General features: G+C 43.4%; 2 protein-coding genes across 2 annotated transcripts; both read left to right on the top strand.

Annotated features, from left to right (window-relative positions):
* The first annotated feature begins 11,005 nt into the window (after positions 1-11,005).
* Positions 11,006-27,245, top strand: LOC117851307 (importin beta-like SAD2). Its single transcript, XM_034733105.2, has 22 exons — positions 11,006-11,341; positions 14,195-14,330; positions 14,410-14,497; positions 15,147-15,299; positions 16,331-16,493; positions 16,596-16,780; positions 16,858-17,031; positions 18,598-18,743; positions 18,871-18,994; positions 19,066-19,246; positions 20,638-20,797; positions 20,879-20,920; positions 20,994-21,112; positions 21,189-21,387; positions 22,083-22,214; positions 23,084-23,187; positions 23,287-23,466; positions 25,498-25,637; positions 25,718-25,857; positions 25,985-26,142; positions 26,246-26,369; positions 26,460-27,245. The coding sequence occupies exons 1-22, from the start codon at positions 11,252-11,254 to the stop codon at positions 26,609-26,611; spliced, it is 3,090 nt and encodes a 1,029-aa protein (XP_034588996.1). The 5' UTR covers positions 11,006-11,251; the 3' UTR covers positions 26,612-27,245.
* Positions 27,246-31,169: 3,924 nt separating this feature from the next.
* Positions 31,170-33,671, top strand: LOC140221396 (protein ALP1-like). The gene is made up of 3 exons (XM_072290982.1): positions 31,170-32,442; positions 32,530-32,755; positions 32,836-33,671. Exons 1-3 carry the CDS (start codon positions 31,933-31,935, stop codon positions 33,279-33,281), a joined length of 1,182 nt encoding a protein of 393 aa, XP_072147083.1. The 5' UTR covers positions 31,170-31,932; the 3' UTR covers positions 33,282-33,671.
* Positions 33,672-62,158: the final 28,487 nt, after the last annotated feature.

Consider the following 62,158-nt stretch of genomic DNA (forward strand, 5'->3'; position numbering starts at 1 on the left):
CGTTCATTTTCTTCTTTTGAAACTGGCGGATAGGATTTGGCTTCCTGATTTTAGGCCCGGTTTGGACCTCTGGATTAAAAATTAGTTCCGATACTAAATACGATGATTAAATATGAACTAATAGCAAAATTAATTGCATAAATCACAGCTAATTGATGAGTAGAACCATTCGTCCTAATTAGACCATGATTAACCCATATTTATTGTAGCACAACATGAGCTGATTATGGACTAATTAGGATCAATATATTGTACTCATCAAACTTATGCAATTAGTTTTACAATTAGTTCAAATTTAGTTGTTCTAATTGGCATCAAAACATTGAACTAACTTTTAGTCCGAGGTCTCCAAACAGGGTTTAGGGGGTGTTTGATTTCAAGGATTAAAATTTAATCCCTGTCATATCGAAGGTTTAAATACTAATTAGAAGTATTAAATATAGGTTAATTACAAAACCAATTACATAAATGAAGGCTAATTCGCGATACGAATCTATTAAACCTAATTAATCCATGATTAGCACATATTCATGGTAGCATCACATGATCAAATTATGGATTAATTAGGCTTAATAGATTCATCTCGCGAATTAGTCTTTATTTATGCAATTAGTTTTGTAATTAACCTATATTTAATACTGCTAATTAGTATACGATAGGAACTAAGTTCCTGGAATCACACATCTCCTTAGTTGCCGCTGATCCTGCTTTGACTCGGACTCGAACTCGATCTCAGGGCTGGACCAAGGAACTCGTCGACTCTGTCTTGGAAAAAGGTGTCGCAAGACGCCATTAAAAATCGACGTGCAGTCGGTCTTTTCCCGCTCTGCAAACGTACTTTGGAAAGCAGAACTGCTAGCGAGCCTTGGATTATTGCGCAGTCGTGTTCGGTGAAACGCTCCGTGCCGAGCAATTGATCTCGATGAGGTCTTTCGAGCTCATCCGATGATCTTGACGACCACTCCTACTTGACGCATCAGTTATCGGTAACATATCGAGAGGTATCCCGAGGTAATAGATTTGTCGGTAGAGGATCGCAGGACCTAGAGCTTGATGGCAGTGGCGGATCTAGAAACGAGCTCCGCCCCGGGCTAACTAATATAAGGCTTAAAATCTTACTAGCCATGCACTACTAGATATAACATATTTTTTAGAGCACAAATAATTATATAATTCTCTAGATTCCAGTGTTGAACTAATAGACTCAAACAATACATAAAACATTGAAGGTAGAAAAGTACCAAATTAAGAGTCATGGAGCAATTTCAAAAAAAAATTGCATATCGGAGGCCCGGAGCAATTTCAACGGGGGCCGGCCGCCGGCGTGGCCTGGGGGCGCCGGGCGTGGGCGCGCCGCGCGGCCGGGGGGCGGGCCGGCGGGCGGCGGCCTACCGGCGGGGGCGCGGCCGCGCGAGGCCGCGGGTGGCGGCGCGTTGGCGGCCGGCGGGGGCGCGGGGGCGCGGGTGGCGGCGCGCGGGCAGCCGGCGGGCGGCGGCTCCCTGCCGGCTGCCGGCGGGGGCGCGGTCGACGGCGAGCCGGGGCAGGCGCTGGTCCTGGGGCCTAGGCGCCGCCAGGCGAGTCGGGGGAGGGCGCACGCGCACAGGGGCTGGCCGGACGGGTGAGTGGTGACGGGTCACGGGAGGCTCGAGCAGAGGCAGTGCTAGGGCAATGGGAGTTGCTGGGCCGTCTGGGCGCCTGGGCTAACTTCTCTTCGGGGTGGGCTAATGGGCCAAAAAGCCTTTTTATACTATTTTTATGAAGAACTTTTCCACTGCTCTTGGGCCTCGCCCCGGGCTGCAGCCCGGGCAACCCGGGGCCCAGATCCGCCCCTGCTTGATGGTAAAAGCGAGAAAAAAAAGATGCAGATTTAACATGTTCGGGCCACCAGAATAGCGTAATACTCTACGTCCTGATTGGGGTGTTGTATATTGCGCCCTACACTTGGGTGTTGTTTGGTGTTGGTTATGGTCCTATCTTGATCTGCCGATCTAGTTACCTCTATCATCCTTTATACATCCCAGGGATAGGATTATTGGTCGGTTACATGCGGGAGTCCTAGTAGAATTGCAGGAAAGTCCTAGTAGGAGTCTAGCTTCTTCCTCCCTTACAGATACTGGAGATCTATCCCGACAATGAGTGACTTAGCGGTCGTTGTTTGCTTCAAGGGTGTTCTTGGGCAACGATACCATTGTTTCTTTTGTGTTATCCGCTGTGTAGTTTTGCTCTTTTCATGCTTGAACCTTAATTCATTTATGTCATATGTCATGAGTCCAAGACTTGTATTTTGGAGCGCATTTCTTTAAATTTTAGATTTGAATCATTTTATGTTATGACCTTGTAATCATTAATGTTGAACTTGTATAATGTTTAAAATTGCTCTTTTATGGTTCATGTGGTGATATGCAATTTGTAATGGTGGGTGTGCTCGATCTTGGGCATGTTGTGGAACACCTGCCGGGACTACCAGATTTGCTCTCTTTTTATGTTGAATTGCATCAAGTTATGTATCTCTAGGTGTAAGTTGGCAATTGATACGTCACAAGACGAGTAAGTGTTGACTCGATATATTGGTATGATCATGACCGTCGATTCACGTCGATTCACTTAATTAATTCGGGTGCAAATTCGGGTGCAAATTGGACGGTTATTGCATATCGGCGACATGTTCTTCCTTTCTTTAGTTTTGACTTGACATGGAGCAGGTGAGGATTTTTCTTTTAGAGGAAGGAGGTTCGGATTTTGGTAAAAGAGACGTGTATGTGCAGCCGTGTAGGTGCGCAACAAGTGATAAAATCCAAATACGTTCAGCTCCGTGCGGACTGTGGTGGACCGTGGACGTGTGGGTTTGAGTTGCTGAGTGGGCTTGCTTGGGCTCGATACAAGCACAGAGAGAGACTCGCGCTGTTAAATTGGACCACGAAGGGCCGTTATTGTTGGGCCGCTGTAAAAGTCCGAGTTGTGTACTTCAGTAAATAAGGCCGACAGATTTTCTAGCCAACGCATCGGCATCTCGCCACATCTCGTTTCAGCTGTCGCTCCTTGGCAAATGCTGCTGCTTGCTTCTCCAGTTCTCTCCTCCGCGAGACCACGAGCAAGAGAAAGACGTCAGGCGACACTCGAGTGGCAAGGCAGGCAGCCGATGATTGGCACCGATGTGGCGCACGACGTCCCCCTTTCTCGTTTTTTGAGAGCATGATGGCGTACTACGCGCATCTCCCTTTTCTTCTGGCTAAAAATCTGCACGTACCGAACGCCCCGACCCGTCATCATGATCGCAGCAGCACTAGGACACACGGAGCAGTACGCCATAGCACGGGCCGGGCAACAAGCCAACAAGTCTCTCTCTCTCTGTCCTAAATCCTGGCCTTAACGGAGATGGTGAAAGCGTACACGCCCACGCAGGCGTGCGCAACAGGCAGCCGACAGCGCAACCTGGCCGTCCGCCCCGTGCGGCCGCGGTGGACCACGACGAGGCTCCCGAAACGGACGACGACATGGTCACATGGATCCGGCCTGGGATCCTGGGATCCCCAGCGAGAGAGAAGCCTCTCGCGCTCCCGGGCAGAGCAGGAGAGAATAGGGAGGCAGAGAGCCAGGCAGGGCCGCGCGAGCGGAGCACCGGAAAGGCAAGGGCGCAAGGCAGGGGGCGGCCGAATCCGAGGGTACACGCGCGCGCGGCTGCGCTTTTCCTCAAAAGGAGGACGGGAGCGAGGACGCGACGGCAGCAGGCGCGCGGAGACGACGAGAAAGAAAACCCGCAGGAGCGCACATGCCTCCGTCCCGCCGCTGGCCACATCGATGGCCTGCGTCCTCTGGGTCTGCGACCAGAGGCTGAGGGCCCAATCATAACAGATTCCCCCCACTCGAGGGCGGTCTGGCCCGTCCTGGCCTGCGGGCTGCCGGTGTCAGCGCGCGCGGGGCCCCCTCCCCTCGTCTCCCCTCTCTCTGGTGGCCGCAGAAGATCCGCTAGCCACGCCCCGCCCACGTGCGCGCGGCCCGCCGTTCGTCAGGTCTCACGGACGGATGGAGACGGCAGCCGCCGCTGTTGCGTGGCGCCGCGCACGGTCGCGGCGCGGCACGCCCCGGCGGTTTTGTTTCGTTCGTGCCGCTGCTACCCGTTCGCGCCCTGTCGCCTGTGGGGGGGTGGGGAGCTGGTCCCTGGTCCCGGTGCACGCGTGGGGCCGCCCGGGTAACGGCGACACGGGGGTAGTAGTAGGTAGGTGACCAAACCGGTTCGGCCTAGCGAGCCGTGACGTGAGCTCCGTTCTGTTCACCTTTCGCTTTCTATACGTGGAAAGAGCTTTCTCTTCGCAACACAACACAGCAGTTCATGGTTTTATATTATATTATATTAAGACAGAGTACATTGCTCTCGTTCCAAAATTATAAGTCATTTCAACCTTCCAAATTAAAGTTATTCCAACTTTCTAAGTTCCAAATTAGAAATCATTCCAACTTTCTTGGAGAGTCAAACTATTTTATGTTTGACTAAAATTACAGAGAGGATCACAAAGATTTATGGCACCGAATAGATATACTATGAAAATATATTTAATGAAGAAACTAATGATACTTATTTGGTATCATGAATGTTAGTACTTTATTGTATAAAGTTGGTCAAATTTGAGATACTTTGACTCTCCAAAAAAGTTAAAATGACTTATAATTTGAAACGGATGGAGTATTAAACAAGGAAATATTAGGGTTCCAACGGAGAAGCTACCGTCAGGCCGGCCTGCCAGCAGGCATTCCGAAGCTTAGGTTGTGAAAAGTAATTTCTCTTTCTCACTCTCCGTGCATCCAATCAAACCTCAACAACAGTACGGACCATTAATAGTTAACTTTTGTTATTGATTCGACTAAGAATTTGACGGCATACCAGGAGTACCTCAGGAAAGGAGCCTAAGGCGACCAGGCGCCATAAGGCAAAAGATCCAACAGCTAGAAGCATCCTGGAAACGGTCCAAACGACGCTGCAGCCCACCGCCCGATCTTCCTTGGTCGGAAGCTAAGAGCCATGACTCGCCAGCTCAGCCAGCTCGTGTGCGGGGCCCGTAAGGGGCCCAAAGCGCCTCACCCACTCCTTGACTCAGGAAGACCTGCGCCATACGAGAGGCATTAAATACAGGGCGTGCCCCCCCTCCCGACCGCCCCACGCCGAAGACATGACCAGGCGAGGGGAGCCAACCCTTAACCAGGAGGTCTGAGGGTGAGGCTACACCCTTCGAACCGTTCAGAACGGCCTGCAGGATGAGACCACGTGCGGTCGTACACGCCCACGTGCCCCGGCATCATCATCACCTTCGCCGTCAAGAAGATCCGTCAAGATCAAGGCCATGCCACCATGGCAGGCCCGGTAACGTCCCGCAGGCGAGTTGGGACCCAGCGACAGACGTTACGGTGAGGAGCGGTCGTGAGCACGCCAAAGAGGTTGAGGAAAGCCAGGACGAGCGGCACACCCTGTCCAAGTCACTAATCAAGGCCCGTCCATTCGTCACTAGTACGGACGTCAGCGACAGCTCCCGTCCCGTTCACTGCCACGAGGTTGGCGGACAGGATAGGGGCACGCCACGGAGCAAGCTGGGTCGTGCGTAAGCAGCCCATGCCGCAGAGGATCCAAGGGGATAGGATAAGGAAACCTCTTGGTGCAAAGAAGACCCGACCACGCTGCAACCCCCGACTTCTGAGGTCGGGGACCCCCTCCATTTCTCAACGTTGTCGCCTGGTCCCTGACCTATATAAAGAGAACCAAGCCTCCTTTCACTCTCTCTCGCATTCGACACATACATCCACACATCGCACGAATGTTTGATTGCAAGCACCACGTTGTAAGCCCAATGCACTTGATCAAAGGAACACGACTCCTGCTGAAACTGGACGTGGGGATCTTTCCGAACCAGTATAACTTCTTGTCTCTTGTGTGCTAACCAATATAATTCTCTTTTTAACTTACATGAAGCATTCCATGTCGTGACTCTATAAGTGAAGCCGATGTTCAAGCCATTTTCAGCTGCTAACATGATTGTGATATATCATGGCTACAATGTGCAACATGCGATGGTGGCATCAATATTTTAATATTTGTTGATTAAGTTGACCTCATATTTTTCCTTCTAAATCCGATCGTGTAAATACATGTCAAATGAAATGTATTTTTTCACTCGCCAAAACTCTCCAAATGGTCAATATAACAAGGAGCTTAGCAACCATAAAAAACAATATTAAAAAGATTCATCGTTGATATTTATTTTAGCAAATTCTTCTCGTGAGCTCAAATGCTGCGTATCCTAGATAAGTATTAGTGTATTTAGCATCTCACTAGTCTATTGAAGCGTCCCCACATCAGTGGAGATTAAATGTGATACAAATATCAGTCTCAGGAGGCTGATAACACATTTATTTAACAGATGGTTTAAAAATTGTACAACTCCCGAAGGAGCGGGCGGGCAAGCCACACCCAAAGGAGAAACAAACTAACAACGATACAGATCCAAGTTGCAGTCCAGTCAGACTCAGGGCTGCAATCGAACTAAGCGACAGTGGAAGCATTCTGCAAAGGCCAACACCATAGGCAGCGTTGGGTGCGGAAGCGACCTCCTACTCGGAATCCTCGGCGACGAAGTCCAGATCTTCCTCTGGAGCAACAAAATAAGGGTGAGTACAAAAGTACTCAACAAGTCCAACCCCATCCACGGAGGGGGATACAATTAAGAATATGCACATGATATATCAAGGATAAGGCTCAGGTTTATTTGCCATAAAGCTAGGTTTTTCAACACATGCAAGGATTCATTTTCAAAAGGGGTTTTCACAAAATATTTTCTTTAGTAACCGAATCATTAGATGGGGTTGATCCGACACAAAGGATCCAAGTTTTCATACTACCGGACTCCCCGTCCGCGGTAGCTCATAGCACAACTGCCGGACACTTCCAAAATCCAACTCGCATCATGAAAATCCATCATCACCCAAACACTAGTTATGTGTCCAAGCTGTAACTCGTCCAATGCTGTGGACACGGCTACTCGGATAGGTTTTAACTCTGCAGAGGTTGTACACTTTACCCACAAGTAGGGTACCACAACACGATCACCTTAGTGTCGGTGCAGATCCTATCAAAGCCATTACCCACCTTAGCTAAGACTGACTAGCCAACACGGAAGCAACCAAGGGTTAACGACCTTCCAACGAGGTCTTAACCGGGATCTAAGTTCGCACAGTTTTTTTTAATCCTGGTCTCCCATTGCTCACCAACTCTCCTGATGGCTAACAGGCCAACTAGTGGGATTTATAGTAAGCCACCGCCCACACAACGGTCGAGTGGTTGCACGATAGTAGGTTAGTCAAGATGGCACATCAACTCAGTCCCTAACTGTGACAAGATGGATATCTCCCAACCTTGCTCAACCACAAAGGTACGAGCCCAACTTATTGGCATTCCATACAAGAAACACCCATCCATCTAATCTAAGCATCTCTTTTTTATTTTTAAAAACCTATTTTTCTCATTTGAAAACACTCACACATTTATTCTTTAAATAAACCATTGTAGTCTTGATTGAATTGAGTAACAATGTCCTAAGCATTCTAGCAGTAATTATCATCCAAATAGAGCAAATCATATTTAGAGATAACTATAGGACAATCAAGGAATGTTCATAGCAATCAAGAGGTGGCTATCCAACCGTGTTTCAGTAGTAAAACAATATGCAATTTTGTAAAATAGGCCAATAGGTTGTGTTTGAAAGACTTAGGATAAATATGCATCAAAGGGTGAGATTGGACTTGCCGTCCTCGTAGTTGGCCAGGAGTTCTTGCTCGCGGTGCTGGTCCTCAGGCTTGGGCTCACGGTCAAACTCCTCCTCGGGTACTCCGCGATCTACGACACACACAATCGGGCACACAATAAATAAAAGAAAATTAAAGCTTTACCCGTTGAGCTCGAACAGAGAACACAAATGGAAAATAGAAGGAATGAGTATTTTCATGAAATTTGGAGATGACTCGGCGGAAGTATATTGGGGGATGCCGTGGTCGAATTTAGGATTAATTGGAGGAAGTTTGGTGCATGAAATGACGAGATAACCGTGTATTAGGGGCTTAAAACAAGTTTTAGGACTAAATTGCAAGAACCAGGGACTTGTTTGTAATTACTTTTGGGAGGTGGAAGGGCTGATCTGTGAAAAGAATTTGAGAGAGGTGGGAGGACTATTTTGCGAATAGGAGATAGTAGGGGGTTAGATCGAAATTGGGGGGGGTGTTTTTCTCCTTCTTCTTCCTCTGTACCGAGACAGAGAGATGGGAAGGAAGGGGTCCGGCGGTGGGCGGCCGGCCATGGCTTCACCGGTGGCAAGGCCGAGTGGCGGGGAAGGTAGGGGAGGGCGAGGGGAACCTATTTTTGCCCCTTACCTTGGGCGGGCGGCTGCAGGAAGGGGGCGCCGGTGGTGGCTTTGGCGACGGCGTTCCTGGTGGTGGTGGCGGCGGGGATTTGGCGTGAGAGGAGGCGGCGCTGGTGGTGTGCGGGGGAGGGGGTGAGGGCAAGGTGGTGGCGAGGGAGGCCAGGGCGTCGGCCCTTTATAGCCGGCGTGGAGGAGGAACGCGATGAGCGGCCGGCGACGGGGCCTGGCCGACGAGCTCTAGGCGCGGTGGTGGAGTAAGGGCCGGCGGCGGTGTAGCGGGGCGGGGCCAGGCGCCGGAGGGCGGACGAGGCGCTGGCCGGTGGGGGACGAGGTGCTGGAGGGTGGCGCACGGCGAGCAGCGCCGGCACCGCGCCGGGCGTGCGGCGCATGCTGCAGGCGTCGCGCAGGGGGGCCCGGCACTGGGCGCCGCAGGAGGAGGGGCCGGGGGCTGTGCGGCGCAGGGGGAAGCGGTCAGGGAGGGGCCACATGCCAGGCCGCGGGAGCAGGCGTGCAGGATAGAAGGGGTAGCAGGTGTGCGCCAGGAAGAAGAAAGAAGGAAGGAAGAAGAAAGGAGGAAGGGAGAAGAAGAAAGGAAGAAAGAGAAGGAAGAAAAAGAAAAGAGAAAATGGAATAGGGAAAAAGAGAAAAAGAAAGGGAGAGTCGGCGGTGATTGCGGGAAATGGTCGGAGCACGCGTGGCGGTTTGTCGACCGGCACGCGGCGAAATTTGCGGAGAGGATAAAATGGATAAAAAGGATGGTTGTCGGCTTTAGGTGCCGAGACGGCAAAATTGCTAGGAAGACGGGAGTTTCAGGAGCTCAACGGTAAAAAGATTTTGAAAACAAATTTTAGCGGGTGATTTAAGTTGGTGATTTTTACGGATATTCATCTATCATGCATCCTTGTTTTATAACCCCAGCATCACTTTATATAGCTCTCATATGCTGTTAGCCTGTTACTGTGCTCCATCTTCAACACATCAACTTCTCCAACCATCAATGGGTGATTCATTGATTCACTTGTTTTCTTATAGAGGTGGGGTGCTCTAAAACCCCTTAAACACTGCAAATTTTTAGACAGAACATTGCACAGGAGGCATATTTTTGGTGCATGTGCATAAGACAATAAGTAACACTTACACATCTCAATGGATATCTTTTTGTTTGAATCATTACAAGATTCCGTAGTTTTTTTAGTTCGATTCATTAATATTTTTTAGTTTGATTCATTAATACTAGTAAGACGTCTGTGTTTTGTTATGGTGAAATACTAATTATATTCTTAGAACCCCTAGATTTTTTTTGTTAGTAATACCACTACATTTTTATTGCATTTAATGGATCTCTATACGTTTGCAAAGAAAACAACAAAATTTTGATTACAAACATATTTTTCTAAACTTTTTTACACCTAATAATAAAACGAACGTGGCTATATTTGTTGGAACATATGGTAGGAGGCAACGTGTTAATATAATTTTAAAAAAATGTATTTGTAAATCACAAACAACATGTATCCTAAGTAGTTTGAAGGCAGCTGCAGAAGTTGAAGGTTGTGGGTTCAATCCCTTTGCACCTTTGCCTTTTTTTTTCCGTGCAGTTTATTTAAGAGGGACTGGGAGGGGTGCCGATTTTTTTCCCTCTCTGCACGTTAGGCTCGTAGACGGAGCGGTGCTTATTAAAATCGGCAGCAAAATTTTTTTTTATCCAGTTTTGCTCGAGACTTTTTACCGTTTCGGTACGGAAAAAAGAGGGCAGAAGCCTTATTCACTTTAATAATTTAATAATAGGTAAAGATTTCAGGTATAAACATAAAAGTCAACTACTAGTCCGAAGAGATATCCATAGCTCAAAACTGTATAGGCCACCCAATTGCTTTTTTATTTTTAATAAAGTTTGAGCGGAATCGGAGTATACTTAGGTCCCGTTTGGTAGGATTCTCAAAGTGCTTCTCTACCGACTTTTGGTGAAGCCTTGCCAAAGGGGCAATTTCAAAACGGCTTCACCATCAAAGCCGGGGAGAAGCCGCAAAACGGCTTACACTAGAGAGGAGAAGCCGAAAAAAGTGGCTTCACAGGCTTCTCCTCTCTCTCAAGTATTAAGTGATCATAAAATTACCTATATTACCATTGAGGAGTCGTTTTACCAAACGTTTCGCAAAACGGCTTCAGCTCCACTAGAAAAACCACTCCACTAAAGAAGCCGAAGCTGAAGCCGTTTTGTAAGAAGCCGAAGCTCTACCAAACAGGATCTTATATTGCAACAGATGTCTCAGCCTAATAGAAAAGAAAATTGAGAAAGCCAGATCATCATAAACATTAAACACTGGACCAACCGTGTACTATCGGCTCCAAAACGAGAGAAATGATAGAGGCGACGCTGTAACCAGCTGTCCGTCGCTCGGCCCGGCCGGTGGGTCCCTGTGGCAGCCCAGGCTGCCAGCCAGGCCGGTCAGTCAGTAGACAGGAGCAGCCGAGCATAGATCCCCTGACTGCTGGGCCACGCCGGCCAGCGTAACAACCCATGGTCACCAACCCACCCTCTCGCGCCGCACCCTGACCAAACCCTAGGGTTAAATACGTTTTGATCTCCCCTGCCTCTGTCTCTCCCTCCCGCACGCACCCGCGCCCGCCCCCTTCCCGAAGACCTCGCGACGCCAAAAAAAGGAGAGACCGCCACCCCCACGCCCGCGCGCCCCACTCCCTGCTCTCTCTCCACCCCAGGGTTCTCGCGGCGGCGGCGGAGCCCGAGACCCGCTCCCTGAGCTAGGGTTTTGGCCACCTGGTGCCCGCCTCCGCCCTCCCGCCTTTTTTGGCACGACCCGCCGCCGCCGCCGCTGCCGGCGCGGGTGGACATGGATCTGCCTAGCCTCGCCGTCGTGCTGCGCGCCGCGCTCAGCCACGTCCCCGAGGAGCGCAAGGCCGCAGAGGAGAGCCTCAACCAGGTGACAGCCTCCCCCTCGCCTCCCCTCTCGATACTGGACCTCTGCTACCCAGAATCCAATCCTCATTCATTGCCCCGTGGCACTGTTTGATCGCGAGTCGTTAACTATGGGGTTGGTTTCGATGGCGGGTAATCCGTGCGCCGAATCTGGGAGCTCGATACGAGCTTGGAGCGCGGCGATAATTTTCAGGGGGGTTTTGGGAGTCCGCGTCGGTGCTCTGATTATTCTGATTGGCACAGGGTTTGTGTGTGTGTGTTTTTCTGGTGTCTTGCTCGGTACTCGTGCAGGTTTTCACTGTGGCAAACTGCGGTGATGGTAATTTGGTACTACGTGTACTGTCGCAGCGGGTTTGAGTTGTTAGGGTCATTAAGTTTTCCGGGGACGCGCACAGTAATTTTAGTTACTCCGTGCCTTGCTCGACGCCAAAAAGAGTTGGTGGCTCAATTAACTGTTCGAGCAGACAAGCTAGTGGGTCAACATATTCAAATGGGAAACATAGTCGACCGCAATCGGGTGAAGGTCCTACTTTGGCAGTCCATGCTGGTGTTCCAAAGTATCCCCATTGTTCCTTTGACTGTTTTTGTTATTACCAATTCTGTTTGGAGCAGAGGTATTTACAGGAATTTGGGAGAAATTCCACTTGTTAGTTACTCCTGGGAAGTTTCCCTTGTCCCTAACACTTATAAGCAAACTTAAATCCCTTTATGCTGGGCTTCCTGTTTCAATTCCTATATCTGAGGAGCTACATGCAGAGTCTTGCAGAATCAATGAAACTATTTAACCCAGTATAAACTATATCCAGTCAACAAAGACGTGCGCCAGTCAGCTGAAAAAAGTATGTAAATGTGCCTTTTTTCCCTCTTTGGAAACAAGTGCAGTGTTTTTTGACTAGAGCAATCTTTAACTGCTACTGTTTGCTGGCAGTTGCTAAGGATCAAACTGAGGTTCTTTTTGATGAAGCAGCTAAGTGGATTGAACTAGGTTATCCTCACTGAGTGAACTGTACTTGTGTAACATATGTTGGTCAAAATAGCGCACTGAGTGTTGTGCGCTCAATCCTTAGGTTAAATACAATAATACTAGACTGTAGACAATGGACTGATATGATAGCAAAGATGGTAATTTAAAAAGATGAAACATTTGTAAGATTATTCCCTGTGTGACTACCAACCTTTGATAATTTCATGATAAGCTGATGGCCACTCCTATGCCTCCAGTTTGGCTTTTTCATCCACTATCATGTGCCACTACCATCATAATAGAGTTGATAGCAGTGACACAAGAAATGGAAAAAAAAATCAGTTTTTTGTCCCATGTTTGTCACTGCCATCAGCTCCATTATGCTGGTAGTGTCACAGGGGGATGAAAAACAAGTGTCACAAGGGGATGAAAAACAAGTGACGGCACTGAATGCACCATGACTTTTCAATGGCAAATTGACAATTTCGCTAACATTAGATGGCACACAAGGAATTGTCCTTAGGGGAGCTGGTAATCCAGACATAAGTTATCACTGTCAGTATGAATTGATGATTTGAGCTTGTTGGGCCTCTGTGCACACGACAACTTCTGATACCCACCCTCATTCATTTGATAACATATCCCTTGCTGTTGTGGCCATGGTTGAAGCATACTTTGCAAGCCTACAAAAGGGGTCATGATATTTGTCAATTGAAAATTGGTGAGTCTTGGCAATGGCTGCGGGGCCACATTGAACTGAAATGAGGTGTCAAGGGAATGCTTTCCTCCTCCCTGTAAGTTTATATGGCCACGACATTATCAACTGACTCGTACCAAGTTCTCTGATTTTTGCCGCAAATGACATGGCCACATTCAAATGTTCAACAATATGAAGGAGACAGATTCACTAACTGCAGAAACAAACATCTGTTTGGTTGTCACAACATCACTTGGTGCTTCATGCCTTCAAGCTGAGTAACGTTGGGTATAACTCACTGGTGGTAGCCAAGGTTACACAATGTATACTCTGGTCACTTATGGGTAACTCTTACTCTTGATGAGGGTTGTCATCCCTGATGGTGGGATTTATGAGAGGATTAGGCTTCGGGTTGATAGAACTACTAGCAGAGATATGCTTTTCCATTTATCTGTCTTGATTGAGAATGATATCAATGCTCTCCTTATATTGTTGAATCAGGGCCAAATATATAGAGACTAAAAGGAAATCTAAAAGATAAGAACTAAGCAAAATATAAGCTAATTGTTGTAATACCTAAACTGAAGCTGCTTCCTTATATGAACTAATTTGCTGCCGTTATGCCTGGTTGGCAACCCTGTCCAAAACTTACCATTTTTGTCATGTTAGATATCTCAATTTCATAACCCTTTATGATGTCATTGCTTTTTTTTAAAGGCTAACATGGGTGCTGGAGTCATTAACTTGTGTTTATAGTGGAGGGGCACCACACCAATGAGTTAAAAGTTGCGGGTGTAAATTCAACAGCCAATGGTGCTAAAGAATCTGAGTATAATGAAATAGTGTTACACATTTTTATTTTTGGATCTGCGAATTCATTTGAATATGGAAATGCGATGTACTGTGCTCCACCCACTTGGATATGAACAAATGCCTTTTCTTGTCCGTGAGTTATCCAGTGAGAACTTTCTCTTGTCCATTTGCTTTTACTACGCCAAGTTTGAGCCATTTTAGCAAAAAATGGGCATAAGATTGATACGGGCAAACATATGGATATGAGCTCCTTGTCCTATGTTGTAGATAGTATGACATAGTTAGATTGAGTACTGCAAGTTCCCTTGCTTTCATTGCTTAACATTTCTGTTTTGTGGCCTTTTGAGCACGTAAATAACTTGATATTTCTTTAACTTATTCAGTTCCAGTACACGCCACAGCATTTGGTGAGATTATTACAGATCATTGTGGATGGAAGCTGTGATATGGCTGTACGGCAGGTCGCAAGCATTCATTTCAAGAACTTTATTGCAAAGAACTGGTCTCCTAATGATCCAGGTATGCATAGTAAATGTTGGTGGTTTGATTTGCTTATGCTCTGCTAACTTAAATTCATATATTTATTTTGTTTCTGTAGACGAGTCCCCAAAAGTTTTAGAAAGCGACAAGGCCATGGTCCGTGAAAATATACTTGGTTTTATTGTTCAAGTGCCCCCTTTGTTAAGGTAAATGTTTTGTAGTAATCCATTTTTTTCCTCCCTAATTGGTGGAAAAGGCTACACTCTGTTACTGCCTAGGCTTTACCATCTTTTAGTGCTAACTTGGTTTTGATAAGTAGCACAGCAGCCATTTATTCCAATTCTCCCCTTGTATGCTAATGATTGTGCTGCATAATATCTGGAAAATCTCTGTTATGGATATTCTTTGTTTGTCGTCCATTTGATTGCAGTCTGCAGTAAAGCAGTAGGTGTAAAAAATCTGGATATATCAGTTGATCCCATACATCGAAACCCAAGTTCACGCCTGTCTGTTCCAGTCTCTTAGGGATTTACAGTTTAATTATTTAGTAGAAATATCAAGTCAAATGTTTTAGATGCTATGTAGTATTATAATACTTGCCTGAACATGTCTCTTTGATGAAGTCGGAACTGTCCTATATCGTGGTAGGAGTGTCATACTCCCTCCATTCTCACATTGGCACAATGACCAAGGAGAAGCACCTTTCTTATCATCCAATTAATGATGTCATTATGCACTCCTCGTTAGTGGAAATGAATGATTTTCCATGAGGAGTCCTCTTTATCGATGTCATCCTATACATGCACAAGTTGTTTTTCTAAAGCATTTCACTAACATTTTTTTGGTTATTTGTAGAGCCCAGCTTGGAGAAAGTATCAAAACAATAATTCATTCTGATTATCCTGAGCAGTGGCCAAGTCTCCTTCATTGGGTTACACACAACTTAGAAATACAAAATCAAATTTTTGGTGCTTTATATGTGCTAAGAGTTCTTGCTAGGAAATATGAGTAAGTATGCGTATCACTTTGTATTTCTGATTCCTTTTTTTTTTTAATTTTTGCCATTATTGTGTTACTCATTGATGTATTTTGCCTGCTGTCTCCCAATGCATCCCATCTGAGTGTTTACTAAATCATAGTTAGCTGTCTTGCATTATCTGCCTTGTTCTTTTTTGGTTGTTCTGTTTAAACTTGTATATTCAGTAAAAATGTCCCAACCCTAAGTGCCTAAGGCTCAAATGCATTTCCTTAGTAATTTACCATGTTGGTCCTCCCTAAGGTCTTGGTACCATAACATTTCTAGCAAGTAATAACATGATAGAGATGCATATCTCAGCATTATGAGTCTCTATGCATTAAATAGTTGTTATCATTTTTAAGATAGCTCAAGAGTAGAACAGCTGTCTTATTTTGTACCTATGTCCTCCCTCCGTTTCAAATTACAGGTCATTTTGACTTTTCTAGATTCATAGTATTTACTATATATCTAGGCATAAGCATATTTCTAGGTGCATAGCTAAAACTATGCACCTAGAAAAGCCAAAACGACCTATAAATTTGGACAAAAATAATCCTATACAAAAATAAATTTGTACTCAATGAGCCTTGTGCGTATTCAATGTGTTATGTCTATAGGTTCCATGTTCAGATCTCAGAATGTGGACTTCCTGTGTAATTTTCCCATTTAGTATTCGGTTGAGTCAAAAGTGTTTGATCTCACCTGTTCAGACCAAACCAGCCTGTTTGACTTGGTTTGACCAGTTAAAGGAAACCAATTTTGTACAGTGATTCAGCAACCTTACCAGACCAAGTGACTGGATCAATGGTTCAAAATCGGGGTCTCGTAGCAAACCTGTAATATATATACCACTCTTTACCTTTTTGTAAGAGATAACAGCAAGCGAGAGATTACCAAAACCAAGCTTCTTAATAGTCTTATGTGTTGTCTCACCATCCTAGGATGAAATCATCACTTTTTATTTTTTAGTACTATATTATTGGCTGTACCATTTCTCTGATGCCTCCATGTTTTTATGAAGGTTCAAGTCCGAGGAAGAGAGGATACCTCTGTATCACATTGTTGAGGAGACTTTTCCTCGTCTGCTAAGCATTTTTAGCAAACTGGTTCAGATTGTCAATCCGCCAATTGAAGTAGCTGATTTAATCAAGTTGATATGTAAAATATTTTGGTCGTCAATTTACGTATGTTCTGCACTCTATGATCAGTTTTTAATGAATTGTTCTTTTGTTTAATTTTTCAGGACATCTCTTATTGTTTTCCTCTTTTCCTCTTTGCTTGTGCAGTTGGAGATTCCAAAGCAACTATTTGATCCCAATGTCTTCAATTCATGGATGGTTCTGTTTATAAACTTGTTGGAAAGGCCTGTTCCTGTAGAAGGCCAACCGATAGATCCTGAGATCAGGAAATCTTGGGGCTGGTGGAAAGTTAAGAAATGGACTATCCATATCTTGAACCGTCTCTACACCCGGTCAGTCTTTAATAGGCATGCTGCAAACTTTATATTGGCTAGTCACTGTATATTGATCTACAATTCACTGCATACAGATTCGGTGATCTGAAGCTTCAGAAACCAGAGAGTAAAGCATTTGCTCAAATGTTTCAAAAGACCTATGCAGGGAAAATATTAGCATGTCACATGCAGCTGCTGAATGCAATTCGTACCGGTGACTACTTGCCGGATAGGGTTATCAATCTTGTTCTTCAGTATCTGACTAACAGGTGTGTCTTGATGACAAAGATAGTCATTTTGTGCTCAAAGTGGTCTTCTGTGATGCTAGCATCTCAAAATCTGCATTATCCTTTGTTTTTTTTTCTTGTATATGGATGAAGTTCTCATTGATTCAACTTATGAGTTCAGACACTCAAACATTGTCCAGCCAAGGTGCTGCTATGGGCTTTGATTTTGTGGGTTGCTTCTGTACCTTGGTGTCCAGGTGCTACTGTGCAAAGGGAAAGATTTGCTGGTGGCACAAGGGAGGGAAAGTGCTTTGCTATTGCTTGAACTCAGAACGATTGCAGTCCATAGGTTAGCTCGCCTAATAATAAAATCTAATCTGGTTATCTGAATAGCAAATGCTAATAACTAGATAATGTTAATATCTACTAAAGCCTTACAACTACGGAGCCCTAACTTGACTATGTTTGGGCTGTTGGGATGCTGGCTATGCCTGCCACACCTTCCTATGCACTATGCGGTGCTGCTTGGTCCTGACTCCTCCTCCTTTAGTAAATCCCTGCACCATCAGTTCATCATTACTGTACTTATCGTTGAATTTGTAGCTCTTTTATGTCCTTGCTGGTTGGGCACCGCATGGGATTTCCTACAAAAATAATAAGATCCATCTAGGTTTGTTCTTGGTCAGACTTTTTTTTTATCTTTGATATTGATATCTAAAATTTAGTGAAAATGACAACACAATGTTGACATTACTTTATTCATTATAAAAGGTACTTTCATAACATGTAATTCTTTGAATTTATGATAGTATATTTTTATAGATATTGCTAGTGGTGTGATATTGGAGACTACGTTGATGTCCTGATGAACTTTTATTTGTGATCGGAGGAGGTAACAGTTACTTTGGGTGTAATTAGGACATACCCCCTCCATACAGAAATGTATGTAATTTTGTTTCAGTATGGCAAGCCTTTGATCAATGGTCACTCTATGAATATAAAAGATTCGGATACAAAATTGGTATTATTATGTTTGTAGTGAAAAGTACTTATGATTAAGATTTTGTATCATAGAAATAACATATCAATAGAGTAACTGTAAGTCAAAGTCTTATCCTAACGAAACAAAATACGCCTTACATTCCTGGACAGAGGGAGTAACATGTAGCTTTTGACCATTGGCTGGTACATATTTGTGATCCAAGGAGGTAACAGTTAACTTGGGTGTAATTAGGACATTACAGCATCTAGCAGATTGAGAAAAGTGCCCCCCTTTCCCTATAAGCTGGCATAAAGGAGACGGAGGGGGTAAAAACATGCTCTAGCAGATTGAGAAAATGATCCCCTTTCCCTATAACATGTACTGGACTTATATTTGTGATCGGAGGAGGTAACAATTAACCTTGCCTGGTACATATTTGCCTAAAGTTGTAGTGCAGTGGCTCCCAGATATCTCTGTCAGTGCAATTGCCATCTAAATTTTTTCTCACATCTCTTGGCACCTTGTGCCAAAATCAGCTTATGGTTTTCCTTAACTGTCATCACGTGTCATCCAACTTGGTCATCGTAGAAATGCTTATCAGTAATTGTCTGCTTTGTATCTTGCAGTGTTACAAAGAACAGTATGTATCAGATGATGCAGCCTCAGATTGATATACTTCTTTTTGAGATAATTTTTCCTCTCATGTGCTTCAATGACAATGACCAAAAGTTATGGGACGAAGATCCTCATGAATATGTTCGCAAGGGCTATGGTGAATTTACTCATTTCTGTATATGTCTTGATTGGAGTTGGCGATTACTGATAAAAATGTGGTCTTTGTTTTTGTCTCAGTTCAGAATCTAATTAGATACTCACAATGTTATTTTTCATGTTTACAGATATTATTGAAGATTTATACAGTCCCCGAACAGCCGCTATGGATTTTGTGAGTGAATTGGTTAGAAAGCGAGGGAAAAACAATCTCCAAAAGTTCATCCATTTCATTGTGGATATATTCAGGAGGCAAGTGCCCCTATCATTTGTCTTGTAACTAATGACTGCATAGACTTTCTAATTGATGCCATACTTACCAGGTATGATGAGGCACCTGCTGATCTTAAGCCATATCGTCAAAAAGATGGTGCTCTTCTTGCTATTGGGACACTATGTGATAAACTAAAGCAAACAGATCCATATAAATCTGAGCTGGAGCGGATGCTGGTCCAACATGTCTTTCCTGAATTCAGCAGTCGTGTTGGACACTTGCGTGCAAAGGTGGAATACTCTGGAAGTTTGTTTGCCTGCTTTTTTACTGCTGATGTACTTACTCATTGTGAATTATCGCTAACGCTTTGTTCATTTTCTTTGATCATTTTGGTAAAATAGCTACTCATTGGTCAATAATAATATATTAGTTTACTGTGAAGTAAATCTGTAATTTTCTATATTAGATGATCCATTTTAAAATGCCGTTTCACTTGGTACTGTACTCTTACCTTTTATTTGTCTTGTAGTATACAGTTCGTGACAATAAAATTATTATTATACTAGGGAACCTACCATTTACAAATATGAGTCTAATATACTAATTTTGTATAACAGATTTTTGTAAATGTTGGCCAAAGATTCTGAAGTTTGAAATGCTTGCATACCTTACAAAAAGAAATGCAGGGACTACCAAATATTAGGCATCCGTATTTCCAGTGTGATGCAGCACACTACTGTGGAGGAACAGCTCCACGTTGCTGCTACAAATAGATAGATATAGCAAAAGTATTGGAGAAACCTCTCCAATGTGCTAATAGGTAGAAACAGCACAAAGTGTTGAAGGAACCTCTTCAACGTGCTGAGCTAGTTCTAGGGAGGACGAAGATGGACCAAAAGGTCAAATCCGGATCCACAGATAGCAAGAGCTTAATCCAAAACCCTTAGGTACAAGATCTAGTCCAAGATCTAAGGGTAGAACAACATGTTCTATTGATAACTATAGTGGGTACATCAAAACCATCTTACAAACTTGAGGCTTGCCTCTATTTATAGGCTCATAAGCCGTACACAACTCACGCACAACTAATATGACAACTAGGTAACAATTCATGTATAGCTAATAGACAACTAAGCTTCAAGATACTTCTTGATCACACTAGTGTAGTAGTAGTAAAAAAACCAAATTTGCAACTAATTCTTGAAGTGTCTAGAGATGAGTGTATCTTTTCATAGTAGAAGAGTGGGACTCGTCTTCTAACTCTTGATAGCAAAATTCAGTTTGGATTTTGACACATTTGAATGTTCATGAACCATTTGGCTAATTTGATGTCCCTCATCACAGTGGCCCCTTAAACCTGTTAACTGTTTCATTTAGTTAGATGAGGTAATGATGACGAAGGATCACTTTAACTGTATTAGTGTATAAGTGATGATCAGGGTCCGCATTAATAGTGCATTAATCATTTAGAACCATTGGGTACAGTGGATCATATGAACAGAATTGACCAGTGCTACACAAATGTAGTGAAAGCATTTGGTGTCTTTCTGTATTAGTATAGGTTGCATCTTATAGGTTTGTGTTTCCTTCATGGGACCATCAAATATGGTCTACTTTGTGCTGATTGATTTCTTACTCATTAATTCTATTTTATGGTTGATCTGATATATTGATCTTATAGGCGGCATGGGTTGCTGGGCAGTATGCCCATATCAACTTTTCAGACCTGAACAATTTTCGTCAGGCTATGCACTGTATAGTTTCTGGAATGCGTGATCCTGATCTTCCTGTGCGGGTTGATTCGGTCTTTGCACTTCGTTCTTTTGTTGAAGCCTGCAAAGGTATGCTTATCTGGTGTTTCTAATCCTTACTAAAATTATGGACATTAGTTCAAATGATTGATTATAATTTTATATCTGCAGATTTAGATGAGATCCGACCAATACTTCCTCAACTCCTTGATGGTATGAAATATTTACCCTGGTCTAGTAAATTGGTGATAAATTAATCTTCTGGCTTATAATATGTGTTCTGCAGAGTTTTTTAAGCTGATGAATGAAGTTGAGAATGAGGATCTTGTGTTCACCCTTGAAACCATCGTTGACAAATTTGGTGAAGAGATGGCACCATATGCACTAGGACTGTGCCAGAATTTGGTATGTACTTTCTGTATACTTGAAGTCCTTCTGTAAATGTTTTCAACTTATAAACCATGCTGCTTTAATCTGATAGGCTGCTGCCTTCTGGAGATGTATGGCTAGTTCAGAAGCTGATGATGAAGCTGATGATTCTGGTGCTTTGGCAGCTGTTGGTTGCTTACGAGCGATCAGCACAATCCTTGAATCCATTAGCAGCCTCCCGCATCTTTTTATACAAATAGAACCTACATTGTTGCCTATAATGCGCAGGATGTTGACATCTGATGGTCAAGGTATATATACTCACTATTCATGGATAGCTGGTAGACATGTCTGTTGTTTGTTTTTTTAAATGTTACTTTTGAGTTGCTTGACTCCTTAACCAAGTGTACTCAAAATATGTGTATGAAATCTTCTGGGATGATGCAAACAATGTATAAAATAACTTAAGGATCCACTATCATTGATGATTTTGGTTGATCTAATACAAAAATAGTTCTGATCAATACATATGAAGTCACTAGGCTCATGGGAGGTGTCTAAATATGTCATTGTGTTGGAGGGTGTCAATAATATTTTTGTAGTTCATTAAATATATAAAAATAAACATGGCAGATGTCTTTTGAAGAATATTAGATGTGCCCGCTAAACTACTGGAGAACCATGCATTTTTTCCCCAAATGGTGGAGTGTCTGAAATAATTTCTTAATGTTATGTAGTATTTGTCACACAAGTAGTGATTATTTAGGATATGTGACAGCAGCATTTTGTTGGACAGATGTTTCCAAATGTTTTTGAACCTTTAGAAGCTTCATGAAATTTCAAGTTGCTACTATGCTTAAGCAGAACTAGAGATTTTTTGTAGCTTGACATGCCAAAACAACAGAAGCATAAATTTATCTGATTTTAGCACTGATTTCTATTCATCATATATTGCTATTTTATCTCTTATTGTTGATCCACTTAATCTCCCCAATTCCTTTTGCAGATGTTTACGAAGAAGTTCTTGAAATTGTCTCCTATATGACATTTTTCTCTCCTACAATTTCACTGGACATGTGGACCTTGTGGCCATTGATGATGGAGGCACTTAATGACTGGGCTATAGATTTCTTTGAGAGTAAGTCTAACTTTATGTTATGGCACTATATATTTTGTTTTATCCTCTCAGAAAAAATGTTACTTTTGCATAATAATTTACAGATGCACTGTGCTTTTGCATCATTGTTGTGTTCCAATTCTTAAACTGACCATATTTTGAGAACTGTTCCAAACTTTTCCACATGCTTAGAACATCAAGATACATGCATTTGGTCCATCTTAAGTAAATCAAAGGCGCTGTTATTCTGTTATATATAATGTAGGACTAGTATATAGACTAGTTTTCTTGTAGACATATAATAAATGGTTATTGAATATAGACTTGTCCTTTGGGCGTGTTGTAATATTACATGAATTTCATGTGATAAATTTGCCTAACCGATTACAACTGCACATTACTCATTCATGAGTTGATGCTGTTGGCAGATGGGAAACATTAGGTCTAACCTGTTATAATTTGCACTGGACGTAGGTTTTCTTAAGTGTGCTAAGCTAATGTCTACTACTGCAGCTAAAAGGTGCTGTCTAGAACTAAGTTTCCAATGGCCTGAAAACACGTTGTGCTCTTTTGACGTACTTTTGTTGCCTGGTTTTGGTTTTGATACCATATCCGTTTTATGTTTTATTTTGGTATGCTGCATTGTAATGCATGGTGGTCTGTTTTTAGAAATGATTTCTTGAAAAGAGGCTGCAAGTTTTTTTAGTAAAAAAACTTGTCTGATTATCTGATAAAAAAGTGACTAATCCACATGTACTTATTTCCCATTTGTGAGAGGTAACTATTTATTTTTTGTCCATCAGTACAACCTGAAAATGTAAGCGCTGTTCACGTTAGTTGAACGTTCGCAATTTGGCCTTAACGTGTTTTTTTTGGGTACCTTCATGCAGATATTCTTGTTCCGTTGGACAACTACATTTCCCGGGGAACTGATCATTTTCTTGCATGCAAAGATCCAGATTATCAGCAAAGCCTGTGGAATGCACTACAATCTGTATGTTTTGTTTAAATTAATTGTTCCAATATCTTTCTGATTATTTTTCTGGTGATCTGAGTGTTACTACCTTTTGCTGATAAATGCCAACTTTTGTAGATTATGATGGACGAAAACATGGAAGATTCTGATATCGAACCTGCTCCCAAGCTCATTGAAGTGCTTTTTCAGAATTGCAAAGGCAATGTGGATCAGTGGGTTGAGCACTACCTCAGGATTACAATTGAGCGGTTACGTCGAACAAAGAAGCCATATTTGAAATGCCTCCTTGTACAAGTGGTAAGATGCAATATGAACACAGCTAAATAATTATTTTGTTCCCTATCTCAGTGCCAATTGGTTTCACTAAGCATAGAAACCTAGTGCTGAATGTCATCATGTGCAAGTTGTCCCCAGCCCTTCCCCTTGTACCCCCTCTCCCTCCCTCTAATGAAATGACACAGGTCTACCGTGAGTTCTGCGAAAAATAGATGCTGTATGTGTTTTCCTAACACTCTAATCAGCTAGAACCCCCAGTTAACATGTTTTCAAAATCTATTTGGAGTTTTGATTAGAATTATCCAATGTTAGTCCTCGATTGTTCTAGTACTGGCTAGTATGTGGATGAGGATCTGTCTAGTGATTCTCAGCATTTCACTTCTGTTTAGTACTTATAAGGGTAAATTGCTTACCATCTTAAAGGACCTGAGTTTCAAACTCAGTAATGGAATACGAATAGCCTGGTGTCTGGCTGCCAGCCAAGGGAAACCTTTCTTGTGCTGCTTGTAAACTCAGTACTGGAAGACAAATAGCCTGGTAGCTGGCTGCCTGCTGAGAGAAACCTTTCTTGTGCTGCTTGGCTCCTTGTTAGCATTTAGAGATTGGCACCACCAGCTAGATAGAATCTTGGTTCCAGGTTGAGGACACTGGTTGCAGCCCAACATGCTGAAGGATGGCAAACTCTGTATGGTGAATCGTGATCATTCAAGAAACTAGCAAATATTCATCCTCTTGTTCTCAAATAGGACATGCTGCTGGATGGGGTAGCTCTTATTTTGCCAATCTGCAAGACAAATAAAAATTGGATTATCTTAATAGTATCCATTATCTATCAATGTCATCCTAGGAAAAAAAGCTCAACCACAGGGAGAGATGTTCCCTTAAGAGAAGTACCAAACCTTTAGTGAGGTACCCTATACTCACATGACCTATGAGCATCAGGGCTCGAACCCTGGTGGTCGGCCTCTCAATTGGAGGCTCAACCAACATTATTGTAAGGGAGCAAATAATATGAAAGGCTACTATGTAACTGGCTGCTTTCATCTCATGGTTTCAATTCTTGTCAAGTTTAACTAATAGTAGATTCATCCATTGCGGGATTCCTCGAGAATCTAGTCATGTATATTTATATACCCTGATGTTGACATATCGTCCCTCTGATCCAGAATATAAGTCATTTAGAACATCTACCCAATCTCCAAGGTGACACTTTTACTAGCATTTTCTATGAAAATATGATGTTTCAAATAGAAGTAATTTTATATTATAAAAGATTTTTCTGATGAATCTTATGACATCAACCTTATTTTTTCAATCCACATATTTTGCATCCATTGATGGTCAAACCTATTAAAGTTTGACCAACAGGAGTTGTAAAGTGACTTATTTATTTGGGTTAATTGAATACTTTAAGCTTCTAGGATATAGTTGTATTGCTTTCCTTTAGTACTCGTCCCAAAGGATTTTTTAGTACAGAATAGGTCGAGGCTCATACTTAGGTCTCTGATTAGTGTCCTAAATTATTTTGCCCATATTTGAATCCCCAATTTTAATTTTAATTAACTATAGATAGAAGTGGCGCATAAAAGTATAAAAACTAATATGTTGCTCAACTACCTTGGTTTGTCTAGGTAAGATCCTGGACCTGTGAAAGGGTTGTAGTGCCCTTGGGTCTGATTCTTACACTTTGCATTTGATGTTTTCAATTCCTTGGACTTTCCATTTTACTTTTATGATACCTGAAAAGAACTAAAATTCTTGATGCTGAGGTGTGAATTGTGATGTAACCCAAATTGTCATGAGCTTGTGCAGTTGTGCCTCAAAGTCTCACAATCATATAACTGTGACTAGAGAAGATTTTATACTGAATAATGGGACTCCAAATATTGGTTAGCGAAAAGACCAGATATAGTCACATTTATGGGTTATCTTCCCTTCATTTACTTGATGGAAACCACTTCCCCATTTTTAACTGGATATGATTCTTGGCTAACTTATTCATGTACTCTCCGTTTAAGTTTGGACCTGACAACTATCATGTGGTGGCTGCAGATTGCTAATGCGCTCTACTATAATCCTGCGCTGACCCTTGAAACCTTAAATAAGCTTGGAGTTGCAGCAGACATTTTTAACCATTGGTTTGTTATGCTACAACAAGTTAAAAAGAGTGGTGCCCGTGTCAATTTCAAGAGGTATGGATCACGTTTTTGCACAGTTATATTTCTTCATGTACCTACGATGAGCCAGTATTGTTGTATTGCTTCATTTGCAGAGAGCATGATAAGAAAGTTTGCTGCTTGGGCCTGACTTCTCTTATTGGGCTTCCAGCTGATAAGATTCCACCAGAAGCTTTAGATCGGATTTTCAAAGCAACACTTGAGTTGCTTGTTGCTTACAAAGACCAAGTTGCAGGTAGAGTTTGCATTTGATATGTTGGTGCCTTCAGTTTTGGTTACTGTGCGTGTTCTCTGCAATTTATTTTTGTGATCATGGACTTCACTATTCTTTTCAACATGTGTTTGTTTGTTCCCTGACTCAGAAAATAAGAAGCAAAATGAGGAGGCTGCTGATGACATGGATGGCTTTGATGCTGATGAAGAAGATGATGAGGAAATTGACTCAGATAAGGATATGGGTCTTGATGATGAAGATGGGGATGAAGTTAGCAGCCTTCAGCTCCAGAAATTAGCTGCAGAGGTGTGCTTTTCAGTCTGTACCTTAGTACCTAGCTTGTGTTGATAGGTATTGAGGATGCATTTTCTGATCCTGATTCTCGACTCTTTATTCTGTAATGATTCAGGCGAGAGGCTTCCAGCCAGCTGACGAGGATGATGACTCAGATGATGATTTTAGTGATGACGAGGAGCTACAGTCACCAATAGATGAGGTGGATCCTTTCATTTTCTTTGTCGAAACCGTCCAAGGTAAATTTTAGTCTTTGTTTTAAAATGTTTGCTGTCTCTGGAAAGCATCTTTTGTTCTTAGTCCTCATAAGTTTCTACTACCTGCCGCAGGTTTGCAAGTATCTGATCCTGCCAGGTTCCAGAACCTTATGCAGACTTTAGATTTCCGCTATCAAGCGCTTGCTAGCGGCATAGCTCAACATGCTGAGGAAAGGAAAGTTGAAATTGAGAAAGAGAAATTGGAGAAGGCAAACACACAGTGATTGATTCAAAGATGATATATGGTTACGTTGGATTGCTTTGCCATTTTGCTGGTTTAGCATTGGTGGTCAGTCAATTTTCTATGATTTGCCAGTCGCAGGTAATTGAGTTTTGCAGCCTTAGCCAACCTTTCAAGGCAGGACAATTTTAGGCTTGCAAAATTCTATCCTTGCGAGAGAAGTCGATGATAGGGCCATCTTGGATAATCTGTCATCGGCCGTCATGTTCCTCATGGGCTGTTGTTGCGGTCTTGGTTGTGCAAGCGTGACACCAGAAGGTTTCTTCTCTCGATGACAGTTGCTTGTCATGCTGTTAGGGCCATCAATTTTTTGGGGGGCTTGTAAGAGCATTTGTTGGAGTACACCCCTCTGGTGGTGGGGTTGCATTCTCCGGTCAAGTTTTAGAACCGTTGGGTGTAGATTGTATATGGTTTCGGTTTTTTAGGCATGGCATTGCGGTTCCGTGGTGGGGCTGTGGTATATGTTTTCTTTTCCTTTTTGCAAGAGGACATTATATTTGTTTTTTGTTCATTTATTTGGAAAGGGCAAAAAAATTGGTTCATTCTGCGGAGTAACCTGATCCGTATAAATGTCCACTCGTCTCTTGAAATTAAAATTATAAATGGGTTTTGGAATATATTGCTCCCTTCTTGTCTCCGCGTGCATGAACAGGATCTGGGTTGAGAAATAAATGTTGAATCTTGTTCGATGCACAGGATCTTGTTCATTTATTTAGGCCTAATGATATCGCTGAGCATTTTATCTGGCCAGTCAGATGAAGATGCTGTTAACTAGAGACATGTTTGGGGTCTTGTAGTTTCGTGTGTCCAGAGACTTTCGGAAGAGTACAGAGACTGATTTAGCTATTTGTCTCTGCTTTCCAGCAACCTCTCGACATTTGTCTGCTTTCCAGAGAACTGCGAGGCTTCGGTTCCAGCCTTCCAGCAGCGAGACGTGCATACATGGGGCGCCTGCATAAGAGAAAGCTGCTTGCATCTTTCGGCTCAAAGAAACAAGTTCACGTACGTGCATGCGTATATCAAGGACTCAAGGTATAGAAAGCCACATGCAGGGATACAATGTTTTAATTAGAAGAGAAGAGAATGAGCATAATGGAGGAGGTGCTGCCTGTTACCTATCGGATTTGACAGATTTATTTCCTTATTCCTGGGCTGACCTGTTTGGCTGCACATGGAATTGGAAATCGTCTTTCCGGTGATTTCTGCAGGCTAATTTCCTTACCTGCGACACCTTCTGGACCTAAAACGAAGAAATCGAATCCATCTGACTCGCCTCCCCTCTCGACTTGCCTCCCTTCCCTGATGCCGCGCCGCCTCCCTCTCCCGACTCCCCTCCATCTCGACGTCGCACCCCCTCATCCGCCACCTCCTCCAGCACCCCCTCCTCGCCTCCTCCTGACTCGCCTCACCCCCGTGCTGCTGCCGCCCCCGACTCCGACTCCTCGAGCGCTGTGCCGCCGCCTCCCGCGCCACGACCCCTCGCGACCACCTCCTCGACAGTGAGGTAAACCTCCTCTAGTTTCCCTCCTCCATCTCGCTCTCCGCATCACCCCTTACTTTTTTCTTCCTCACCGGCTCACCCCTTCCCCTTGAACAAGCCGCAGATCTGCGGGGAGGCACCACCGGCAAGCAGGCTGGGAGCAGCGGCAACGGCGGCTGCCCCATCCACATCTCTATGGACGGCATCTTCAACATTCCGACTACGCGCGTGCTCTCCACTAGCAAACAATCCCTTCTGCCCATTCCCTGTGCTACTTGAGTCAGCAAAGAAACTACTAGTTAGTTGCATCATATTCTCACTGTCAAATTGGAAGGCCATTGCTCTTGCTCCTACTAGTAGACCGCACTTTCCACAAAATGCGACACACGAATTTGTTAATTTTGCTGTAATTCTGCTGTCAAATCGAAAGGCCATCCTCTTGCTCTAAACAGTTTCTGCAATTTCGTGCACTATCGATTGCTAGTGCTAATTACATGGAGGGCCTTTGGTGCTTCTCTGCTAGTGCTAATTATATGTGACATGCTCTTAGATTCTTCATCCTGTGTGCTGCCATTATAGTTTAAATTTGGTAGAAGCTGAAATCTCTTCGTAGATCATTATGTGCTGCCATTCTGATATCCTGTGGAGTTGCATATCAACTACAGTAATGCGAAAACTTGTCAGTTCGTTAAATAGAGATGTGACTAACTTTTCTTACAGTGAGATGACTATTGGTATCTCAAGCATGCTCTAGCAGTAGTGTAGGATAAGAGCATGCTCTTGCAGACCTAGTTATTTTGGACTAGCAGACCTAGTTCTGGGACTTGCTAGTCAATTGTTATTGACCGGTTGCTAATGAGGATTTTGAACCCAATTTAGACTGTTACATGTTTCCACCGTTAAAACCTTAGATATAGTTGCCGAATACTTTATGGCCAAGCTAATTTGTTGCTTTGTATGAGGTGGGGACATCTACATATAGAATACTAGTGCTAGAAGTTATTCAATTCTCGAATGCTGCCATTCCCTTGTCTTATAGGAAATAATGCTAGTATGTGTTTAATATCAATCGGGCTGTTTTTTGGAAAGCATGGCAAAATGTTTTAACTTTATTTTTTGTTAAGGGTAGTAGTGTATTTTCTTTTTGTGAAAGTCTCTTACTCCCTGATATTTTTCTCGAGGATAAATTCATTTTTAACTCTTTTGTTTAGAACGCAGAAAGGAATACACCATCAATGAATTTAATTGTTTTATAAAATTGGCAGTGTCACTGTCAGTTTGGTTTGTTTGTACATCGGCTTTTATCGTATAATATGTTTTAGCCTCCAATTATTTACATGCTGATTGTGTGTTGAAGCAATGATATTATTGATCTTAAATCCTTCTAGTGACGCAATACTAAACTGGTTTGTATTGCATCTGCTCTTTGATATAGTTGTTTCTAAATGATCTCAAGCATCTAAATCTATTTTAATAAATGGTTAGGTTCACGATGATTTGAATTATAATATTTAGGTTTGATACTGATGACATTCAGGTCCATCTACCTAAGCTAAATGCATTGCAATTGTGGGTCAAAAGGTGTACAAATTTGCCACATGGCCTTCTGCGCTTTTGAGTTATTTAACCTACCATTTTAACTCGAAAACCTCTTAGTTGGTGCATCAGGCAGCCCTTATCTAGCATTTAGTTGGTGCAGTGTTTTTATTTTTTTATCTTCTACAGCATTTCACAGTCTGCCTATGTTTCTGCTTAGTTTCGTGAAATAGTTTAGCATTTTGATGATAAATTAAAACATTCCTTTTTGCATATGTGCTTTAGATGCCTGACATCAACATAGACTTGGTTAATACAAGCATAGAGCAAATGAGAGAGATGCGTAGGAAGAAGAGAAAAAGAGTGGCTGTTTTATTTATTTCTACTATCATGAGCATGATTGTGCACTGGTATCAGCGTAAGAGACCTAGGCATATCGTTGATCCGGATGAAGTGGCTGAGAGAAATGTTGCTGGTCGGAAACAAATGCTAAGAAATCTGTACCAAGGATCAAATGTTTTTTGCTATGACAGTTTGTGCCTCACTAAGAGATCATTTTCTGACCTATGCGCCATCTTACGTGAGAGATACGGTATGTGTGATACCTTAAATGTGTTGGTAGAAGAAAAGGTGGCTATCTTTTTGCTTATAGTGGGCCATGGCACTAAGATGAGGATGATTCGTAGCTCATATGGGTGGTCGCTTGAGCCAATCTGCCGTCATTTCAATGAGGTGTTGAGAGGCGTTCTATCATTATGCCATAAATTTATCAAGCTTTCTGATCCATCAGCAGTAGAACCTGAGGATTCCAAGTGGAAGTGGTTTGAAGATTGCCTTAGAGCATTAGATGGTACACACATTAACGTTTTTGTGCCTTTCGCTGACCAAGGGAGGTATAGGAATAGGAAGCAACATATTACCACCAATATTTTGGGGGTTTGTGATCGTCACATGAAATTTGTTTACGTCTTAGCGGGATGGGAAGGATCGGCTTCATATTCACGTGTGCTACGTGATGCAATGTCTCGGGACGATGCATTTGTTATTCCAAGTGGGAAATACTATCCTGTAGATGTTGCATACACTAAGGGCGTGTTTGGAGTCCTGCAGCTGCGTGAACCTGGCTCACCGCGTGCACCCTCCGTCTGTTCGGTTGCCTGGTCCCCCCCGCGAGCCAGGCTGTGCGCGTGCACTAGAACCCCCTCGGCCAGGCTCTGCGGATACGAGAGGAGCGGCCGTTTCCGCCGGGCCTGGCTCCCGCGGTGCGACGGCGGGAGCGCGGGAGGCGAAAACTGGCCGGCGGGAGCTCGCGCCATTTCGCTGGGGTTACCTCCCCCTTTCGCGCCACTCACCGGCCATATATCCCCCTCCCCGCCGCCTCCGCTCCCCCTCGGTCACCATTCGTCTTCTTCGCTAGATCTGAGGTGCTCCCCTCTCCTCTCTTCCTCTGGTTTTCATGGATTCGGTTCATCGATTCGCGTTGTATTGATCCCCTACCTCCTTCGTTGCTTCGTAGGTGCTCTGGATCTGAGTTCTTGCGCAGGTAATCTGGTTCGCCTCCCCCTCCCCCCCCCCCGTGTTCTTGATCTCCTAACCCTAGATGCATTTCTGAGTGGTTTTTTTTCAAATCGATGCAGGGATCTCAGATCTGTGTTCCTCGCTTGGTTCGAAGGTACGAATCTATGTTCTTGGTTAGGGTTTTTTTTCCTGTTTATTTCTTTCTTTTTCCTAACGTATGAATCAATGTTGCTTAGGGTTGTAACGTATGAATCCCTGTTGATGCTGCCAGGTTGCAGATCTGCTGTCGGTTGTTTGTTCGTGTGCAACATTGTTTGGGTGCTTGCCGTCCTCCTTCGGTATAAGCAATCCTCCCCTCCCTCTCCACCTTTTCTGATGAATGCTGGTGCTATCGATGGTGATTGTGTGCGCTACAGATCTGATAATGCTATTTCTTCTGAGCTTATGTCCAAGTCAATGATGTTTTCTCTTTTAATCTGAGCATATGTCCATGCCAATGCTGATGCTTGTTTGAATCTGAGCACTTGTTCAATGCCAATGATGATATGCTGTTTTAATCTGAGCACTTGTTTGCTTCCAAGGATGATATGCTGTTTTTATCTGAGCACTTGTTCAATGCCAATGATGATATGCTGTTTTTATCTGAGCACTTGTTCAATGCCAATGATGTTGTCTCATTTTCCCTTTAATCTGAGCATGTGTTGCATGGCAATGAAGTTTGTCACTGTATTGCTGCTTTGGTAGTCATGGTAATTGTCTTGTTTGCTTAGATGGCTTTGGAGGACCAGCAACGCTTGCTGTTTGCCCGAGCTGCTGCTCTTATCACGGCTATGTATGCATTCTTCTTGACTAGGATAAGAATGCAACGTAGTTCAAGGCCACAGATCAGTTATGGCCCTTTGAGTGCCATGGATGAGGAACGCCAAAAGAACCTGGACAAAATTTACAATTGCACTGATATAGAGTGTGTTGCTATGCTTCGCATGAGAAAAGCACCTTTTTTTGCACTGTGCAACTTGCTTAGGGAAAGGCAGTTGCTGTCAGATAGCCTTCATAGTTGTGTTGAAGAGCAGCTAGCAATGTTTCTACACATTGTTGGCCACAACCAACGCTTTAGAGTTATTCACCAACATTGGAGAAGGTCAATAGAAACAGTGCATAGATATTTCAAGGAGGTCTTGTATGCTATTGGGGAACTTAGGCAAGAAATGATTAGAGCTCCATCTAATGAGACACCAGTTAAGATAAGCAATAGCCCAAGATGGTACCCATATTTCAAGGTAACAAATTTGTCATGTAGTTTGTAGGTTATTGCTGCATACTTGGGTGCATATCATGTAACATGCATCTATTGGGTTTTCATGTAGGACTGTGTTGGGGCAATAGATGGGACTCATGTATATGCTAGAGTGCCAGCAAAGATCCAAGCAGCATTTAGGGGAAGGAAGCACTACCCCACACAAAATGTCCTTGCAGCTGTTGACTTTGATCTGAAATTTACTTATGTCTTAGCTAGTTGGGAAGGGTCTGCTCATGATGCTACTGTTCTTGCTGATGCACTAGAGAGGGAGGATGGGTTAAGGGTTCCACCAGGTAATTAGCTGAATTGGGTACCTAAATAAACATTGTAACTTCATAACAATGGACTTAATGCATTTCTGTACTTGTTATAGGAAAATTCTACTTAGTAGATGCTGGATATGCTTGTCGTCCTGGATTCCTTCCTCCTTACCGTGGTACTAGGTACCATCTGAAAGAGTATGGTGCTAGGAACTACCCAACCAACCCAAGGGAGTTGTTTAATTTGAGGCATTCAAGTCTCAGAGTATCTGTTGAAAGGGCTTTTGGTGCTTTGAAGAACCGTTTTCGCATCATTGATAATAAACCATTTCATCCCTACAAGACACAAGTCAAGTTAGTACTTGCTTGCTGCATATTGCATAATTGGATACTTGGGCATGGGGTTGATGAGGTAGTTCCTACTGAGTTCTCATGGGTGCCCAACAATAATGGTAGTCCTGCACATGGGGTCCAGATGGATGACAATGCTGTTTGGGCTCAAAGTAGGGATGAATGGGCTGAACACATGTGGTCCAATAGGGGCAACTCTCACATCTAAGTTGTATCTGTTTTGTATTCTATGTTTGTTACTTATGTTCTGAGGCATTGAACAATTGCAATGATGATTTTACTTATGTTCTGAGGCATTGAACAATTGCAATGATGATTTTACTTATTTCATTACACAATATAGCTAAGGCATTGGACATGTGCAATGATGTTACACCTCTTTTGATACTACACTTGACCTGAGGCTTGAGACATTTGCAGTGATGAATTTATTTTCTCTGATACTTCATTTGAACTGAGGCATGAGACATGTGCAGTGATGAATTTTTATTCCTATTTTCCTCTTGAGTGCAATGCATATTGATGACTAAGGGCACATGACACATGCAATGATGTTTCCCCACCTATGTTATTCCTGTTTCTGAGTGGGGGTGTGGCAATTGGAAATAGGAATGGCTGAGGAGATGAATGCTGAGATCCTTGCTGATGATGAGCTTGTGTTCCCTGGTGGGGCTGTTGGGGCTGTTGGGGCTGATGGGGATGTTGGCCCTGTTGGGGCTGTTGGGGTTCCTCCTGGTGCTGCTCAGCAGAGACCTGCTATGAGGTGGACAGATGTGATGTCTGGATTCATTCTTCGCCGCATGTGCCAGCTGATTTCAACTGGTGTTAGGACTGATAAAGGTTTCAAAGAAGTCCACCTCAATCAGGTTGCCAAGGCTCTGCATGAGTTCAGTGGGAATGAAGTTACTGGCACACAGGTGTATAACCACTTGAGGAAGTGGAGGCAGAGGTGGGTTAAAATCTCAAAGCTCAGAGAGCTGAGTGGAGCCAACTGGAATGAGGACAGCTCAATGATTGTCCTTGAGGAGGAGCACTACAATGGCCACATCAAGGTATGTAGTAATGTTGCTGTTTCTTTATTAAATGTGTAGCAACTTAAGTATCTAACTTGAGTTGTGTTAATGCAGGCACATCCCAAAGATGCTGAGTACCTCAACAAGCCAATTGTGTACTACCAGGAGATGATGGTCATCTTTGGTAATGGTCAGGCAACAGGTAAGTATGCTATGGGGTCAAATGAGGCTCTTGGTAGTCCTTCTGAGTTTGCCTACAACCCATTGAAGCATGACCTGCCTGAGGAGCTTACTCCTGGAAAGCCTGAGGCAGCTTTTGTGTCCAAGTCAGACCACCTGTTGGAAGCAAGAGAAAGAGGTCCATGTTGTCAGATGATGATGTCCTTGTGTTTACTGGCATGACTGATGCAGTGAACAATGTTGCAGATGCTATACGTTCTACCAAGGTTGAGGATTCCCACCCTGACCTGTATGGTGCACTGATGTACATGCCAGGGTTCAGTGATGAAGCTCTAATGCTTGCATATGGTCACCTGCTTAACAATAAGGCCCAGGGATCTGCTTTTGTGCAGATGTCTCACTCACACCGTGTTCTTTGGCTGAGTACCTACTTGGCCAAGAACAACTACATGTGAGGGACTGGGCTTTGTTGTTGTGCTGTTCTGGTTGGGCAGTGACTCTTTTGGACGACCTGGTGCAGTTGTGGCTTCTTTTGTGCATACCTGTTGCCTGATCTGATGGTCTTTTGTGCAGCTGACAACTTGATGCATTCTTTTGGGATGGGGACTTGATCCTGTCTCCTGACTATATGGCTAACTGTAGCCTTCTACTTGCCTGACTTAGATAACCATACTGTCTGAGTTAGATATCTGAGCATGTGTCTATTGTGCCTATTGTGTCTGTTGTGCCTATTGTGTTTTAATCTGAGCACATGTCCATGCCAATGATGATATGCTTTTGATATGCTTCTTGTTGGTCCTCTCTGTCCATGACAATGATGATATCATATTCATATGGTTCTTATTTATCCTTTCTGTTAAGGTATTTTCTGTTGTTGTGCCTACTTCCTGGCTGTTTCATAAGTTGCTTGTGGCTCTTCCTGTATGCCAATGATGTTGTAGTTGTATCTGTCTGGTCTCTTGATCTTTTCTGCCTGTCTGATGAAAGAGTTCCTGATATGCTTCCTGTGGACCTTTGTAACCTTATAATGTCATCCTTTGTAACCTTCATATGAAATGCATGTTAATCTGAGCACATGTCCATGCCAATGATGATATCCTATTCATATGGTTCTTATTTATCCTTTCTGTTGAGGTATTTTCTGTTGTTGTGCCTACTTCCTGGCTGTTTCATAAGTTGCTTGTGGCTCTGCCTGTATGCTTGATGTTGTAGTAATGTTGCTGTCTGGTCTCTTGATCCTTTCTGTCTGTCTGATGAAAGAGTTCCTGATTTGCTTCCTGTCGACCTTTGTAACCTTATAATGTCATCCTTTGTAACCTTCATATGAAATGCATGTTTATATTTATATATGTTACTAATGTTTCATGAATTGTAGACATCTATGGCCTGGTATGTTGTTCATGTTGGCCGACAACCTGGAGTTTACTCCAATTGGGTTGATGCCCATGCTCAGGTCAGTGGCTACAAGGGGGCCTGCCACAAGAAGTACAAGTCAAGTGATGAAGCATTTGCAGCGTTCTACAGTCTTCAAAACAAAGACGTCAAGCCAACAGACTCACATGACCCTCCTAAGATGGAATTATGGAATGTTAAAGATGTAATTATAGTTGTTCAGTTTGTAATCATTGCTTTTTTGCTGTACAAGTTGATGTAATGTGGATCATGTTTGCAACTGTTCTTGTATTTATGGTTACCTCCTTGTGTTGAACAAGGCAGTGGTAAGAATACCACTGCATGCAGGGGGTAACCCCATACAATTGCATGCGACTAACCAAACACCATTCCTGCATCTATTATTTCAAATTTCGAGTACATTCAGTCAACCAAACAGCGTATCCGCGGAGCCTGGCTCATTCCATGCGCTCAACCAAACAAATCGGCGTTGCATGCGCGCGACCAGGCTCAGGGGAGCCTGGCTGGCTGGTACGAGCCAGGCTGGGCTCCTCCAGGACACCAAACACGCCCTAATGGACCGGGCTTTCTTGCTCCATATCGATCCACTCGCTACCACTTGAATGAGTGGGCTGCTCAAGGGCATAACCCATCCACTCCCAAAGAACTATTCAATTTGCGCCATTCAACTGCTAGAAATGTGATAGAGAGAACATTTGGGCTATTTAAGATGAGGTGGGTGTAGGGATACGAGGTAGGCTACGCTAGCGCAAATCAAAATTTCTACCGCGTAAAACCAGGAAGAACTGCCGTATAAGGATCACGGGATTACCACTCGACGCACTACTGGTGCGGAAGATGTAGATATGCGTCGATACAGTGAAGACGATCACGTAGTCGTACGTAGTCGATCACGTCAACGTCCAGCAGCTCCTCAGTAGCTCGTCCACGCGCAGCAAGATCGCCTCCCGTGCCGCGGCTCGTCGTCGGCTCGTCGTGGCTCGTCGGCGGCTCGTCCAAGTGCTGCAGGCGCAACACCTCCAAGGTATCCACACGTGCAGGGAGGAAGCGTCGCAAGCCGGACTGCTAGATCCGTGAGTTGCAACAGGCGAGGGCATGGGAGGCGCGGCAGGTGTGTTTCGCCAAAAGGTGTCAACCCTAGGGCGCCCCCACCCCTCTATTTATAGAGGTTCCTGACGGGCCTCTGGGTCCGAGGCCCATTAGTACTTCTAAACCTAATCCAACTTGGATCAGATCCGAATTGGGCTTCCAGCCCCTTAAGTGTGTGACCTATGGGTTCGGATACGTATAGACATGACCCGAGTACTCGTACTCGGCCCAATAGTCGGTAGCGGCCTCTAGCAAGACGTGCCAACTCCTATACGCACACGAAGATCATATCAGACGAACCATCACAACATAATATACATGCTATTCCCTTTGCCTCACGATATTTGGTCTAGCTTCAAGCCGACCGCTCTTTCTCGATCCTGGGATTCGGAATCCCTTTGTAGGTTAACTCTTAACCGTACGTAGCATGGCCATGCATTTTCGGATCCGATCACTCGAGGGGCCCAGAGATATCACTCTCAATCAGAGAGGGGCAAATCCCATCTTGATTGACCATGTCTCATAGCATTCTTCTTGACAAACCCGAAAGCTACCTTTATAACTACCCTGTTACGGCGTAGCGTTTGATAGCCCCTAAGTAGGACGATCCACATCTTGAATACATGCGACAATCTCAGGTCTAAGGACAAAGCGTATATGTTGTTTAAAGAGAGAACTACTTCTCGTGTTGGGTCAGTCCTAGCACATGTCTCCACATGTGTCCACATTATTAGTTCAACATCTCCATGTCCATGACTTGTGAAACATAGTCATCAACTAATACATGTGCTAGTCTAATATTCATGTGTGTCCTCACATGAGCTCCGACTAGGAACAACTTTAGAATAACCATACAAGTAAAGAGTTTCACATACAATTCACATAATTGCAAATCAATTCAAGTAGCCTTTAATGGATATTCAATGAACACAATATACAAATCATGGATACAAATGGAATATCATCATCTCTATGATTGCCTCTAGGGCATACCTCCAACAGTCTCCCACTTGCACTAGAGTCAATCTAGAAGGTACCTAATACCCATAGCTCTTACATGCGCATCATGCTTAGCCTGCGGGAGTGGTTTTGTTAACGGATCAGAAATGTTCAGATCCGTGTGTATTTTGCATATCTTGATCTCACCCCGGTTAACGAAGTCTCGAATGAGATGAAATCGCCGCATTACGTGTTTGTTCTTCTGGTGGTTCCTTGGCTCCTTTGCTTGCGCAATTGCCCCATTATTATCACAGTAGAGATTCAATGGGCTGGACGCATTCGGGAACACACCAAGCTCAATAAGGAAATTCCTTATCCAAACACCTTCCTTCGCGGCTTCCAAAGCCGCGATGTACTCGGCTTCTGTCGTAGAATCGGCCACCGTCTCCTGCTTGGAACTCTTCCAACTAACAGCACCACAATTTAGCGTGAACACAAATCCTGATTGTGACTTTGAATCATCTCTGTCGGTTTGGAAACTAGCATCGGTGTAACCTGTTACAACGAGCTCCTCCTCACCTCCATAGACGAGGAACATATCTTTAGTCCTTCTCAAGTACTTAAGAATGTTTTTCACCGCTGTCCAGTGACTCTCACCTGGATCAGACTGGTGTCTGCTTGTCATACTTAGCGCATATGAAACATCTGGGCGAATACTTATCATTGCATACATGATAGATCCAATAGCCGAGGCATATGGCACTCTACTCATGCGATCCTGCTCATCAGCAGTCGAAGGACACTGAGTCTTGCTGAGATGTATTCCATGTGACATAGGCAAGAACCCTTTCTTTGCCTCTTCCATGCTGAACCGCTTCAACACTTTGTCAATGTAAGTATCTTGGCTTAAACCTATAAGCCTTCTCGATCTATCTCTATAGATCTTAATGCCTAGAATATATGCCGCTTCCCCTAAGTCCTTCATCGAAAAACTATTTTTCAGTGAAGTCTTTACGGACTCAAGCATAGGAATGTTATTTCCAATCAGTAATATGTCATCCACATATAAGATTAGAAATACTACAGAGCTCCCACTAACCTTCTTGTAAACACAAGACTCTTCTTCGTTCTTGGTGAAGTCAAACCCTTTGACCACTTCATCAAAACGAATGTTCCAACTCCTAGATGCTTGCTTCAATAAATAAATGGATCTCTGAAGCTTGCATACCTTTCCAGCATTTTTCGGATCGACAAAACCCTCGGGCTGTATCATATACATGTCCTCAGCTAGGTTTCCATTCAGGAAAGCTGTCTTGACATCCATCTGCCATATCTCATAATCGAAATATGCAGCTATAGCTAGAATAATCCGAATGGACTTAAGCATCACTACGGGCGAGAAGGTCTCGTCGTAGTCAACTCCTTGAACTTGTCGAAAACCTTTTGCGACAAGTCGTGCTTTATAGATGTGAACATTTCCATCCATGTCCTTTTTTCTTCTTATAGATCCACTTGCACTCTATGGCTTTAACACCATCAGGCGGGTCAACCAAGTCCAAACTTGATTGTCTCCCATGGACTCTATTTCGGATTGTATGGCACTCTTCCATTTTTTGGAGTCTGGGTCCATCATTGCTTCTACATATGTCGCAGGCTCATCATTGTCCAACAATAATATTTCCCGCATTTCGCGGAGCCTTGCCGACCTTCGTGGTTGTGGCGGTGCTTCTCTTACCATGGGTATCTCAACTTGTTCTGCTATGTTAGCATCACTCATTGATTCTTGCCCGATCGGCTCATCTTGAACTTCTTCAAGATGCACTGTCTTTCCACTCTTTTCTCCTTTGAGAAACTCTTTCTCTAGGAAAACCCCGTTCCGAGCGACAAACACTTTGCCTTCTGATCGGTTGTAGAAATAATATCCCAAAGTTTTCTTTGGATATCCCACGAAAATGCACTTATCCGACTTGGGTGTGATCTTGTCCGACTGAAGTCGCTTGACAAACACTTCACATCCCCAAATCTTTAGAAAAGACACACTAGGAACCTTTCCAGTCCATATCTCATATGGTGTCTTAACTACGGATTTAGATGGTACCCTATTAAGTGTGAAAGCTGCTGTTTCTAGAGCGTATCCCCAAAATGACAACGGTAGGTCCGACTGGCTCATCATTGATCGAACCATGTCTAACAAAGTTCGATTACGTCGCTCGGACACACCGTTTCTCTGAGGTGTTCCAGGCGGCGTAAGTTGTGGAACAATTCCGCAACTCTTTAGATGATTGCTAAACTCGGCTCAAATACTCGCCTCCACGATCAGATCGTAAGGCCTTAATTTTCTTGCCACGCTGATTTTCAACTTCATTATGAAATTCCTTGAACTTTTCAAAGGTTTCAGACTTGTGCCTCATCAAGTAGACATAGCCATATCTACTAAAATCATCAGTGAAAGTTATGAAGTATTGGAATCCTCCTCTAGCCGTCGTGCTCATTGGTCCGCATACATCACTATGTATGAGTTCCAACAAGTCTACTGCTCTCTCAGGAAATCCTGTGAAAGGCGTCTTGGTCATCTTGCCTAGCAAGCAAGCCTCACATGTCTCGTATGATTCAAAATCAAACGAAGTTAGAAGTCCATCAGAATGGAGCTTCTTCATGCGCTTTTCACTTATATGACCCAAACGACAATGCCACAAGTAGGTAGGACTCAAATCATTAGGCCGAAGCCTTTTAGCACTTACGTTACAGATAGGTGAACCATCAAGATTTAAAACAAATAATCCATTCACAATGGGTGCAAAAGCCATAAACATATCATTCTTAGAGATCACACAACCATTGTTTTCACTCGCAAATGAATAACCATCCTTCATCAAGCATGAAGGAGACAAAATGTTTCGACTTAAACTAGGAACGAAATAATAATTATTCAACTCCATAATAAATCCTGACGGGAGGTGGAGTTGCATCATCCCGACGGTCAACGCAGCAACTCTTGCATTATTGCCCACGCGGAAATCAACTTCTCCTCTTTCCACGCTTCTACTTCTTATCATTCCCTGCATCGAATTGCAAATATGAGCAACCGATCCGGTATCAAATACCCAAGAATTAATAATTGTATCAGCGAGAAAAATGTTGTCTATAACATTAACAACAAGCGTACCTGAGGTAGAAGTACTCTTACTTCCGCCATTCTTCAATGAAGCTAGGTACTGCTTGCAGTTTCTCTTCCAGTGACCAAGTTCATGACAGTAAAAGCACTCTTTGTCTGGAGCAGGTCCAGGTCCAGCTTTAACCTTGGGCGCTGGGTTTGGCTTGGACGTACCAGCCTTGCCCTTCTTCTTCCAAGAATTGCCCTTCTTCTTAAAGCTAGGCTTGTTCTGTATAGCCATCACATGGCTGGCACTAGCGCTTTTCTTGATGTCAGCCTCTGCTGTTTAAAGCATGCCACACAGCTCATTCAAACCCTTCTCCGTCCCATGCATATGGTAGTTCGAGATGAAGTTCCCATAGCTAGGCGGAAGAGACGAAAGAATGAAATCAGTGGCCAACTCTTGGCCCAGTGGGAAGCCCATTTTCTCCAACCGTTGAGTGTAACCAACCATCTTGATTACGTGTGGTCCTACTGCTGCGCCTTCTGCTAGCTTGCTCTCAACAAAGGCCTTAGACACATTGAACCTTTCAGTCCTGGCCTGTGTTTGGAACATGTCTCTAAGCGCCATGATCATATCGTGAGCCTCATGGTTTGTTTCGAACTGCATCTGCAGTTCGGGTTCCATGCAAGCAAGCATAAGACAGCTTACTTCGAGGTTAGCATCACATGCTTTCTTGTAAGCATTCTTAGCAGCAGCGGGTGCATCATCAGCAGGTTCTTCTGGTAGTGGGTTGTCCAGAACATCTTCCTTTTTCTCAGCCCTGAGAACAATTCTCAGGTTACGGATCCAATCCGAGTAATTTGTTCCATTCAACTTGTCCTTCTCAAGGACCGAACGCAAAGCAAACGGTGTAGTGCTGCTAGGTGCCATTTAATCTACAACAAAGTAATGCAAAATACACTAAGACAAACGTATCCATGATAGAGCAAATCACATTAAACTATTTTAATAGAATCTACTCCCACTAAAATCAATATCCCTCTATTGAAACTTAGTGATTCAGGATCCACAACTAACAGGTCTACTAGTGAGCTTTAGCATCACCGCTAGCAAACAAGGTAGATCGGTAAGCAACTCTTGCTAATCATATCACATATGACTCCTGTTGTTGGGTGACATCTCTATGTCTCGGCGCCCAACCTTTATGCCCCAAGGTCCTTAACCGTTAAGATAACCTTGTTAAGCAAACCAACCCTTATGCGTGTAAGTGTCCGACACAAACCCGTCTAGTCAAGGAAAACTAGTGGCACCCTAATTTCATAGACCCACCACTAATTGTACAAGACATGGGACGGTGCAAGTTTTAGTTGGGAGGGCATACTAACTTAAACTTTTGTGAGGGATCGTTCTACTTCTAACATCACAGCATGCAGAAAGTAAAACATAAACAGAATAGCATTCACACAGTTGTGACACAGTATGGCCCGTTTTCATATGGTGATCTCCATCTCCATAGAACCTGTTCACCATGGTGATCTCCATCTCCATGTTCCATGTGCGCCATCCTCCTGGTGATGAGTCCTCCAAGAACTAGAACATGCTATTACGCCTAATAGCTAGTAAAGAAGCTAGTAATGAAGATTACATAGTTGCTTGGATCATCACAGATTGGTACGCAGACCATTAAATACAATAAAGTGACAACACATATGGCTCCTGCCGTGTTGCCGTACGCGCGACACGCAGGTCATGAATGAGTTACACACATGCATCACATACACAAGGGGCCATACTGATCACAAGATACATACATACATCCTGCAGAACAGAGTTAAGCGTCCTAACGTTCCAAACTTCGGATGCCCGAAACTCCATCTTCCAAGCCGAATTTGGGAAATCTAATTTCGCCAAAAACGGCAAAGCGGTTGAATTTCATGTGTAACTTTTTCTGTAGATCAATTTTCATATAAAATTCGCCCCGATCTGAGATCATACCGAAAAGTTACGGCTGATTTACCGAAGCATACGCATACGGCAAAAATCCCGACCCCGGTAGTAGATCTCATCTACTATTGCACATCTAATGCGCCTGGCGTATGACCCTGAATTTCGATTCGACCAATCATATTGATCTTCGCTCATTGCAGCTGGATTTACGTGTATCACTTAACTCCGATGGCGGAAACCGACCGGTAGGAGTATGTCGTTACACTACCATTGCAGCAAGGGCACGAAACCAGGACATAGATCAAACTGAAAACTAGCATATCTCCATATGCACACATCCCGAATCCAAAACTAAATAGCTACGGCTCTGATACCACTGTAGGGATACGAGGTAGGCTACGCTAGCGCAAATCAAAATTTCTACCGCGTAAAACCAGGAAGAACTGCCGTATAAGGATCACGGGATTACCACTCGACGCACTACTGGTGCGGAAGATGTAGATATGCGTCGATACAGTGAAGACGATCACGTAGTCGTACGTAGTCGATCACGTCAACGTCCAGCAGCTCCTCAGTAGCTCGTCCACGCGCAGCAAGATCGCCTCCCGTGCCGCGGCTCGTCGTCGGCTCGTCGTGGCTCGTCGGCGGCTCGTCCAAGTGCTGCAGGCGCAACACCTCCAAGGTATCCACACGTGCAGGGAGGAAGCGTCGCAAGCCGGACTGCTAGATCCGTGAGTTGCAACAGGCGAGGGCATGGGAGGCGCGGCAGGTGTGTTTCGCCAAAAGGTGTCAACCCTAGGGCGCCCCCACCCCTCTATTTATAGAGGTTCCTGACGGGCCTCTGGGTCCGAGGCCCATTAGTACTTCTAAACCTAATCCAACTTGGATCAGATCCGAATTGGGCTTCCAGCCCCTTAAGTGTGTGACCTATGGGTTCGGATACGTATAGACATGACCCGAGTACTCGTACTCGGCCCAATAGTCGGTAGCGGCCTCTAGCAAGACGTGCCAACTCCTATACGCACACGAAGATCATATCAGACGAACCATCACAACATAATATACATGCTATTCCCTTTGCCTCACGATATTTGGTCTAGCTTCAAGCCGACCGCTCTTTCTCGATCCTGGGATTCGGAATCCCTTTGTAGGTTAACTCTTAACCGTACGTAGCATGGCCATGCATTTTCGGATCCGATCACTCGAGGGGCCCAGAGATATCACTCTCAATCAGAGAGGGGCAAATCCCATCTTGATTGACCATGTCTCATAGCATTCTTCTTGACAAACCCGAAAGCTACCTTTATAACTACCCTGTTACGGCGTAGCGTTTGATAGCCCCTAAGTAGGTCGATCCACATCTTGAATACATGCGACAATCTCAGGTCTAAGGACAAAGCGTATATGTTGTTTAAAGAGAGAACTACTTCTCGTGTTGGGTCAGTCCTAGCACATATCTCCACATGTGTCCACATTATTAGTTCAACATCTCCATGTCCATGACTTGTGAAACATAGTCATCAACTAATACATGTGCTAGTCTAATATTCATGTGTGTCCTCACATGAGCTCCGACTAGGGACAACTTTAGAATAACCATACAAGTAAAGAGTTTCACATACAATTCACATAATTGCAAATCAATTCAAGTAGCCTTTAATGGATATTCAATGAACACAATATACAAATCATGGATACAAATGGAATATCATCATCTCTATGATTGCCTCTAGGGCATACCTCCAACAGTGGGCTATACTAAGAAGCAACTCATATTTTGACTTACAAAATCAGGTGTTCCGTAGTTAGTAATCTAGCTTGAAATTCACCTCTGAATGACCCTAGCATGTAACTCATTTCTACTAAATTCTTGCAGATTAGGATCATTAATGCTTGTTGCATATTGCACAACTTTGTAATTGATAGACAGAGAGATATGGATGACTTACTTATACACCAAGTTGATCAAGTAATATATGTTGAATCTCATGAAGTTCAAAGTGAAGTGGGTATGATTACCAATGTTCAATCATCAAATGAATGGAGCAATTTTAGGGATACTAAAGCTAACCAAATATTTGCTGATTACCAAGCGAGACATGGTCAATGTATGATAAATTCTATCATCAATGCATGCTCAAATTTATGATATTTGGTGTTGCTCCTTAATAATGCTGAGAATCTTGAGTGAGGAAACTAGAGATCACTAGCATGAACAATGCCTATCCATACTCTGCAATTTTTTAACTTTAGATGCACCTGTCTCTTTGCTAGAATTGCAAATTAAGCATGAAACATGAATGGACATCATTTAGTATTGTTGTGTAGCACGAATTACAAATTAAGTATAAAACATGAATGGACATCATTTAGTATTGTTGTGTAGCACCATACAATGGTTTTGTCAGTTATACCTTTTGTTGCGAGTTCTACAAAAGGAGCCATGGATGTGTTTCAATTTGTAGATATTCATTGTGCAAAATGCGACTAGAGCTGCTAGTATGTGTATTTCTAGTAGTAGAAGCCATGCAGAAGTTCCTATATTTGAACTACAGTATGTAAACTGGTCTGTATGTGTCTAAACTGGTCTGTATGTAAACTACAATGATTGTACTTCTATTTGGGTTCTGTACATACTTGCTCTACACTTGTTTTCTAACCAAGTACATTTATTTTCTGTAGAAAAACAAAGAAGCTACTGAGTACAGGCACAAGACTATCTTGTACTGGGACTCAATTAGCTTGGTGTTTGGCAAAGACCATGCCATTGGTGAAGCGGCAAAGACTGCAGCTGAGAGCTCAAAAGATATGAGTAAGGAAGATCTTAGTAACAAAGAGCCCACATCATCGGCAACTTCAAGAAGTTTAAAGAGGCAACGGTCAGGTGACTCTCTTACCTCTATGATAGCTGAAAAAATGGACAAGTTCGCTGAAGCACTCAAGGAGGAAGCCCCTAAAGGCCCAACATCAAAAGAAATTCTAGACACACTGAATGAGGTACAAGGATTGGATGAAGACACTTTGTTGGACCTATTTGATATCCTGACCGGTGATGCACGCAAGTATGAGTCTCTGTTGACGCTTCCGGAGAAGATGAGGAAGAGGTGGCTCCTAAAACAGTTCAAGAAGTGAAAAAACTATTTCATTGATAAATTATACTATCAAGTGATGGATAATGTCTATTGAACTTGCATTACCTTGTAATAATATGTGACTTCAACATATGTAAGTTTAGATACTATGTCTGTATTGCTTGCATTGTCAAGATAATATGTCTGTCCTGATCTCATACTATGTCTGTCATGAAAGTTTAGATAATATGTGGCTTCAACTTGTCATGATTGTAATCTCCTTTGACATGTTGCAAGTAATCAGATATGTCTACCATGATTGCATTGTCAAGTATGAATGTATATCAGCATTGTAGAGAGAGAAGCTTATCTGCTTTTTGGAGATAAACATTCAAATTACTGGTGTATGACGGGATGAAATACTCTAGTGTTCACCTGGTTGGAAGGATGAGAGGGAGATGAGAGAGAGAGAGAGTTCGGAAGAGAGAGAGGTGAGAGTTCAGATGAGAGAGAGAGGTGAGAGTTCGGATGAGAGAGAAAGCAGCTTAGAAGGATGTGAGAGAAAGCGGTATTCAGCTGGATGGTGAAAACTTCATATATTACTAATAATGCATCCAAACAACATTTGAAATTTAATTTTTTTAAAAATTTATTGGTACAACCACACAAGAAAATTCAATTGAATCAAATTCTACGGAATTCATTTCCTATAGAATCTAATTGTTAGAATATGATTCATGCAATGAGTTTCAATTCTAGGGAAACAAACCGGCCCTAAGATTATTTGGAAGCTGCTCAATCGCCGAACTGGAGAGTCTGCTAGGGAGTCCTAGTTGGTGGTTACTGTACCTAATTTTGCATGCACGAGATAAGGAAATCTCCGATGGCTTGCGTACCCAGCTAGGAGCCACGTGATGTGTTTGATGTTCGATAGCTATTCATTGGCCGAACAAGGTAAAAGACCGAGCCACCCTTTGTATACAAAGGGTCAAAGGCCGATTGATCATCCACAATCGATCAATACAATTTCTTTTATCTTTTTCGTTTTTTCTGTACCCTAGCTCCGCCAAACCCTAGCTGTTGTTCTTCTCTCATCTCGACAACGTTAGAGGACGTCCTAGCTAGCCTACCGAGCCTAGGGCACACCACTGGTGCGCATGTCCTCACAGGATCCCTCCGGACAATCGTTTCACGGATCTACTACGGCGGGAGGTTCCAATCCTTGATTGGGATCTCTGACCCGTGATTGTACCCAAGGTGCTCAAGTGTGAGGCGCCGCAAATCAGCGAAACACCCCTCAAGGCCACGTGCACTACATGAATAGCATGATTTGCCTACCATCGTTCATGTGTTTAGTCTATTGCCGCCATGCCCGGCGTCTCTGCAATTTATGGGCTATTTGGAACCTTTGCCAGCTACTATGTAGCCTTGCCGCCGCGGGAGAGTGGTTTTTGCTAGCCTGGCTGAGCAAGGATTTGCTCGCCTCGCCTGGCAAAGCTAGGCAAGCTAGCAAGGCAACCGAACGCGCCAGCCTCCGCGGCTCCGCCCTCCTTTCCTCTGCTGGTCTACTGCCGTGCGCTGTCGTAGCAAGCCAGCCATCCGCTGCTAGCTGCTGCTGCTCTAACCTTCGCGCAACACGCCAACAGGTAGCCTCCTAGCCAATTGCAAGTCTCTGATGATATGGATCAGGTTGGTGGTGGCTAGAGCAGTATAACATAATTAAGTTAATCAATAATAATAGTTTTGATTTGTGATTAGATTGAATACCATAAATCTCCTAATCTATTGATATCTTCAATTTTTTCCTCAGGTATGCCTTTGGTTCTCAGATTTAACATAAATATATTATTGATACGTAGATTTCTTCTAACTTTGTTTGTGTCGTCAAATTCATCTTTATCATTGTTGTGCATAATGTACCGGAGTCATACTCTATTGCTTAAAATTAAATTCTCATGTTATTATTTTTCACTTGGTATTTTAAGGCCGTTTAGAAATTTCCTTCCCCAAATCTCACCTTGTGCGAAGCACATGTTACGCCTTTTTTTTTTTTCTCTCGCTCCCCTATGGTCGAATGCTGGCTACGCCCTGCCGTCGAAGAAGGAAGTACTTTTGCATGCTACTGTATCAAGTGCGCTGCCCTTCCTCGCTGTCACTGTACGGCTCTGCTGAACCACTTTGCGCAGCTTTCCTTCCGAGTGCTCCTACTGCTCCAGCTACTGTATCAAGTGCGCTGCCCTTCCTCGCTGTCACTGTACGGCTCTGCTGAACCACTTTGCGCAGCTTTCCTTCCGAGTGCTCCAGTGTCATGTGTGCCAAAGAAACAAGGAATTGAAGCAAAGCATCAAGAAAGGTGATCGAGGCAGTACGCGTGCGTGCGTCGCGTCAACCTCCGCCCGATGGACGCAATTATTCGGTGAGCCCTAGCCAGCTACTACGGAGACAGTAGCCGCGCCACGGCTGACCGGCTCATGCAGGCCAGCAGGGCCGGCCTATAAAGGAAAAGTAGAAGTTACCAACACATAGATCTCGCCGTCGCCGTGACGAGCTGAGATGACGATGCATGCGTGATCTTTTTTCTTGTGGTGTAACGCACGGCCCTTGGTGTTCGCTGGTCCGCTCTTTTCCTCTGAGTGCAGATGAGCAGATCGATCGAGGAGACCGGAGCCGGAGCAGGGGCCGCTAGTAGCTTGGGGTGCGAGAGCGAGCGAGACCTAACGATGATGGAACGGCGGGACGACGTGACCGGTCGAGCGAGGTGACGCACCTCACCTCGATCCACAGGGCGCTGCTGCCTGCTGCAACGCTGGCCTCTGACACATTTGAGCCGGGCCGCCTACCTGCAGGGGCTACGTGGACGGATGGCCATCGCTAGCTCCCATCCACCTGGTTTAATTTAAGCTGGGGATTGTGAATTCTTTTTTTTTGTTGTTGTATCGCTCTACTCTGGCTATTCCCCGTGCAGTGTTTCTTGGTTTCAAAGACTGCCATGTCATCTAGGTTGATAGTTCCTCTCTCCCAGTCTTCTGCTTGACAGCTGCCACTTGTTAATTTCTCTAATAACAAATACATTAGCGCACCAACAGAGTCTTCAATTTAATATACCATACTGCAAATATCTAAAAAAGTATTATCTAGAATAAAAATATTTATATATTATGAAAGTGTATTGCATGATGCCAACAACATATTGTCAATTTATACAAAATCCTCAGTTGACGCGCGTCCGCCGCCACCAGGTTGCAGCGAATGGACACGTGACGCTCCCTCCATCTCTCCACGAGACCGCGAGCCTGACTTTATCCCTTCCCTCTCTATTCCGGTTCTCTTTTCCCCTTTCGTCCCCTTCATCACGCAGCCTGCTCCAATCCTCCGTCTTCCCCATCCTCTCTCCCAGATCTCAATCCCTCTCCAAAACGGATTCGCTAGGGCCTATGCTCACCGGCGGCATGCGAGGTGCCGCGGCCATATCGGAGAAGAAGGGGTGGGATTAGGGTCGTATAGGTTTGGGGTTGCCTGTGGCGACAGTGGAATTGGAGGCGCCAGTTTGTAGAGGGAAGCCTAGCCAGCGTGGTAGTGGCGACGGTACCAACCCCTCTCGTCATGGCGTTGCAGGTCCTGCTCGCCTCTCTCGCTCCCGCTGCGATTTGCCTCCCCTTTCTCCTTACGGAGCCCGACCGTGAACCAGCAAAGCGTAGCGCCTCGAGCTTTGGCCACCGCGGGGCAACCTGCACACGCCGTCCTCGACGCTAAATGTGGAGAGCGCTGGCTCAGGTATGGCAGCACATGTGCCTGTTTGGATTAATTGATGAATACTCCTGCTATGGTGCTAATTTCATTTTGTTGCTATTAGCCTCAATACAAGGGCCACGTGCTCACATGTCCATGGCAAACTTCATCTTTGGCTACCACATTAGGTGCTTGCTGCTTTGGTAACTAAAGTAGTGCTCCCTTGAGCTTGCCATGTCTTTTCTCACATTGGTAGTTAGGCAACTTTGATTAATTGATTAGCTATCTCAATTCTCAACCAAAATCTGTACAATTCTGGTTCTCATTCCACCACCGCATGGCATTAGAATAGACAAAACTTTCACTGTTGTATGATCCATGTTATCTCAATGTATACCTTTTGATTTGACAAAAATACTTTTGTTACTATAGAGTTAGCATTTTTCGTCTTAGAGTAATAGGTACTACTATTTGTGTAGGTCTCTCCAAAATGCTTATAAATATTTGATGGGCAAGCATACAAACTGCATATTTTTTAAACAAGTTATCATATCCAATGTTTATTTTGCTTTAATTTCCTTTGAAGAGGATCTTTCAACTAAAGGCATACATAAAGGTCCCAAATAATGTTTTGAAAGTTTACATGTAGTGATCAATTCTATATCTTTCGTGCATCAATCAAGATTACATTAGTTTTTAGCTTATAGTAAGTATCAGATTGAATTTAGAAGGTTTTGGACTTACATTTCAAAGTTATTAAGATTGTGACATAAAATTTTAGATGTGGATCTTTAAAAAATTATAAAGTAGAAGTTTCTAATTTGTACTTACATAGTTACTGAATTTTGAGTTAAAAGATTTTAGTATATGACTTGAAAGCTAGATATGTACAAACTTTTAAATATATAATTTAAAAGTTTTTGAATTCCGGATAAAAAGGTTTCGATACACAACTTCAAAGATAGCGATATAAAGAGTTAACAGTATATTATTTGAAAGTTTTTTAATCACAGATAAAACTTATTTGATATTCAACTTGAAATATAAAGATGTGATTAGTTCTAAGTATCTAATTTGAAAGTTTTCAATCTCAAGTATAAAAGATTTTTAGTATGTGGCTTGAAAGATATATATGTACAAAGTTTTGAATATATAATTTGAATGTTTTTTAATTTTGACTACAAATGTCTAGATATGTAACTTGAAAGATAGATAGAGATGTTGAAAATTGTGAATCGATTTGTGCTCCTTACTGGTGACTTAGGAAGTAGCCCACTATACTCTCAATCCTAACACTCAAAGTTCTTGTATTTCGTGTATCAAGTTTTTGGGTTTGTAATTTGAAAGGTCATATATATCAATAGTTTTTGTTTAATTCCAAAGCTTTTTGTGTTGTGATTTGAAGGCCGTATAGAAAGTTTTTTGTTGTATAATTGCAAAGTTTATTGTATTTGCAGTGTAATGTTTCCCATCAACCAGTTGAAAGCTAGAGTTGTACAGATAATTTTACAAAGTATTGAACCTAAGCCTACAAAGTATTAGGTATGTGATTATTAGGTATGTGATTAAATGTGCTAATACAAAGTTCTAGATTTAGAGTGCAAAAGTTTTTAATTCTCAAACTAATCCTAAGAATCTTGTGTTCTAACAAACGTAGTAATGTTTTTTCTTGTTATTGTTTGCTGTGCATACATCATGTGACCGATGCCTCAAATTGATGTAGGGAATTTTCGTAAGTTTTTGGGAATTTGAGAAAATTCTATTGATCCGGTGTCAATACTCTAGAGACACAATGTTTCAATATCATAGTAATAAGGTTGTGACCTACAACCCAAGATTTTTCGATATACATCTTAAAAGTTTCTATACTCGTAACACAATGTTTCCTATCTATCACTTGAAAGTTGGAGAATGTACAAGTTTTTTCGTGCAGTATTAGATCTAAGAGCATAAAGTATTAATTATGTGAGTATAAAGTATTAGATATGTCATTACAAAGTTTAAAATGTGCTAGTACAAAGTTTCCTAATTTGGAGTACAAAGTTTAGAATTAGGATATGACAGTACAAAGTATATAATATGCTGGTGGAAAGTTCACATATTCGGAGTGCCAAGTTTGGAATTATGAAGTTTTGGATCTAAGAGTTAAATGCTTGAATATGCGTGTAGTAAGTTTCTGATTTGTAGTGCGAAGTTTTTGATCTAGGAGTACAATGTTTCAAAATTGCTAGTTAAAAGTTGTTGAATATGTGATTACAAAATTTTGCATTCTACCTACAAATTCTTTAGATTTATACTTCTAAGTTTGAGAACACTATGTTAAAACTGGGATGTGCAAAGTTAAATATGTTTTCATCTAAGTTTTTTATGCCAGATTTGAAAATGTATGTATAAAGTTCTATATATATTATTATAAAAGTTTCTAACATATTTGTATAAATCTTGAGCACATTCAAGTGAAAGTGGGATGCATAAAGTTTTTAATACATGAATTCAATGTTTTCAAATTAAGGGTATAAAGTTTTGAATATGTTATTTGAAGATTAGTGACACTGAGGTATAGATTAATATTTGGATGGTTTTAATCTTTTTTATAAATTACTTGAGTCATTCTAATTGTGTTGATATAATTCTTTTGGTGTTAACAGTTGTGATGGTGGCAGATTTGTGACGAAGCTATGATGGTGGTATATAGCACTTTATTCGAACAAGTGAGTGTATATTCAACTACTATTTCTTTATGCACCTCATCTTGGCTGGGCTGAGTTTTGAAAAACCTGTTATGTGTTTGCATCTTCGCAGCTCAGATATTGCCGTTTGTGCTTTTGAACCTTTATTCTTTGTGGTCCATAAGTTGGAATGACAAGAGGTTGAATTATTTGCAATTACATTAGCATAATATGTATCTATAAGTTAGCAAAATCAAGGTACAATATTTCTCTTGTGTGTGATCAAAGCACGTTGTCATGTGGTGCTCCTGGACAATTTGCAGTTAGATTAGCAGAATACTCCTTTTGAATCTGTTTGCCCAAAGTTTTAGATATATGATATGCATGCTTTTAAAATCTTTTATACAAAGTTTTGAATCCATTTACAATTAAATTATAATATTTTATTTCTATGATCCTTTTTTATCTATAAAATTGTTCCCTTAATGTATTTTTTTTAGGATGGCATGGTGTATCAAGTAACTAATTAAGTACCTGTGGACTTTTACAACACATGCCTCGCTGGATCATGCTCACATCCTTAAAAACAAGAAGCAACTTCTTTTCTACCAACATGTTAATGTGGTTATGTTTGTAGTTTGTGTCAATACACAGCCATGAGTCTTGGATCTCGTGCTTTTGATGAAACCTTTTTATTCTATTCATATTCTTACACCATGTATACCAATTATTTTCATATGATGCAGCAAAAAAACAACACACCTTTTCACGGCATAGCATGGTGTACTTATTTGTTGAAGTCATGCGGTTCATAGCATGAATTTTTATTTTGTATTTTTACATTATTTTAACTTTTTATTCAACATATAAATTTTTGGTTGGATGAAACGATGTTCAGCTTCTGCTTTCATACGTACGTGAAAGCAATCCCCCCGCCCATTATACTTCCCTCACACACCGACGTCCCAAAAGAGATAATCAGAGAAAATGACGGTAGGGCAAAGGTAGGAGCACATGCATATGCGTGTGGAAGGAGAAATGCGGTGATGATGAAGCCAGAGCAAGGGAAATGGGAATACGCTGGTTTCCATGTGCGCTAGGAACGCTCGCGCTCTGCTAGCACCGGGCAGCGATTGCGCGCCGCTGGCCTGTTGCAGCGAACGCTCGCCGAATAAGAGGCTCGCAATTTATATGAGTTACATATGGGTGATTAAAACATTCAAATACTTTTACTTAGCACAAATCTAGATGGGCTTATATTTATGACTTGAGGAAATCTATATCATCATAGGCTCACACTCCACACCCCATCGTGTACTGGGACTCTGGGAGCATATATAGGCGCAGGCGCGCAGCGCGAGGTTGGTGGGATGGCCCCCAATCAGGGTTACCTCTAAGCCAAGCAGGATGGAAAATCTCGTGTTGAGAAGATATAAGGTCAAGATCGATGAAATCCTCTTTGATTTAGAAAATGTATATAGACCAAATTGATGGTGTTTTTTCTTCAAGTTTCGTCGGATTATCCTATGTTGAGGATCAAAGAGAGTAGTGTTGAAAATTTGGTATTAAGTACCTTTTTTATGATATTTCAATGTGTAAATGTTCACCACCGGATCATTCGGTGAGCATAAATATTGGTTCTAATACCAATCCAATATTATTTATACATGCATACATTTTGTCATTGGATTATCCAGTATGAAGAAAAGAGGGAATCTATGGTGTACTATTCTACGCACCGGATGACCCGTCACATTTATTATTATTCACTAGTAGAGAACTCGCCTTCAGTCCCGATTGGTAGGGAGCAAATCTCCTGAAAACCCATTCGGGATAAACCAATCGAGACAAAGGGGGGGTCTTTTGTCCCGGGCGCAGCCAAAAAAAAAAAAAGAAACCCAGGGATCCTCGAACCCACGCGAAATATGCACGTGCGCAGTGCATGGGATTGGAACCCACGACCTCAAGCCTCGCGCGTAGCTTCCTTGCCATCCCACCTACACAGCACATCTGATTATATAGGGGATGCAATCCTTTTGTATTAACTCGTGGGGACCCTTTTATCCCAGTTGGAAACACCAACCGGGATAAAAGACTCCCTTTTATCCCGGTTGGTATTACAAACCGGGATAAAAGAGTTCGAGGAATTTAAGGTCCTCGACCCTTTTATCCCGGTTGGTGTTACAAACCGGGATAAAAGGGTCGAGGACCCTTTTATCCCGGTTGGTGTTACCAATCGGGATAAAAGGGGGGTCTTTTATCCCAGTTGGTGTTTCCAATTGGGATAAAAGGCCTCTCAGTGCCTTTTTTTCCCACTAGCCTTTGCAACCATGATAAAAGGTCCTGGTTGGTGAGCTCCCCGCCAATGACCGAGCTTTAGTCCTGGTTCGTAAACCTTTTATCCCGAGCCAACTTTAAACCAGGATAAAAGGGGTGCATGGAAGGTAAGTTGTCTGCTCAGTGATTGTACACATTAGACTATTCGGTGTTAAGTCCTATTTCAAGCTACTTCCTTATTTTTCGTGCATTATCTATTTACATTTCTGCTTTGTTTGATCAGGTAAGATGTACTGACGACCGTGGAGGATTTGCATATAGGAAAGTCTTGCTTAGCTAGGCTATTCTATGTTTTTGGAGGAATGGAAGTAACCAATTAGCTTATTAAGGGATAAGGGAAGAATTATTATAAGATATTCCAATTTTTTATGGAGAAGTCCATGCCACAAGGGATGCAGACCCATTGAATCAGACTATCAATCAAACCAAAAATCAATACAATTTTACCGTTCTCGCTTTTCTCTCGGTCCTAACTATTCCAACCACGATTCGTTGTTCATACGTGTCTTTATGGTGTTTGCCATGGCTTGCACACCGCTCTACTTGCACTTCACTCTGATGATAGAGTTCCTGCCAATATTCTTCGATGTTTCAATCCCCTCTCCTTCAACACAATGTGTCTTACGGATCGTGCTCACCGTTGAGAGCACACCTGACCTGCTGGCTGAATGGCAATCATGTAAATAACATAGTGGATATGGGCATGGTTTTTACACAAGAAAGCAAACGAAGCTGAGATCCAAGCTGACTTGAGCCCGCTGCTGAACCTCCGGGGGGGCCTTTCGGCCACTGGGTGAGAGCGATGTGTCGTCTGCAGAGGGGCATGTCCCCGCGAGAGGGTCTCCACCCACTGGACACTGAACAGTGTTCATTCACTGCTCGATCGCATGCTCCATCTATCCTGATTGGTCGCGCAAGCGTTACTATTTTCGCCCATGCGCACAGCGCTACTTTTGTCCTTCAACACGTGTTGTTACCTGAACCCCAAGGCATTCCCTTACTGTCGCAACTGTTGCGTGCGTGGAAAAGTCGTTTTAAGGACGGTGGCCTGTTTCTATTTCCAAAAGCAATCCCCGGCCTAGCGCATGTCCAGGGCTTCCAGTACAAGATGCAATAGTGTCGATGTACAGTTTGTGCCACACGAGCTGGAAACGAAGGCACTGAATGCTCATGCGACAGTGTTGTTGAATTATTGCCACGGCATCAAGAAAAAACAATAATTCTTGTACACCATTTTAGAGTTCCATTTGGCACATTGATATGTGTAAGGGTTTGTTTGGCAGGGCTATAACTGTGGCTAAAATGGCTCAGGCTATGGCTTTTCTCGTGGAGTGTTTTTTTAGCTTTGACTTGTCTGTTGCAAAAACGCAAAGCAACTTCTTGTGACCGTTTAAAATGGTTAGAAAAAGTGAAATGTCAACAATATCCTTATTTTTTTTCTTACTTTTATTTTTCCTTCTTCTCTTCATATTTCTTTTCTTTTCTATTTATCTTTCCTCTGCACTCTCTTTCTTCCTTATCTTCTTCTGGATCTTTCCTCCATCTTGCGGCGCACGCCATCAGCGCTCCTCATCTCCAGTTCTCCACCGCACGTCTCAGTACCCGCAGCCAGCCGCCTCCACCCCGCTCCCTAACGCCCGCCACCTCCACCGCACTCCTCAGCACCTGCAGGCGGCCGCCTTCATCCCATGTCTCAACGCCCACTGCCAGACGCCCCAACCTCGTGCCGCAGTGCTCGCCGTCGACCCGCGTCCCAACACCCGCCGCCGATTGCCTCCACCCTGCGACCTTGATCTTGCCGACGACCAGCGTCCCGTCGCAGCCCCTCACTCAGCCTCCTCCTAGCGTTGTCTCGCTCGGCTTGCGGGCCCTCCTGAGGACAAAGGTGGCAAAGGATGGGGAGGAGCCATGGGGAGCTATTTTTTTTGGCTCCCACTCCATGAAATGGCTCCAATTAGCAGGATTTGGGGAGCATCGGCGCTGAAGCCGTTTACTACGTTTGGCAGGGTTTCACCAGATTCTGCCCACGGAGCCGAAGCTGACATTACTGGAAAACTAAGCATTGGTCCTAGACCTTAGTACCGATTAGTTTTTGACCCAGTACTAATATGATCATTAGTACCAGGTCTAACGGCTAGTTCCCCAGGAGCCCCCGTGACCCTCTTTAGTACCGGTTAGGAGCTCCAACCGGTACTAAAGGTCACCCATTAGTCTCGGGTGGACCCTCCACCCGGTACTAATGTGCCTGAGGGCCTTTAGTACCGGTTGGAGGCTCCACCCGGTACTAACCCCAGTCCCAGCACCCACCCCCACGCGTCCGCCGCCGCCGCCACCCCCTCCCCCTCCCTCTCCCGTCGTCACCCCGCCCCCTAAATCAGGCCCTATCCCCTCCACCTGGCCTCACCCTCTCCCTCCCCAGCAATGGCCACCACCTCTCTCACTCCCTCCCTCTCTCCACTCTCACTCTCGAGGTTGGCCGGCACCTCTGCTTCCCCTCTCCTCCCCCCTCCGCTCGCCCCTCACTGGTAGTGAGGAGCAACGGCGGGGCAAGGTGAGGCGGTGGCGCGCAAGGTGAGGTCTGGTGGTGTGGGCAGGGGTGATGGCGGGCACGGGTTGCACGCCACGATGGCGGGCGCGGCCGGGAGCGGGTCACAGGCGATGTCGACAGCGGGCACAGCCGGGAGCGGGCTGCAGGCGACATCGATGGCGGGCACGGCTGCGGGCGACGGCGGGCGCGGAACTGGATCCCGGTGTGTCCCTCTCCCTCCCTTTCTCTCCATTCCTCTCACTCGACTCGACCACCAGCGAGGGGCCAAGTGCCCAGTGGGGTGTGTCTCCGGCGAGAGGCAAAGTGGTCGGCGGGGGCATGGGGCCTAAGGGTGGTGGCATGAGGCAAGGGTGGCAATGGGCCAAGGGCGGCGGGGGGAGGCCCGACGCCGATCCGCTGGCTCAGGTGCGGCGGCGGGGCGATCGGGCACGACCGGTGGGATGCAGCTCTCCCTACGATGGCGGGGTGCGGCTCGGGCAGTCGGGCTGGCGAGGTGCGGCTCAGGCTTGGGCTAGTGGGATTTTTTTATTTTTTAATACCCCTTTAGTATCGGTTTTTTAACCTGGTACTAAAAGCTCCCTCTTTAGTACCGAAGTAGCAATACTGGTTGCACAACCAGTACTAAAGAGGGTTAGGAACCGGTACTGAAGGCACTTTCCCCAGCAATGTGAAGCCTTGTAAAAAAGGACCTAAATGTAGTTGACTAAGAATGACTAAAATATTATTTCACGACGATTGGTCTGGCCCGACTCACCCGACATACATGGTGCTACACCATCGTCTGCACTGCACCATCGACGTGTCATCCCGACATGGCTAGTGCCTAGCCGGCCACACGTCTGCGACCTGTAGCCAGCGGTGCTTGATTGATCATCTTTGTCATGTGCCCACCATTATTATTGATGCTTAAGATTGTTAGCTTGAACTAATAATGTTCTCTCTACAAAGCATTACACACTCTGTTCTTTTACTTTTGTGTTGGGTCTTTCGTGAAGGACATTACACTAGGCCAGAAACAATTTGTGCTGGCACGTCGAAATTAGCGTGCTGGCGGGTGGAATTGGCACTTGCCAGCACAAAGGTGATTGGGGCCGCCGAGCTAGTGCCTGCCAGCACAGATGGCTCTGTGCTGGCGGGCAATCTAGGGGGTGATTGGTTGTCTTCCCCAATGAGCCTGGCTCGCACGATGCATGCAATACCAGCGTGATTGGTTTGCTGGTTCGTTTCAGCAAGGATGAAAGGAGACACTGATTGGTTGCCTTCATGTGTGTAAGGTGAGCTAGTTTTTACACAGGTCCGTGTGCTCGCTGCGCTCGCTAGAGCCTGGCCAGCCAGAAATGCTCATTTCTCTCGTATTTGCGGAGCCTGGCCGGGAGACCCTTTTTGCACCCCGTGAGCTAGGTCCAAAGGCCAGTCCGGGCAACAAATCATCAGCACCTTGCATCTGGAGAGCCTGTTGGACTAGATACAGTGAACCAATCACCCCCCCTAAGCGCCCGCCAGCACAGATGGGATGCATCTGTGTTGGTGGGTACGTTAGGTGATCCACCAGCACAAATGCCGCCGAGATAAAGCCGCGAACAGTTTCTTCCCTAGGCAACCTTCCATTTGGAGCTTGCCTGAGAGAAGCTTGGGAAAATCTCCAAAAATACCAAATCTAAGGGGAAATGTTTTGCTCTTGTTTTCTTTGGAGGAGGTGGCTATAAAAGGTAAGTTTGTGCCATTCCAACCTTCTTTTTCAACTTCTATCCATCATTTTTAGCTTCATTGGATTGTCATGTAGATCTAGATCTAGACCTAAAAGAGGGAAGAGGAAAGAGAGAGAAAATAACTATAGATGAATTATTTTTGTAAATAAAATTCTACGATCATATTATAACATTACAATGCTATGTTTGTCATTTTAATGTAATATAGAACTGAATTTGATTATATTTTTTTTGTAATTTTTAATTATTACATCCATAGTTTTAATTAATCAGCTTGATTGAATTTAATATATAATTGAGTTTGATTTTTTTTCCTTCTAGTTATTAATTATTACATTCATGGTTTAATTGAGCTTCATGGTAATATAGAATTATTTTTTATTATATTTCTTCCTACTTATTAGTTACTACATCCATAATTTAATTGAGTTTATAGAATTGCGACCCATAGCTCATTAAATTAGTTAATAGAATATAAAATTGTTGTCATAGGTTGTTAAAGATGGATCATAGAGTATGGATGTATGGCATATGGAGACATTCACATACATTCATATCAGAGGTATCAAAATTTGTGGAGGCTGTGGAGAAGCACGCTTGCATTTGCAAGATAAGCAAATGCGTTGTCCGTGTTTTGACTGTAGCAACAATATTGTATGGGAGGATACTGATTTCATCAAGAGACATTTGATAAAGCGAAGTTTTGTAGATGGATTGGTCCCACCATGGTGAGGCATGAGGTACTTTCAACAACACATACATCGATACTGGCTCTGATGAAGTGGGTGGTGATGATGCAAATGAAAATAATCATGTTATGATGGATGAAGATTATGACCGTGGACGAGGAACGTGATGAGGACATGTTGCACCACATTGAACCACAAGTGTTGCTAGGGAGTGCTAAAGGGTTAGAGATTTTTGAGACACTCAAGAAGGCAGCAAAGGACCGTATGTATGAGGGATGTGGGAAGGAGTGGACAATGTTGCGTTTCATCCTTCATCTGCTGATCTTGAAAGCTAAATTCGGATGGATCATGAATGCAATGAAGCAAGGCATTCGAGCAATCACCACGCATGCCCCAACTAAGGTTTTCCTTGGCGTTCTCCCATACCAGATTGTGGTCGATTTTGAGGATTTGCACATACTTTACCATCGACAACACCTTGATGTGAATCTCATTTCCATATGATGCTTGTAAGTCCATATGTACTGCATACATTAGTTTTAAATATATACGTATTTTACTTCAAGTACCTGAGCAACCTATTCTACATGATGCAATGGAGGGAGGAAGAATTGACACACGACAGGTAGCATACCTTGACTCAGCACGAATAAGCGAGCCAGAGCACAAGCTCAAACTGACATAAACGATCAAAGCACAAATAGAAGCAGCAGAGACACAAGCGGAGAAAGATGCTATAAAAATAAAAGCCCGCAGAGAAGAAATGCACAAAATGTCCGTATACATTGCAAAAGTAATGAAGAAAAAAGCTGATAAGGATTATATCATAGCTCCTTACTATATATACTAGGTGCTATTTAATACCGTCTATAATATAAATTATTTTAATATAATGTAGAGACCACTGGATTTGCATCATTATTTTACCCAAGCTAGGAGAAGCAGTGGTCCTCAACTTAGCCAACTATCATAGAGATAGGTACAAGGATTTCATAGGCATTATACAAAAGTAAGACATTCCTTGGCAGTACTTAACTGCATGTTGACATTCTATGCACCTATGTTGTATTACTAACTCTTGTGTTTATATCCTCAAAGTGCATACAAACTTTACATACTAAAAGGCGGGATCCACAATCCAAAAAGGATGAAAGCTATGAAAATAATATATCATCAATTCGTAAGAACATAAAAACTTAGTTTTTTCCATATAATGTAGACTTGTCATTAATAATAACTCATCATTTTTCTATTTATTTGTAGTGCCACAAGCAACCTCCCGGCTCTGTGCTATGTGGATATTACCTGTGCGAGTTCATCAAAAATAATGGGAGGTACCGGACGGACCCTGAAGACATAAGTCTCTTATACACTGCCATGTGCTAACTTTCTAATGGTAATACATCATAATCTTCATTTTCTATATACGTGCAGATGCCTACCATCGACAGTAACTATAGCAAGATCGAAGATAAACAAATCGATAACATTTGTATGGACATGATGAGGTTCATCCTACACGAGATTTGTCATGAGGATTGAACATTCTTTGATAAAGATGGCGTGTTGATGGCGGATGAGTGCACAAATCTGCATAGATGGGCGTAGTAGTTTTAATATTAGCGTGGCAAAGAATAGCTCTATTCCAAGTGTTAGATTTTTACTAATGTGAATTATATACTACGTACGATGCATTTTTTAATAATGTGAATTATTTATTATTCAAATTTGTTGTTATGTGGTTGGAGATACATATTTCAATTTGAGGGTAAAAACTAGCGGGAAATAAAAATTATAAATAACTCACGGGAAATAATATATTGAATGGGAAAATACATATTCCTGGCGGGCGGCATAAGCACCCACTAGCATAGAAACCATCTGTGTTGGCGGGTGATGTAACCACACCGCCAGCACAGAAACCATCTGTGCTGGCGGGTGGCTAACATTGCCCGCTAGCAGAGAGGGGTCTTTGCTGGTGGGCGAGCACCCGCCAGCATAGATGGCATTTGTGCTAGCTCAAGGTTGCTGGTAGGTGCGATAACCGCCAGCACAAATGCTTTCTGGCGTAGTGTTGCACTTGTATTTGTTTTCCTTTAACTTGCCAATTAACATCGGATAAAATCCCAGTTATCTCTTTCTTCATCATTTTGGTAAAAGAGTCGAAACTTATAAAACGGCCAGTGTAATGCATCAGCCAGCTACCTGTATAGCTTGCGCTGGACCCTATTGCTCATAGCTTTGGCCCCTATCTAGCACCCTACACTATACTTGTCGAGGATTCATATATGATTCTTGGGATCACACACATAATTCACCCGAGTCTTTAATCTCTACTACTTCATGTACACATGCATTGTACAGGACTTCTACACGGGAGGGCGATATATCGACCAGGGCCAGTGAGAAATGACAAAAGCACTTAAAGGCACAGTTGCTGCATAGTAGGCACATGGCAGGGCCTTGTAATGCATGAAATATAACCCTGCATGCTTCTGTCCACCGTCTGCACGGCGTCATATCATCGACGTGGCCCCCAGTCCTGCACATGGCTAGCGGGCCACTCGTCTGTGACCGGTCGGCGGTGCTCGACCGACGACTAGTCATGTATTCCTTGCCACCGTTAACTAGGTAAGTTCGCTGACATTACCCCA

Source organism: Setaria viridis, chromosome 1, assembly GCF_005286985.2.
Source record: "Setaria viridis chromosome 1, Setaria_viridis_v4.0, whole genome shotgun sequence".
Taxonomy (NCBI): Eukaryota; Viridiplantae; Streptophyta; class Magnoliopsida; order Poales; family Poaceae; genus Setaria; species Setaria viridis.

Coding starts and splice junctions, on each gene's coding strand:
- LOC117851307 (XM_034733105.2), top strand. CDS start 11,252: ATGGATCTGCCTAGCCTCGCCGTCGTGCTGCGCGCCGCGCTCAGCCAC. Junction 16,781..16,857: donor TTGAACCGTCTCTACACCCG/GTCAGTCTTTAA, acceptor CACTGCATACAG/ATTCGGTGATCTGAAGCTTC. Junction 23,467..25,497: donor AATGCCTCCTTGTACAAGTG/GTAAGATGCAAT, acceptor TGGTGGCTGCAG/ATTGCTAATGCGCTCTACTA.
- LOC140221396 (XM_072290982.1), top strand. CDS start 31,933: ATGGCTTTGGAGGACCAGCAACGCTTGCTGTTTGCCCGAGCTGCTGCT. Junction 32,443..32,529: donor GATGGTACCCATATTTCAAG/GTAACAAATTTG, acceptor GTTTTCATGTAG/GACTGTGTTGGGGCAATAGA. Junction 32,756..32,835: donor TGGGTTAAGGGTTCCACCAG/GTAATTAGCTGA, acceptor TACTTGTTATAG/GAAAATTCTACTTAGTAGAT.